Source organism: Liolophura sinensis, chromosome 6 (assembly GCF_032854445.1).
Source record: "Liolophura sinensis isolate JHLJ2023 chromosome 6, CUHK_Ljap_v2, whole genome shotgun sequence".
Lineage (NCBI taxonomy): Eukaryota > Metazoa > Mollusca > Polyplacophora > Chitonida > Chitonidae > Liolophura > Liolophura sinensis.
Window position 1 is genome coordinate 40,018,579 of NC_088300.1, and position 60,948 is coordinate 40,079,526.

At 38.6% G+C, this 60,948-nt stretch overlaps 4 protein-coding genes across 5 annotated transcripts; 2 read left to right on the forward strand and 2 right to left on the reverse strand.

The window, feature by feature from the left end:
- Positions 1–4,852: 4,852 nt before the first annotated feature.
- On the reverse strand, positions 4,853–21,409 carry LOC135468006 (forkhead box protein N4-like). Its single transcript, XM_064746001.1, has 6 exons — positions 20,230–21,409; positions 17,029–17,071; positions 15,570–15,759; positions 9,375–9,619; positions 9,074–9,188; positions 4,853–7,804 (listed from the first exon to the last, which is right to left on the reverse strand). Exons 1-6 carry the CDS (start codon positions 21,099–21,101, stop codon positions 7,662–7,664), a joined length of 1,608 nt encoding a protein of 535 aa, XP_064602071.1. The 5' UTR covers positions 21,102–21,409; the 3' UTR covers positions 4,853–7,661.
- Positions 21,410–25,823: 4,414 nt separating this feature from the next.
- On the forward strand, positions 25,824–32,260 carry LOC135468096 (mannosyl-oligosaccharide glucosidase-like). 2 transcript variants are annotated; one of them, XM_064746152.1, is made up of 3 exons: positions 25,824–25,942; positions 27,328–28,006; positions 29,969–32,260. In XM_064746152.1, the coding sequence occupies exons 2-3, from the start codon at positions 27,425–27,427 to the stop codon at positions 31,847–31,849; spliced, it is 2,463 nt and encodes an 820-aa protein (XP_064602222.1). In that variant the 5' UTR covers positions 25,824–25,942; positions 27,328–27,424; the 3' UTR covers positions 31,850–32,260. The 2 variants fall into 2 exon arrangements, with proteins under 2 accessions (XP_064602222.1, XP_064602223.1); XM_064746153.1 differs by having other exon boundaries at positions 29,972–32,260.
- A 2,834-nt stretch (positions 32,261–35,094) lies between these two features.
- On the reverse strand, positions 35,095–46,976 carry LOC135468578 (alpha-centractin). The gene is made up of 11 exons (XM_064746914.1): positions 46,877–46,976; positions 45,173–45,237; positions 44,782–44,857; positions 43,915–44,040; positions 43,217–43,341; positions 42,560–42,776; positions 42,210–42,302; positions 39,849–40,023; positions 39,421–39,482; positions 38,382–38,422; positions 35,095–36,700 (listed from the first exon to the last, which is right to left on the reverse strand). The coding sequence occupies exons 1-11, from the start codon at positions 46,922–46,924 to the stop codon at positions 36,598–36,600; spliced, it is 1,131 nt and encodes a 376-aa protein (XP_064602984.1). The 5' UTR covers positions 46,925–46,976; the 3' UTR covers positions 35,095–36,597.
- A 945-nt stretch (positions 46,977–47,921) lies between these two features.
- Positions 47,922–59,480, forward strand: LOC135466585 (suppressor of fused homolog). Its single transcript, XM_064744140.1, has 12 exons — positions 47,922–48,080; positions 49,896–50,030; positions 51,063–51,214; positions 51,674–51,816; positions 52,785–52,870; positions 53,138–53,210; positions 53,666–53,858; positions 54,798–54,906; positions 55,725–55,868; positions 56,606–56,744; positions 57,159–57,227; positions 58,323–59,480. The coding sequence occupies exons 1-12, from the start codon at positions 47,923–47,925 to the stop codon at positions 58,392–58,394; spliced, it is 1,473 nt and encodes a 490-aa protein (XP_064600210.1). The 5' UTR covers position 47,922; the 3' UTR covers positions 58,395–59,480.
- The last annotated feature ends 1,468 nt before the right edge of the window (positions 59,481–60,948 follow it).

A 60,948-nucleotide genomic window follows, 5' to 3' on the forward strand; every position in this document is an offset into this window, starting at 1 on the left:
GTTCCATATCGTGTTTGTGTGTCAATTATAGCTTATTGGTTCAGAGAAAGTGAACCTCTCTGTCTTAAATGGCCATGAAACACGATGTTCAGTAAGTACATACATATGTATATACATGTACGCATAGGCTTACATGGTGGTATTAAAATACCATTGTCGTATGTAGAAAGTTCTGCCAGCAACCTGCGGATGGGCCATTTCTTTCCCTCGGGCTCTGTCCGGTTTCCTCCCACCATAATCTTGGCAGCCGTTGTATAAGTGAAATATTCTTGAGTACGGTGTAAAACACCGATCAAATAAATAAATAAATAAAGACAATACCGTTGTATTTCATACTGATAGTGTAAGATGTTCTGTGCAGTTGTATGTGTTGTACACCTCTTCTACATGTGTGCATGTAGCATACAACAGGTGGGCTTCACATTGCACAGTTTGTATGTGTAGGCTTCACTCTGCACAGTGTGTATGTGTAGGCCTCACTCTGCACAGTGTGCATGTATGCGTAGGCCTCACTCTGCACAGTGTGCATGTGTGTGTAGGCATCACTCTGCACAGTGTGTATGTGTATGCCTCACTCTGCACAGTGTGTATGTGTAGGCATCACTTTGCACAGTATGCATATATGTGTAGGCCTCACTTTGCACAGTGTGCATGTATGTGTAGGCATCACTCTGCACAGTGTGTATGTGTATGCCTCACTCTGCACAGTGTGTATGTGTAGGCATCACTTTGCACAGTATGCATATATGTGTAGGCCTCACTTTGCACAGTGTGCATGTATGTGTAGGCCTCACTTTGCACAGTGTGTATGTGTAGGCCTTATTTGCACAGTGTGTATGTGTAGGCCTTATTTGCACAGTGTGTATGTGTAGTTGCATTGTTCATGTTATACTGTGTGTTATAAACCATGAAGATGACGTATAAAATGGCTTTTTGTTGGAACACACGTGTACATATGTAGATATAGCCTCAACGGATCAAGGGCCTCCTTAAACACTGTATCATTCAACAACCTTGAATATATCACAGCCTCCTTTGCACATTTCTTGATGTATTAGTGTGAATAGAATGTAAATTGATATGACTTGACATTGAGAGTTTAAGCCATGCTTTTAGTGTGTAATTGCTTTTCTAAGAAAGGTGCATGTTTTCATTGGTGAGTTACACGTAGCTGTTGACCCATATGGGATGTCTGTCAGTCATCATGTGCTTTGTCTGTCAATTAAATGTTTTTAAGTACACCTGCCTGTCTAGTCAAGTAATTAAAACTTTTGAGAACTTATATATGTTTAACATGATGTACATATATACTCACATGTATTCTTGCAAATGTACGTAGTGCCAAAATCTCAGATTTGTACCCGAAATGAAGTGTATAAATTGTTCAACACGTGTGTGTGTGGAGATGTAAAGAGAAAATTTTAGGATGAAAATAGCATACATATACATGGGTTGTTATAGACAGAAGAACTCCGCGACAATGCTTGTATTCTTAGATACCTTATCGTTCAAATATTATCCGAGTGTTTTTACAATGACAGATGTTTATTTTTGTGTAGAGCGAATAGAAAATATGTAATACCCCATTTGTGTTTTATTCGTACCAAAAATTTAAAGCTATTTTAGTCGCGAATACATTTTCACCCCAGGTGAAAATGATTTTGTCCCTTATGTTGAATTTGTTGGTACATTTGCCAAAACAAAGATGTATTCATGTGTACTGTTGTATGGAATATCCATACCTGTACATGTGAAGTAGTAACAGGAGTGCTGGAATATACATAGGTACTTATAGGCCCAGTGTAAGTATATATACATGTAATGATGTACAGTGTATTTCTAGACAACAGAATGTTTGTTTCAGGAGAATTCACACAAACATTTGGTGTACTGTACTTAACTGTTTTTATGTTACGGTATTTAATGATTCAATCACGTACTGGTGTTGTGATATATATCAGATATTTACATCTTTATATCCTGTACTTCACATTTCTCAACTGATTCTCTGTGATATCAATTGTCCTTTACTGAGTGCGTGAACTTTTAAGTGTCTTCGGAATAGTTTTTAAAAGTAGTTCTCTCTGTAAATGTGTAAATCAGAGTGTACTCCTATATATAAAAGAGTGATTGAATATTTTGTTGAACATGTTCAGTTAAATATTGTTCAGTACTTGTAAACTTGTGAAACACACAACACCCCTTGTATAAGCTAACTTAATTAGCGCATGCGCTATTTAGAACTCAGTTGTAATTTTTTTGTCGGACAATGACGTATATGTCATGTGCATTTGTGTTTATTTACAATTCCACAAGCTATAGTTTGCCGTGGGTTCCCACAGGATCTGCCCAATCTCCTCCCACCATACACCAAAATTTATAACTCTACCTTGATCCATTCGTAAGATTACCTGACTGATGGACACGCATAATTTGTGTCACAGTGTCAAACTGAAAAGTGAAAAAGTAGTCGATTAAGTTTTGTGCTTGTTTTAAAAAATACTCCAAATACATATACACATGTATTTATATTTTTGGCAAAATAAAAACAAATCAAACTGAGGCTCAAAGTCTTGGGGACAATATTAGCAATGGACAGCAGTTTAAGTTGTCTTCCTTTATGTTTGCTGGAGATACCTTTACCCCGTATAACACAGAGTTGGCTTGCTCTCTGGCTCAGCATACATTCACTGAACCTATCATATACTCTGTTGTTTATTAACAGGGATCTAAGTGTTGACCACTGCAGCAACTTTCAACCTGGAGGTAGTTTGATTGGCTACAGCTTCAAGGCAGGATCAAGATTTGTTCAGTACATATTGCGTACCCAGCATGGGTCTGTCGGTGGTTTACACTGGGTTCTTCCACCCAGTCTTGATTATCGCATCAAACATAGGTCAAATAAATAATTGCCTGGATTAAGGGATTAGTATTCTTTCAGCTGTAAACCTAGTAGAACATCAATACATGTTCTTGTTCAGCTTTACATTCAGGAGCTTTTTAATAATAGTAAACTATCTTCGGTCACCAACTTTCTCAACTGTGCAGTCGCTAATATTTCCAATAAATACGTGTACATGTATGCTCTACATCCTGTCTGTCTAAATTGCAGGAATAAATAATGTTGAAAAATCTCTGAGGATAAAATGTACTGTATGTATGTGGTACAGGACTCATGCACAGGTAGAATGCTTCTCCAGCCTGATTCGGCTGTCTGTGTGATATACCTGTTCAATCATCAGCTAGGAGGATAGATGCCAAGGTCACAGAACCTCTTGTTCTTGGGTGTTTTACATATCTGATAAAACGAACAGTGGTGATTTTCAGTTATAGACGAACAAAAGCCGCACTCAATGTCAGGTTGTCTTTTTTCACCATGATGTTAAAATTTGTTAAATAGTTGAGAAAACTGGTAAGATCATGCTTGTTGTTTTTTATGCTGGTTTTGTCAAAATAAAATGAATTGAAGTTTAATCATGAAAATGGTGTTTATTTACTTCTGTATTTGGCCATGATGTTTTATAACATCTGGACAGGTGTTGACTTTAAAAAATCCCACTTTCATGCTGTAACCTATCTGCACGCCAGATTCAGTCTACATGATTCACTCCTGCTGTTTATGCTTTGTAACTTGGCTAGCCCAATGTCATACTCCTTACAGCGCATGCGCTGTTCTTGCCCTACTACCACCACTAGCAAAATTTGAACAGAAATCTTGCACAAAGTCATTGAGGTCAGGGTGAAGAAGCTGGAGGTGTTATCAGAAAACACCAAAAACTTGGTCTAGGCCTTTGTTTCTACTATCACTTTACACTCCTGCAATCTCATTGTCTAAAGTATGCACAACATGACTCTAGTCAACATCACCTGATAATTTTATTGAGGTGACGATGATGTAAAGCGAATGTCGAGTGCTGTAAGGAGTATGTCCTAATGTCTGCCGACCCTCCCAGAGTTGGTAGATTTACAGGGTCACTGGGTGTATAGTTTTTAATGTTGTCAGCTCAGAGTAAAATTATTTATTTAGTGATATTTATTTATTGCTGACAGGCCATCCCATGTTAAACTGGAGAAGAAGCCAGCATGAGCAGGACTTGAACTTACAGCAGTCACATTGGTCAGAGGAAGAGACCTCAAGTCCTGCTCAGGCTGGCATCCTCTCCAGTGGTACTTGGGAAGGTCTGTCATGAGTTTCCTCGGATTGTAGCCATTTTCCTTGCACTCCACAAGATTTTCCAACAGATGATCATTCCCCAGGCATTCTAGTTCCCTGCACTATTGGTCACAACAGTGAAAAAAGTTTTCTTATGGCAATAAGCAACAATCAGGTGGTGTCTTATGTATGTGTGCATTTATTTCAACACACAACTCATGTACCTAACTGCATCTTAAGCTAATCTTTCTTGAATGTAGCTAGGAATTTTGTCAGTAAAAAGACATACATTATGTGTATTAAACCTCAATACTCGATTGCTTTCACAACAAGCCCACAACCAACAGCGTCTGCCTTGCCCTTCCAAGGGTTTTAATTGGATTTTTCTGAAACCTTGTAGACATGACAGAGTCAACGTGGGAATGTGCATGTGCTGTTTGGGTTGCGTCAAGTTTTTGTCCCAGGGGTATGCGTCATCTTTTGATGCTGCTGTCTGTCCCACTGCAATTAACGCAAATAACACCTTCATATGACGGGGAACCTGTCTCTGCACAACAGTAAGGGACACAACTCCGTCTGTCAGATAACACTGTATAGGACATGCTGTTTATACAGACTGGTACCTTCCGCTTGACACACAGACTGATGAAAAGGAATATTAAACACAATTAAAAAACGAGAGTTGGAAGTGATGTTTAAGGATTGGCAGTTTTACTAGCTTTCTATATACATCATAAATTGGTCATACCAACTTTTTCTTTCACACCAAGGTGAAACAAAACAGCAAAATTTACTTACATCAAAGAGGCACAAATAATCATTTTTTTTTTTTTTTCGTAAGGTGGGAATGGATGTCACAATTACCATTTTACATTTGGTAAATATAAATGATAATTTACATCACTGAGTGATGAAATGCACACGGATATTTCTGTGTTCATTGCTGCCCATCAAGTTGTCAATCATAATTACATACAGTTACAAACCTAGACAATGAACTTTATCTGAACATTCACTGTTAAAAAGTATGAATTCATTAACATTCAGAGTAAAAGACACACAATAAATTTTTATGTACAAACAAAGGAGGGAACAAACAAAAAACAAAGCACTTAAAATAGCCAACATTTACTACTTGACTTTCAAAGAAACAACTCTGGGGCCAATTCTACAAAGCTATTTCTGACCTGTGTCAAAACTTATTGAATAATAATATTTTAGAACTTATTTTTGGACACTAGACATTAAAGCTGTGACTACCTTTTAACTGTTATCAAAAAGACAAATGTGTCAAAATTTCATCTTTCAGCACGAAAACCTAAGGGTTGTGATGTGGTTTTAAATTTGACTCAAGTCAGAAATGGCGTTTTTGAATTCTGGCCCCTGCAGGCATTTATGAAATGTTTCACAAAGCACTGAGAGGTTAACAGCTCACACAAGTCTTATTGCTTACTATAAGTGGTTGTTCACCTACACTGTGAACATTTACAGTAAGCTATTACATGATCAGCTCTAACAAGACAGTTGACAGCATTTACGGCCATTAATGACAATGTATTTATGGCCATTAATGACACAGATACCGGACAATGGAAAAACACAACTCATCAGTAGAGATTTGGTGTTCTATGTTCCAAATGTATATGTACCAGCTTTACAGAAAAGCCTTTGCACCTGACTGACAGGTCAGAGGTCAGATAGAGACATTTCCAATGATGTGTACAATACCAGGAAATCTATATTTCCCAATGAAGAGATCAGTGTACAGCAAAAGTCATTAATAAAATGCACAAATAAATATATAGATGCACCAATAACGAACAATAATTTCTTCATCCTAAAAGGGATCCAAACACATCTGTTGCAACAGATTAACACAAAATTGCTGAATATTGCTGGGGTTTTTTTTCCATAAAATTCCAGTAAGCTTTCATATAAATTTCTCGTCTTATGCGATGTATGTCAATGTCATAGTGCCAGCGCTACATCGAATGCATAAAGAACATTTACTTCAAAACAAATTAAAGCAATTAAAAAGAGATTACAGAACAATTTTAAGACTATATGTAGCATTTGAAAATTACATTTTCAATGTTGCCTTTTACTTATTAACTTGAGCATAAAAAAGATAAATGCAAGAAAGGCAATGCGGCAAACAAAATGTTGGATCTGATCCACAATATGTAGAAATTTGGGTAGAAAAGTATACACAAGTTATGTGCCCTCACCCTTCACAACAATAGAAGTTCTCAGAAATCAATATTTGATAAAATATACAGGTCAACATAACACTTTGTGAACAGCACCAATGTCTTGTATTGCATAGGGTGAAGTTATGAGAAAGTTTCCAAACAAAAAATTTTATTTTATATTATTTGGTGATATTTAGTAATGGAATAATGTAAGTGTCAATATACAAAACAGTAATGAAAGTTAAAGTTCCATACATACATGTATATACCCACATGAAAATGCAAGCATGTTCATTAACATCATGCAAATGTGCATACACCAATCTCATCAAGTCATGCTAGCCAAAAATCAACACTCAAACTTCTCACTGCCAAGGAGTTGTCTCTCTTAATTGTTTTGGATTTAGTGCTGTTCTGTTATAAATGCACTGTTTCCGCAAGAGAATATCTGCAAAATTTGTTTTAGCTTTGGTAATTGGAATTGTTTTACATCAAGCAGTAGAGAGATATTTGCACTGATCAAAACTGTAATGAAGATGCCAAAACTTGCAAAATTTGGAAGTGATTTAGATGCATACATGTACCTAAAGACCAGATAAACAAACAGATAGCGGAGTGTGCAACATGTTGACTGGGGAGTGTGCAGCACACTGACAGGGGAGTGTACAGGACGCTGACAGGGGAGTGTGTGGCATGTTGGCAGGGGAGTGCGCGGAACATTGGCAGGGGAGTGTGCAGCAAGTTAACAGGGGGTGTGCGGCACGTTGGCAGGCGAGTGTGTGGCACGTTGACAGGGGAGTGTCCAGCGCGTTGACAGGGGAGTGTGCAGCATGTTGACGGGAGTGTGCAGCACGTTGACAGGGAAATGTGCAGCATGTTGACAGGGGAGTGCGCAGCATGTTGACAGGGGAGTGTCAAGCACTTGACAGGGAAGTGTGAACGCTGAGTAGAAAGACAAGTATGGACTGGCATACACACCATGAGGACAACCTTAGATGCTACATGTAAAATGAGCTTATGATAAAAAAACTCAAAAAAACTTTCTCAAAAACCTTGAAAAAAATTGTTGCACACCATATACACACACACACACACAATTAATGACAATATATTAAAAATCAGTGGAATTTTTCTCAGTTTTGTTTTCAATTAAAAAAGCACACTTTCAAATAGGCATTAAAACAGCTGTAAAAACAGTACCAATTTCCCTCTTAATGCTGCCTGAGCTTATACAGTGTGAAACATGAAAAACTTAAACAACAAAAACACATATTCTCCTAGAAAAGGAATACATCTGACTAGATGAAAACGAGTCATTATGTTTGAGCAGACAAAGTTCTGCTGGGCGTCTGGGTGTAGATGGTGATTTGCTTGGACACTGGGGACTGCTCTATGAGGTGGAATGGTGCGGTTGTGTACACATAGCTTCCCTGAATGGTACTGTCACAGCTGGTAAACCCTGTAAATTAGAAAACACACCATCTTCTTCATGTGTATGATAAGCAATAACTTCTAATAATCTAACAATAATATCATTATTTACTGAAGGTAGCTCAGTCAATTTACAATGAGGGAGCTGTTCTTCCCCCAAGGCCTTCACAGAGAAGCATATAGGAAGCATGTACTTCACAGTCCAATAAAAAAATACAACAAGGTAAAGCATTGAGTAGTTTGAAAAGGGAAGCTTTATACATGGATACATACAAAAAGCAACAACACAGCCAGTAGTGCTGTCCCCGCAACTGTCCCAGCCAGCAGGAGAAGTAGGGCTGTGGGAGACGGCCCATTACCCGCCCCTTCCTGCTCCCATTAGCTGGAACCCCCTATACACATGTACAGAGAACAAATCAAGCGAGTGGGAGATGGCCCCTTTTCCCATCCCTTGTCTGGCGTGAACAAAGCACATGTGTGGAACATACACTATAGTCTGTGTGTCCTGGATCAGACAACAGATGATAGTGCATGTAATCATACACCCATCTGACAGGCTTGTAAACATGCACTTATTGTCAAAATAGTAGAAGCAAAATTTCTAAGCTTCTGTTTTCTGTCTTGTACTTGTCAGTATCAAATGATCTGCTGTTAGAGTCAACATCTGATACAGTAATACAGACATCAAGCTGATGTCAACAAGTCAACAAGAAATTTCTGATGGTAGTCAATAGCTGATGAAACCGTCAACATCAAACTGTTTTATGATACAGTCAACATCAAACTATCTGATGGTACAATCAACATCAAACTGTCTGATACTACAGTCAACATTACATGATCTGATGATGGTCAACACCAAAATGATGATACAGTCAACATCAAACGATCTGATGATACCTGCAGTTATCATCAAATGATCTGTGATAAATTCAACATCAAACTGTCTGGTGATAGTTTACATCAGTTTACAACTATCTAATACAGTCACCATCCAACTGCCTGAAGATTAAGTCGAGTTCAAACTCTCTGAAAATAACCAACATCAAACTGTTTAATAAGACAGTCAATGTCAAATTGCCTGAAAACACAGTCCTTACCCAACTATAGGGAATGAGAACATGATTGCTTCACAGTGATAATGTACAAAACTTTCGGTCAGAGAGTGCTTAACCCCATGTGTTGCCACAACAACTGTAAAAAACTATAAAAAAAACAAACCTCAAAAAGTAGCATTTAAATTATTGTATAAAAAGCAATTCTGATACTGAAAATTCTGAAAGCACCAAAAACCTACCTGATAAAGGTGAGGGCTGTGTCAGTAGGGGTGAGTTACAGGTGGTCAGGGGAGAGGAGGAGAAAGGCACATCTAACTTGAGGTCACTGGTCAGGTCATCATCCCATAATCCACTCTGTCAACAAATTCACACAAACATGGTAAGAAAACCATTGTATAAATGATGTACATGCACATCCACAATATTTTCTAAATAATGCTTCATTTACTGATTTATTTATTTTTTCTTTTTTTGGCTCTTTTGCCCAAATAAGAGCATTCACTAACTTGACCCCAATGACAGCAATGATAAAGGCCTTACCTGAGAAGCAAGCTCGGAGAGTACTGGATCCAAAGCAAGGCTGGAGTCCAATCCTGTCATGTCCACACTCAACATCTCAGCAACACTTTTAGGTTTGGACGGATTGTCGTCAGATGTGAGTAGTAGCTGGGCACATTGATCGCTGTTGACATCTGTGATGTCATGCTCAGAGGTTTGGGAAGGACGGCGATGTGACTGGGATGGAGGAGACCCTGCACGTCCTGATTCTATCAGCTCTAACTTCTCTGCAACAATAAAAACACAATATATCATGTGGGTGGCTGAATGGGGTTTTTTTCTCTGGAGGTTGGGACGACATCCCCAATGATCTAACAACTCGTATCAAAGCAATAATTCAAATTTAATATCATAAAATATCAAACTTAAAATATCAAACTTAAAAGCTAGAGATTTCTGAGCTAGTGTAATTTGTCTGCCTCAATAGGAAACAACATTTTCCCCTTTACTTCATCCTACATGTGTTATAAAGTGTGTTGAAAATTTAAAACTTAAAACTGCAAATTTCCCCAATCACATATGATCGTCATTTCATCTGATCACAAGTGTTATTGTAAGGAAGTTTTGTGAAAGTTAAACAGCAACAGAATTCAACCTTATCTGTCAAATGCATTCTTTGGCACAATAGGTGCACTTTCCAAAGGCTTAATAAAAATAATTACTACATTTTCCCTTTTAACAGCTGGAATGTGGAAGTATATTCTAACTGTCAGAAAATAGTCAACATCAAACTGTTGAATAATACAGTCAACATCAAAAATACAGTCATTACTCAGCCAACTGTCAGAAAATAGTCAACATCAAACTGTCGAATAATACAGCCAATGTCAAAAATACAGTCATTACTCAGCCAACTGTCAGAAAATAGTCACCATCAAACTGTCGAAAAATAGTCAACGTCAAAAATACAGTCATTACTCAGCTAACTGTCAGAAAATAGTCACCATCAAACTGTCGAATAATACAGTCAACGTCAAAAATACAGTCATTACTCAGCCAACTGTCAGAAAATAGTCACCATCAAACTGTCGAATAATACAGTCAACGTCAAAAATACAGCCATTACTCAGCTAACTGTCAGAAAATGGTCAACATCAAAGGGTCAAATAATACAGTCAACGTCAAAAATACAGTCATTACTCAGCCAACTGTCAGAAAATGGTCAACATCAAAGGGTCAAATAATACAGTCAACGTCAAAAATACAGTCATCACTCAGCTAACTGTCAGAAAATGGTCAACATCAAAGGGTCAAATAATACAGTCAACGTCAAAAATACAGTCATCACTCAGCTAACTGTCAGAAAATGGTCAACATCAAAGGGTCAAATAATACAGTCAACGTCAAAAATACAGTCATTACTCAGCTAACTGTCAGAAAATGGTCAACATCAAAGGGTCAAATAATACAGAACATAATCACTTAAAATCCCTCAGTTATTCTCAAAGACGGTTGGAAGTTGGGGGTCACTGACCACCCTTTCATGTCAAAAACAAAAATGGGAAAAGGTCACTTTTTGCCACCTCACTAGAGACCAGTAAGGCTTAGTTGTACACAATAGCATCAAGAAAACTGCAAAACTACTCGGATTATCTGGAAATCTGAAAATTATACAAATACAATGCATATAAGATCACTGACAGCGATTCAAAAATAGGCATTTTCCTATGCAATAACCTTTTCCTTCACACATGCTGTTTGTTACTAAGGAGATCACATGCTCTCTAGCTTCCTATCTGTCTTAAAGAATGTGTTACCAAATTATTTAAAATTATTTAGGTCAAACCAGATACTTCAAGATCGCTGAGTATGACATGCTTGGAATAATAACTGCTCCCTACCTCTTACGCTCTTTGAACTCTAGATCAGATAAAGCACACTTGCCATGGCCAACCAACAGGCTATAGTGTGAAGCTCTGAGGGTCATGAGGGGTAGACTATACAAGTGCTACAGAAACTTTCAGTTTTCAGTATCCATTCAATCAAAATGAACTAACAACATTTAAATAATGGTTTAGAGGTATGTCAATAAAAAGCACACATTGAGTACATGAAGTTGAAATACACACAGGGCAGGCCAAATTACGTGATTTTGTGGAGTCACCCTCTTGACCCTCTCATTGACTGCCCTGTTTGTAACAAGTCATGCATGAAAGGTACATTGAGTAGATTTCACAGCTGTGTCTGTGGTAGGCTGGGAAAACCTGTTTTACAGTTGAATACTGCAAACAACCAGTTTGCTGCCGAAATAGCTAGCCCTTGTAAAGAATTCAGCTCTGACTGTTACACATATTTATGAAGAGTTTAGTGCAGAAGATTTTATCATGTCAACTGAAAACACTACCCTTTACAACACATGAGCGTATCAATTACAAATCTATTCAAATCATACATAAGTGAATATGCATGCACTCATGTGACTGTAACAGAATAATACCTCTGTGTACTTCACAGAGCTTAGTGTTCAGGCAACATGTGCATATGATGTATTTAGCATGAATGGGACTATTTACTTGTTAATGTCATGCTTTCTTGCATGAATAATCAGTTGTACACATAATATATGCAGACGCTTTTTAATCCACTGTATAAGGCAATAACAAGTAGCATTTTTAAAGGAGAAGAAAACTTAAAAACATGACACTATAGGCTGAAAAGAGCACATTTTTTTTCTATCTGGTGGTGCCTAATTTTGCGATTTTTCCTCGCCATACATGTAAAGCCTGAAAACAACAAAGCTGGCATAAATCGCTGAGTCCATCACGTCCTCCATATTTAACACTCTGTAATTTATGCTGGGGGTGTGTTACCTCTCGGCCAATGCAAGTTGTTAAAACTGCCGGCTAGTTCGTGTAAACTCGGAACCTACGTCCAACATTCCGGTTTCCCCATCGTCAAGCGGAAAACGAACTGTACTGTTCGCTACCTTCTGGGAAGAAGAGTTCCACTGGCAATATATGAACTGTACTTCGGCGGTTTCCGATAGCAATTCTCCTCTTAACACAGAAGACTTCAGGACTAGTTCTTAGACAAAATGGAGTCGCCCATGGCAGATTTTGTCGCTGACTTTATTTATAATTTATCAACTTGATGTACATATTAAAATGTTTTTTATTGCATGCACCTGCAAGGAAATGCATACTCTTTTCAATGTTATTCGATATTTAAATTTTCCTCACCTTTAATTGATTAATGTTTTATGTTTGCTCATAAAATATCACTTATACTAAGACACCTTAATAATGGTTAGATATACTAACAGCTACGTGTAAGTCACATATTCAACAGTACAGCCCTTTTTTGGAGTTTTTTAGAAAGCAAACTGGTTCTTTTTATCTATCATAACATGAACATAATTTGATCTATTCATTTGTACAAAATACTAAACATTAGTACAAAACATATCCTGAGTATATTAAACCACACGCCTTAACTTTTTGACTTAGAAACTAAATTTGCAGAGAAATTCCACATGTGTCACTGCACCTGAATCATCAATGGACTACATGTATACAGGGAAATGGTGGTGGAGGGGGGAATGGTGGTGGTGGAGGGGGAAATGGTGGTGGAGGGGGAAAGGTGGTGGAGGGGCAAAGGAGGTACACATGTGCTGTTTATATTTATGGCAGAACTGTCAGGTTCCCTTGTCAGACAATTAGAGAATACCCATAGAGAAGCTGCAGTTTAACTGTAACACATTTTCACCTGAACATAATTAACTGAAAACTGTCAGGTGTTGTTCCAGTTGTCACCTTGGTAACAGAAGTAACAAAGGACTATTCTCAGCAGACAGGTGGTAAGTGGTCAGTGGTCAGCAAACTGCAGGACTAATGGTGTTAGGAGACAGACACAAAATCAATAGCATAATTAAACCAGCATATGCATACAGAAGTCATCTGGCCTATATACAGGCCCTGGAGTATACACTGTTAACTAGATCTGCAGTATCATAGTATTGCTGACATTAACAGAACAGCAAAGCACTGTATAATAAACAAAATGCACAATCTCAGTTATGCAGTGGCCCTCAGATCAGCACTATATACATGTAAAACTTATACTGCAACACGCTATGAAATGTATAAAGTGGCAAATAGCAATTATGCCAAAATACAGTCACATACAAACCATCATGGTTAAAACTCAAGCCATTCAAATTTGGCTCAAAAAAAAGAAAAAAACGAAAAACAATTGACATTAACTCAAAGCAATTCAAATAATAAGTCATCCGCAGATATACTGTACATATACTGTTAGTGTCCTATTTAAACAGATCATGATTTAACGCCACATATGTACACGTTTGCGTGAGTCATCCCCAGTAATAGTTTTCACAGGTATGTAATACTGCACAGTTGTAACCACTGTACACCTGGCACCACCATCATAAATATGTCTTATGCTTGGGTAAGACTCAGTATGAATGTCTGGTGTTATTCTTGAAGTAAAATCTAAACTAATGGGCCTTACTGCTAATTTTCATATTTGTCATGAAGGTGTAAGAAAACTCTTAGTATTAAAATAAAAATCCTTGTGCAACTCACAATTTTAGAGTAATGAATTATTCTGAACAAATCTGACTTTAAAACAGCTTTTTGACCCTGATTCCAGTGTAACTTTCCATATCAGTGACATATAAAAAAATAATACCATACACACAACAAGATTTACAAGAGTATATATTATATTCCCCATGATTATTTATCCAAATATCATTGAGCATGCATTGACTTCACACTAGATATTGTTTTATGTACAGGAGTTTTGTGTAGTTCTGAGTCACTCATGACATAGCAAACGCTTAAAGGAGAAAAAAACTTAAAAACATGACACTATAGGCTGAAAAGAGCACATTTTTTTCTATCTGGTGCTGCCTGCTGCATAATTTTGCCATTTTTCCTGACCATACACGTACAGCCTGAAAACGGCAAAGCTGGCATAAATCGCTGAGTCCATCGCATCCTCCATCTTTAACACCCTGAACTTATGCTGGGGCTGTGTTGACTCTCAGCCAATGAGAGTCATTAAAACTGCTGGCTTGTTCGTGTAAACTTGGAACCTACGTCTAACATTCCGGTTTCCCCATCGTCAAGCGGAAAACGAACTGTACTGTTCGCTACCTTCTGGGAAGAAGAGTTTTACTGGAAATGTATGAACTGCACTTCGGCGGTTTCCGATGGCAATTCTCCTCCTAACACAGAAGACTTCAGGACTAGTTCTTAGGCAAAATGGAGTCGCCCACAGCGGATTTTGTCGCTGACTTTATTTATAATTTATCAACTCGAGGTACATATTAGAATGTTTTTTATGGCATGCACCTGCGAGGAAATGCATACTCTTTTCAATGGTATTTGATTGATATTTAAATTTTCTTCTCCTTTAATTTAAGGACTGAGGTATGCTCTAAACAGTGAAGTCATGTACATTACAGTTGTAACCTTGAGACTTATATATATATATAGGTATAAATCATATGGTGAATAACCTTGGCAGGATGATGGCTGGCCAGGGGGAGGATGCCCTTCATAGGCATTTGTCAATGGAAAGTAAATATAACCATAACATGGTAGGTTTGACCTACATAGATAACACAATGTTTTGAGGTCAGTGCACATATATGTACATATATAGGCCTGCATGTATATGCAGTCTGAAATAGCATCAAGCTGGGTGCATGGAAACGTGCATGTATACATGTACATGTAGCTAAATGAATGGTCTCACTAAACATCCATGTACAATAAAGATAATCAAAGACTACAAAGATAAAAATAACTGCTATCAGCTGTATCAATTGAAAACAAAATATGTAAAAGTTATAAATATACAACTATGGTATATATAAATCCATACAAATGCTTGCAGTGAATATAACATCCTTAAACAGTATCTGGTCAAACTGCTTATCTTTTTGATTCCATAGGATTCCAGCTGTACAGCGTATGGGTATAGGAGAGTGTGGGTATGGATGTGTGGGCGAGGATGAAGGGCAGAGGGGGTCTTTTTTGGTGGGGTGGGGAGTGTCTTGTACAGTGATTAAAGATTTCTTTACAAAAGGCCACAAGACATTTGTGATTTATGGTATGTGATACCTGAGGGCAGATTTGTACACAGTGTACTCCTGAGTCTTTGCATGTCCTTACATATATCTAATATTTAAAATCATATCAGCCTTACCTGGGTTAGCTAGGCTGTTTTTCACGGACTCTGGATCTTTTTTCCTCCACTTGACAATCTCCTCTTCCATTTTCTCCACCTTAGCAGGGTTCAGGCCCCAGAGACAGCCTTTGCGTGTGTTTCCTGTATTGTTTGGGTTCTCAACTTTTTCAAAACACTTGTTTAGTGACAGATTGTGTCTGACCGAGTTCTACAAGAAAACAATAGTCCATGTATCTTGTCCGTCAAACAACAACACGTGAATAAACTGCTCATTTATCTATGATCAGTCAAATGTCTACATACAGGTTATATCAGATCTCAGAACCTGCACCAAGCACCTGGACTTTAAAAATACTATGAGTAAAATGTGACCCAAAGGAGAAGAAAATGTTCGTTCAATGTAAATTTTATGACAGATAAATTGCAATTATTACCGAGTCCTTCATTAGAACTGCATGGTCACAGCACACAGGTGCATCTCCCACTGTGTGCTCCATCACCATAAATACTGTAACTATGTGTGACATATCTGCATATTAGACATTATACAAGTGGCTCCAGCTCACTGGATCATCTTCAAAACTACATCTGTGGAATAAACAATTCCACAGATAACATGCACTTCTAGTGGCACTGATTTACTTGGAAATCTCTACTCCTATTGCTTCAATGCTTCCTAAACCAGATTTTTTCATGTAATGTAATTTTTCATGTCATAAAATCAAATTAATTCTAAAATGGCTGAAACAGATCTGATGTTTTTATTTTAACCATAACACCATTTCAAAATGCTCATCTACACTGTTAAGACTATTTCTATTTCTTCAGAACTATGTATGTGGTTTGCTACTCATTATAAATTTAAACCTGTAATATTATTAAATATATCCACGGTTTACATGCCCCACAGCTTACACCATACATATTGATACTGTTGCACATCGCCTACATGAGAGGACAACGGCTGCCACACACACAAGATCATATGTTGACTAAAAATATCCATTTTATCCAATTTAATTAATCTAGCTTTCATAATTTGCACATGTGTTTGTGATGAAAGAGACCTGTTTGCAGAAAAATCGCAATAACGCCTGAATGTTGTGGGGATTTCCCAGCAATCTTCCAGAATCAAGTTAAGCTCTGCCGAGAGATAATTGGCCGAAGATACTGATCTTACAATACCTGGTACTAATATTACAGTATTATTTTACATTATAATATTAGTTCCAGACAATACACATCTGTTAAAGCTGCATAGGTCAAAGGGCATATGTATGTAGGTCAAGGCAGATACAAACAGTTTGTGGACCATCTGACTACAAATCTGTCTGAGAAGTTTTTCCTGTTTTAATTGTAACACTTTTGTTAAAGATAGGTCATCAGCCCCGAATACCTTAAGGTTCATTCACCTCTTCTGCACTGGGAGAAAAAAAAAAAGCCACTTTTCATTAATTAAGATTGTAATTAGGCATACCTTCCAGCCATCGGGTGCTGTCTTGAAGTAGGGAAAGTTAGACCTGCAAATAAATAAAGTAAGTCACATCATATACAATTTAAAAATCATATTTTAATGAGGCACCCAATATCAACTCTACTCATTTGTATACTTGCTACTACAGATATTTACAGTGAGAAGCATTTTTGTAACAACTTTACAACGATGAGAACATTGTTATACTACACTGCTTACATTGTATTTCTAACCACATCATGTGTGTGAATGTGTATTTTGTGACACACACTTTGTAACCTTTTATTTACTTACAATAATATAGTACAACTATTATAAGGCTCTATCCTCATGCTGGCCATAAGTGGGAAGGTCTGCCAGCAACCTGCGGATGGTCGTGGGTTTCCGCCGGGCCCTGTCCGGTTTCCTCCCACCATAATGCTGGCCGCCGTCGTATAAGTGAAATATTCTTGAGTACGGCATAAAACACCAATCAAATCAATAAATAAATAAATAAGGCAACATCTTTTTTAGCAAGGCAACATAAATTCAGAAAACCTAACTATATAATGATTGTAAATGTTCAGTGCATGACACAGTTATGTTTCATTTTTGCAGTATGTCTAAAATCATATTTATTGTCGGCACTCTGGATTTTCTAAAAATGATGGCAGCTAGAATCAAATCAGAGTTACTACAGTCAAGTGTAGGGCCTATTGATAGATTTAGTCAGTCACAATGTAAGTCAGAATATAAGTCACAATGTAAGTCACAAACTAAGCAGACTGAGAGCAGTAAAAATAATTACATTGTGCTAATAATTTAACATGGGTCTCAATGGCAAAAGTAAGTTTCTTAGAACATTCTCTATTGTGAGCATTTGTTCGGTTCTTCAGCCGATGTAAATACTCCTATATAGGTGGTCTACATTGTTTACATTTTGTTTTTATTTACAAATACACTGTATCATACTGTTTTTCCAATCTTGCATTATTTACACATCTTTTTTACAAGCAGGTGCAGTCAATGAAAATGCATGTACAGCCCAGGGCTGCAATCTGACTTGCATAAAATCAAAATCTTAATGGCGGAGTTCAAGTTTATATGTATTTAATTTAGTGGGTATAAAACGTACACTTGTAATCTTTGAAAAATATAACAAAGTGTACCACAGAAATTGGCCATGTTTCACCTTTAACATCGCATGCTTATTACTGGGTTACAAACACACCATTGTCAACTCAATAGTGAAGTGAGATTACTATAATATTTAAACACATGATAAATGAATTAATTAATCATTACCTTATCCAATTTATGATAGCACTGCATACTACTGTTTCATTCAAATTGTAAACTAAAAGAAAAAAAGAGTCGAACTCTCAGATCACATTTCCTCCATGTATTAACATGAATGTACATATTTCGATCAACTTATTTGCTATTTATTCGTTCAGGTAAATATTATTTATTTACATATTTGACTGATATTTTACTGCACAAGTATGAAGAGCTGTTCTCACAATACATTTGTGCACTGATAATGTGTGTTTATGACTCTTTTTTTTTTCATCGCATGGTATTTTCTCTTTTTAACTAGCCACTTGAGCTCCGTATGTTGGATATAGGTGAGTTATATACATGTACCCTTAACCTGTGGTGACAAGTTTCAGAGTGTCCCACATAAGGGATACAAAACATGACTCATGCATGATATTGACCGTATATGTAGGGGCCTGTACGGACACCCTGCCCGATCACGCAGATGTCTGCAGTTTACAGGTAGACACAAACACATTGCATTATATTGATCCAGCCAGTCAACTGATAGCACGTGCAAACATGATGTACTTGGTGCAAGCAAGAGGGTCAACAGAGGGGGGCATGTTACTTGCAAACCTGAATTCATTCTGCAGTAAGATCAAGTTCAGGATTCATAATGAAATTTATACTTTGTATGGTCCTGTTTTAAGAACTTACTCACATGAAGCTTGCAATCTCATATACATGTACAATATGAGGCAGTATTTCCTAATAACATGTACATGCATTTCAATTTCAATGCATGTCATTTACTTCACCACTTTAACATGAACAGAAATTTAATCAGTATCTCTTTCATTCACTTTCTCTCTACCTCCAAACATTTCCTTTAATAACTGCCTGTCACGGAAATATTTTGCTTAAATGCAAAAATGACCGTGGGAAACAGGTGACATTCTCTTGGTATTAGCAATTCTCCTTGCCCACATAAAAGCAGTCATTTTTTTTACCTCTATGTGAACCAGTAACTTTCAGTACCTTGGTATGTGCCTCAGGGGCAAAAGCAAATATTTTTCTCCTTCAACATAGCACATTCATGTGCATGTTGACAACTTTAATATTCGCAGGACAGGATATAATGAGACCATTCCCAAATTTTCGGCTTTCTTTCAACTAACAGCAATTTTAATGTGTTGGACCTTACATTCCTCATTTGACATTATTAGGCTTTCATATTCCTTTGATGATCATGTTTGATCCTAGAAATGCCCCTGTAGCTTAAATGCATGTGCTCAGTTAAATCTCTACTACCTTGGATGTACCAATTGTACTTCCACACAAAAGCACACGGGGGGTGGGTGTGGGGGTTGGGGGCGCATTATGTCATATTATTGAACTACAACAACACGTCGTTGACACCCAATAGTGAAGAACAGCCAAATATAACTAGAGGCGCAGAAAGGACAGGTGACATGGTTCACTGGAAATTTACATTTCATACTGTGAGCTTTTAATTAATTAACTGATGGAGAGTATATCTGAATGATAAACCAGAGCACTCACGAGACCAAGCCTTTTCCAAAGAAAAAAGAATAATTAATTGCATATAATGTTCACAAATGTTTCAAATAAAGGGGAAAAAAAAGGCGTGAAAAGAAAAAAAATTCCGCTACCTACGTAGTATTATTACATCGTGTAAACAAACTAGTTTTTCTGGCTATACATCTTTCTGACAAAAAATTATTCTTTTTTATATTATATCATCGAGTGGGAAGGTCAGACAGCAACCTGTGGATGGTCGAGGGTTTCACTTGTGCTCTGCCCGGTTTCCTCCCACCATAATGCTGACCGCCGTCGTATAAGTGAAACATTCTTGAGTACCGCGTAAAACACCAATCAAATAAATAAATAAATATATCAGCGACTTGCCAATTACTGAAGAAAAAACCCATAAATACTTACGTCATAAAATGGTAAATTTCACTAACAGGTAAACTGCCATTTTTGCTGTTTTTCAGGGCCATAGCAATCAAACAGCTGTAGGAATAAGCAGGTTTGGCGTATACGCGCTCAGCCTCTGTATCCACCGTCCGTTTTGCCGATAGGTTTCCGTTTGCTCTACAAAAACTGGTTAGATGTGTGTTGGTAACACACTGCAATTTCCTTGGCGAATGTAACCCGATGGGATTCTGCAACTGTTCAAGCAGGACAGGGTTAGTTTGTGAAGGCGATGCCATTCCGATTTCCACCTGAATATTACCGTTTTCTCTGACCTGTCCAGCCGGGCTGCTTTGAGAGAACGTTACGGCATGGCCGCTGGTAGCCGACGACAAACGTAAAGGCGAGTTGCTGCCTGTCGTTGTCATTGAATTAAGAGTAGTTTCTGTTATGAATTGAGGTGGTGTGGCAGAAATAAGTCCCACGACTGTCGGTGTCTGAATGTTCATGGACAAACGAGGTAATAAAGTTGCAGCTGATTCACTCTCCATCTGTTCATGGTGTATTGGCACTCCAGTCTGAGGGTTAACTAGCAAATTGGGGTCGGTATTTTCCACCTCCACTAGCTGATGAAGTCGCTCTGCTTCTGACGTGCCCCAAGAATTTTTGGTATCCATAGGAATATCCAGATTTAATGGAGTATATTCCAAGTTATTGTTGTTGTGGATGTTGCCGACATCGCAACTGTTTATCTGCTGTAAACAGTACTCCAGCGAACTCATCTTCTCCGAGTTTTGAATCTGCAACAAATTGTCGATGTCTGTTTTGATGTCACAATCAATCATATCTTGCAGTGAAAGTGCATCCACTTCCTCCGGATTGAAATACTCCATCATGATGACGAAATGGGAAAATGTTTCGTTGTCAGATAAAAATAGCACCGTGAAACGTTATGCTGCTGCCTCTTGTACACCAAGTTGGTGAATACGATGTCCCCCAATTGTAGTGTTTTGTCAATTCCGATACCGAATCTCGTCTCTTTGCCCATGTGCTTCAAATTCCGATAAACAAACCAGCTATAACTTCACAAAGATATCCAGCGATGAATAAGCAACGTCAGTGACATGTAAGCTTGTTTTGCATGTACTCAGGAAATGGTGTTTTTGCCAATTTAGCCGTTAGCTGTCAACTATTCTCACTCATCTCGTAGTAAAATTCGCCGTAACACCGACCTGTATAGTAAAATCGTTTACTAAGGCCCCTGAACAAAGAAATCTAATACGTTCAAAATTCGACCTTCTGATTGGCTCTTCAGCTGTTCGAGGAGATGCACATGTGATCTGATTGGCTGAGTCGTTGTGATGTTGTCATAGCAACTTCCATATAAGGCAGAATCAGTACAGGTGTAATGGCCAGGTGCCTAAACATGGCAGAAATCTACCTGCATTTCTGCACAGACGTGCAGGTAACGGTCTTTTGTTCGTCTTTTCGAATATGTACCCAATATTTCATGAATATCATTAAAATGGTGACCCGAGTTGCAGTGTTAGCTGTGCGACACTTAAACACTCGTTCCAATTTTTACAGGGAAATGGCGGATTGGTTTCAAAGTAAATCTGGGTCATGGCTATCTTTAGCCGATCCACCACCGCCGGTTGCGTTGTTCAACAAAGGGGTGCTTCCATTTTAAATCCACCAGATGGCACAAGGTTCGGGGAGAATTCATTATTTATCACTAGAAAATTAACCTCATTCACTTTTAGTCGAGATGTCGTCGAAACTGTGACATATTTCTGCTGTCATTTATAAGTATTTATGAGAAAAAAATAGTTATAAGGAAAAAAAAATAATCAGCTACACTAAAAAAAATTAATCTGTTAATTTTAACAGAAAGTCTGTTGCCTGAGTGATGCTAGAATGTATTCTGATATTGTAACAGATTATTATGTTAAATATATGAATAGAGCACATATATTCAATTAATAATTCAATTTATAGATTCTATTAAATGAATAGGATATTATGTTGAATATAACACAGTATTGTGTTATAATAGTAGAATACATTCTAGCATCACTCAGACAGGAGACTTTCTGTTAAAATTAACAGATTACTTTTTTGAGATTACAATTTGCATTGAACAAGTCAAGTCAATATACGCGGTTTACAATGGAGTGAAAACTGGTCGGGATGACTTAATTCATCAAGTTTCAATGGCATTTATAGAGGCTGGATTGGATAATATTGGATTATGTACAGATCACAACTTCCTATCCTATGGTAATGCCACGATTATATCGCAGACTAAAGAAGTAAATCACAGACATGTAGCCCTGATGTCAATAGATAGATTTTCTTGAAATTCTTTGGTTCAATATCTTATCAGTATATATCAGACATATGTTAAGTTGGGGGTCAGAGAAGTCATTATATTTGTTCATCACCATGCATACATTGTCAGCAAATTTATAATAACTGATTAGGATTGTGTGTGTGGTATTGCCTATTTAGGGTATAATCCTAACAGTGGTGCAAACCCATTTTTAGGCATTGCATGTAGTATATGGTCACTTGAGCAATTTCAAAACCAGTGAAGCTGTGGTATGATCAAAGTGACGCACTTGCAATCATTTTGTTTTTTCATCGCACCCGGCAATATCTAAAATCTGAATTGCTACCTTCTTCAGTTAATTTTTCAATTCAAAAAAAAAAAAAAAACCTAAAAAACAACAGCTTGCTCAGATCCATGTATCTTGATTTCAGGAACATTTTATATATGCTGTATAGGAGAGTGCTTTGGGTAACCCATACAGTCTTTACATCATTTCACAAATATACCTTATATGGTTTACAGTCAAAATATATAATCCTGTATGTCATGTAATAATAATCAAATTTTTCCCTACACATGTAGGTTATCTGGGTAGAGTGTCATGTTTGGTGTCTGGTCAGCCCTGTGTCATTATACTGTGACTGGGTGGTGTGTCATGTTTGGTGTCTGGCCAGCCCTTTGTCAGTGTATTGTGACTGGGTGGAATGTCATGTCAGGTGTCTGGTCAGCCCTATGTCAGAATGTAGAAACTGGATGGAGTGTTATGTCAGGTGTGTAGTCAACCCTAAGACAGTGTATTGTGACTGGGTGGAGTGTCATGTCAGGTATCTAGTCAACCCTGAGTCAGTATACTGTGACTGTTTGGAGTGTCATGTCAGGTGTCTGGTCAGCCCTATGTCAGAATGCTGTAACTGTGTAGTTTCATGTCTGGTCTGGTAAGATGACAATAATATTAATTAGCATTGCCAGCATTGTGCTAGGGAGCGCTGAGTAGTGCTAATATGTGAGCGTGCTAATATGCATAGCGATCATTGTGGTAATAAGAACTGAACAGTAGTGAATACCAAAGTGATAAAGCAAGTGTTATGGAAGCTGGTCTGGAAAGGAGAATTTCTGCACTAATTAGCACTGCTACAATAAAACTACATAAAAGCTATCAAAAAAACCACCTCTGCAAATTTTCTAAAATATGGAAATATCTGTGCTAATTAGCTTTGCTATCATTGTACTTATAAGAAATGAGTAGGAAATAAAAGTGGCCAGGGCACACCTGATAGTATCTTGCCTGGAAAGGACTGAGAATTTCTGCGTCAACTGGCACTGCTATAATAAAGCTATTCAGTTTAGATTTATTTATTTATTTGATTGGTGTTTTACGCTGTACTCAAGAATATTTCACTTATTCGACGCCGATCAGCATTATGGTGGGTGGAATCCGGGCACAGCCCGGTGGAAACCCACGACCATCTGCAGGTTGCTGAAAGACCTTCCCACGTACGGCCGGAGAGGAAGCCAGCATGAGCTGGACTTGAACTCACAGCGACCACATTGGTGAGAGACTCCTGGGACATTACGCTGCATTAGCGCACTAACCAACTGAGCCACGGAGGCCCCTATTCAGTTTAGAAGCTAACAGTCAAAGAGACCATCTCCTCAGACTTGTCTGAGATAAGATGGCAGTGCTATCATTGCCCTGTTTAGAGCTCAATATTGAATACCAAAGTGCAACGGGAAACCTGATGGTAGGTAGTCTGAAAGGAGAATGTCTGCGCTAATTAGAGCTGGTATAATAAAGCCTTTTAGAGGCTAACCTTCAAAGAGACCAACCTTCCAGCTTTTCTGAAAATGACAATATGTGTAATTAGTAGTGCTATAATAATGCTATTCAGAAGCTGTCAAAGAGCCCATCTCTGCAGATTTTCTGAAAATGACAATATGTGTGCTAATCAGCATTGCTATCATTTCGGTATTCATAACAGAGTCACAAATACCAGTGCTGGGGCAAACCTGATGGCAGGTTGTCTGCAAAGGAGAATATCTATGTTATTTGCTACAATAATGCTATTTAGAAGCTATGTATGGCTAACTATAAGAAACCATCTCTGCAGATTTTCTGAAAATGGCAATATCTGTGCTAATTAGCATAGCTATCATTGCTATCATAGGGCAAGTCTAATGGCAGGCTGGCTGGAAAACTAATAGTGGTAATTAGCATTGCTGTAATAACACTACCATGAAGGTAAGAATTAATTGTGCTAATTGTGTTGCTATCATTACACTATTTAGAACTGAGTTTCAAATATCAAAGTGCTAGGGCAAGCCTGATAGGTTGTCTTGAAAGGAGAATATTTGTGCTAATTGGCACTGGTATAATAATGGTGCTAGAAGCTGTCAAAGAGACCATCTCTGCAGATTTTCTTAAAAGGACAACTGCTGTGCCAGGTACATGTACATATACAGCTGTCTTCTCACGGTAGTTGTTTCTCAAGATTAGTGTAAGCTATGTTAAATAATTGTTGTTAATTACTTCTGTGTACACATTCACATTTTCAGGATGATAACAATGATGCATGGTGATGACAACATACAATATATGGTTTATGTTAGATGATTTTGGCAATAGGCTTGTTGTCATTGTTATGTAAAAGTGGACATTGAGTGGCCTTTACAAACACCCATGCAGCAGACCATGGGTCACCCTCCAGTCAGTGTGTGAAACCCTCCAGTACCCCCAATATGGACAAGACATTCCCAGTCTTGAATTTCTACCGCCACACAGGAAATAAGAAGTAACCCAAGTCACATACGGCTGTGTTCATATACGTGAACTTGCGGCTGAGAATAGTGGTTTTGCCGACGACGACACTTGTTGAGGGGTCCACACAGTGACAGGGACTTGTCACGCACCTGCCACTGATAGCCCGAGCAGGCCCGTTTTCGGTGTTCCGCTTATATTGGGTTTGTACTATTTTTTTTTTTTAGCAATGTTTTTGATAGTGTGTGCAAGCTACAACGAAGCATGCTACACTTGCCGCTTACACAATCGCTTCCGATGCTAAATGCTACTTAGTTCCTGGTGGACGACATCTGCAACACAACAGGTACACGTACACGCACGTGTGACACCTGCTTGTAAGCAGTCACAGCTTCGGGTTAATGCAAATAACGAACTTGACTTGTCTGTAAGCCTGTTTATGTCATTTTATAATATTAAAACAAGTGCCTTTCGGTTTTATTTAATACTCTTGGCTTCTCCGGTTTGGGTTATAGTTTTTAGATGGTTTCAGTTTTAAATTGACCAGAAAACTCTGGTCTTGACAGGCGATGATCAAAATATTTGGAATACCGTATGTTTCAAATTGAAACCAGGCATTGTTGTTTTAGCCACAGAGGCGGATACCAACAGTATGTTCATTTTATTCATGTTTTGAAACTGCCACGTGGTTCGTGTGGTGAAGTTGTCAAATGTTACACTGCCGGCCATTGACCAACGAATAATCACAGAAGCGTTAGATCATGAGTTGGTTCGCGAAGTATGCGTGGGGGTGAGGTGATGTGCGTGGGCGTGAGGGGTGTGCGAGGAATGAAGTGTATTACTAAAATTGCTCTCAAAATGTGAACTGTAGGCATTTTTCTGTAGTAAAATGGTTTTCTCTATATCAGTGAAAAATTTATTCAGTGGTTTTTATAGTAATTTTAAATAATGAATTTTTTAACTCCCGGTATTGTATGGGTATTGTTATGATGCTGATAGTCTTATATAGCTCCATGTACCGCTACACCTTTGCTATTAAACTACCCTGTAGTGTTAGAGAAGGTGTAGAGGTACCTGGAACTAAGTCTTTTGCAATCTCCCTCTGTGTTAATTATTTGATTCGTTTTCAACACATATACAACTTCACTAAAAATAACTGGTCAAACCCTATCTTACGTTTGGTATACACTGATTCCCTAAGTCAACTGAAATGTATAGTTTTGTCAAACCTAGTATTGGTAAGCCATCTTTTAAGAGTAATTTAAATGAACTAACCCCTACATGTATCTGGGTGTTTACAAGTACATGTCATGTATTAGTGAAGCCTGCACAGGCATACTGACTGAAAACTCTCTTTGTTCTTTGAAAATCTGTTTTAATGTGTATGTGACTGGGTGGGTGGGGTGGGGTGGGGTGGGTTGGGTGGGTGAGGTGGGGGTGGCAGGGTGTCATTTATCCTGTCCTTGGAATGGCAGTCCAGTGAGGCAGCATTGAAAATATGTTGTCCTTGAGAGTGGTCTGCTATCAAGAAAGGCTAAATAGAGTCACAAGTGAAAAACTTGCGCTTACACATCTCACACTCTACACACCAAGTCTAGGTCTCAGGTTGAAGTGGCTATTACATCAAGCTCTTCTTTTTACAACGGGTAATTAACACGGGCCAGATACGGAAAAAATAAGAACATTCAAAATAAAAATGTTCAAAATAAAAATGTTCAACTCATGTAAGTTAGTTAGAAAACCCAGTGAACACATGCTTTGCAATCAAAATTTCTTAGGTGATAAGAAAGAAAATTTAAGAAATATGATTATCTAGTCAGTTTTATCCTTCATGCAGATTTTCAGGGGGAAGAAAAATGGAAAACCTAGCCTTAATATTGCCTGGAACATAGATGTGTGAAATGCAAATCTGATTTGATCAGTCTTGGTTCTTTTCATTTCACTTGATGGAAACAGTTGACAACCCAGGACCTGATAATTATTCTGGGATATGATGACCTATTATTATTATTTGTTCTTTGTATTTTTCTTACAGATTGTGCACAGATGAGAGACTCAGAGGACAAACAGAAGATAACTTCAGTCCTTGATGATCTTACTAAATTTTTCTTAGCCTTAGATCTCGTTGATTTATGACAATGGGACGTAACCGTGCCGATATCCGTAAGAGGACTTCTAAACATTCCGATAATAACCTGAAGGCTAGCTTTCCCGTACACCGAGGCCATGGGGGTCATGCTAATGTAGGCAGTGGGTTATTAACCAAGCTAACAGTGGCAATTCTCTTCATCGCTGCTCTGGCTGTACCAGGGATTTACCTGTACCAACGCTACCTGGAAGACCGCGTGAAAACACCTCTTGACAGCCCCAAAATGCTGGCTCCAAACAGTAGTTCGGCAGTAATGTGTCCAGACAGGTACTGGGGTAGCTATAGACCACACATGTACTTTGGGATGAAGACCCGCACATCTCACTCTCCCGTTGTGGGTCTCATGTGGTTGACTCAGTTCACACGGGAAATGCCCGCCCCTGTGAGACACTGGTGTGATGAGGGAGACCATCTCACTAAGTATGGCTGGCTTAAACATGACGGTGCCAACTTTGGTGTTCAGAAAATAGAGGACCAGTACTTCACCATGATGACCGAGTTTGTGAAGAAACCAGGAGGGACGCATGGTGGAGACTGGTCAGCCAGAATCAGTGTCCAGTCCAAGGTGAGCAACTCAGTGATGTTGCAACATCAGAATGAGAAGTACTAGTGTTTAGCTCATGATATTATGGCAGAGTAGGGTCAGTCTGCAAGTGCTTAACTTGGTCTTGTGCTCAGAGATTGCAAAAGAATTGATATCCTGCTGGTAGTTTTATCCAAGTGTGACCAATTCCAGACAAGCAAGTAGACGGAAAGCAGTTATGTCATTTTGCACTGGGGATGTCATTCTGTTGTTGTAGTGAGATCTCATGAGAGGAATGTACTGGTAAATAAAAGTTGAAATAAATAATAATGTATTAAAGGTCCATGCAAATCCACTGTAAAATGATAGGTCTTCCGCAATCTGTTACCCCTACCCTCAAAATCTGGTAGGGGCCTCCGTGGCTCAGTCGGTTAAAGCGCTAGCGCAGCGTAATGACCCAGGAGTCTCTCACCAGTGCGGTCGCTGTGAGTTCAAGTCCAGCTCATGCTGGCGGCCGTACGTGAGAAGGTCTGCCAGCAACCTGCGGATGGTCGTGGGTTTCCACCGGGCTCTGCCCGGTTTCCACCCACCATAATGCTGGCCGCCGTCGTATAAGTGAAATATTCTTGAGTGCGGCGTAAAACACCAATCAAAAAAAAAAAAAAAAAAAAATCAAAATCTGGTGGTTGACCCAAGGCTTCATTGGAAACTTAATACCGCTACTGAATGACACGTGTATGTTAGCTGTGAAAAATTTAGAATCATTGCAAAAATATTACATATGTTGCTGTCTGGCTTGGCGCTGAACACTGAGGGGTTAGAGCAAGGAAACAGGACTGGTTGGCCCAGTGTGACTGGGTGGGTTGTTACATCTGGTGTCTGGGTGCGTCCGTCCTCTATACTGACTGCCGTCATGTAAAGTGAAATGTTCTTGAGTACGGCATAAAACATCCGAATAAATAAATAAAATGAATAATCCCAGCTGAGCTTTACCCATCAACCTGACTGCTGGCATGTACCGGTATGTGAAATAGGAATAGGCTTACATGTAGGACTTCAAACATTAAATAAATAATCTTATGCTCTGTGACCTATACTGATACGTCGTGCTGTATTTCCATTGTGAGCAGTCCTTACTCGTGTGTGCAACATGGTGCATCCGCTGTCATACACGTCAGTACAGATACGAATGTCTGTAGTTACATGTTGATGTTGTTTATTCTGCACTGCATTGTAAAAAAACTTTTCACACCATTACTGCTGTTTTGGTTAGTAATAAATTGACTTGAATTTCTCATTGAGATAGTGTAATTCTTCTAATTTGTGGGACACTTGGTGTCCTCTTTGTAGCCAGTATACTTGTAAATATAGCATGAATATTTAGTTTAGACTTTGCTTGTCACATGTTTAATCTGTCTAATGAACAACATATTAATTAATATCTTTACCTTTTCAAGAAATTTAGGAGAGAAATGTAATTTTTTGCTTTCAGAACTGCTAATATTGTATCTGTCTGACGAGTTAGATGAATTACTGAGCAGACAGCAGAATTTAGATAGAAGATAGAAAGTGGCACCTGCAGCCTAAACGTCTGTGATATTCGAAGGAAACATCGAAAATGAAGTTTCTTTGTGGTTGAGCGTTACGTTTATCATATTTATATTTTGTACGTGTATTTATGGCATCGCAAAATCTCTGTAATGAAAAAAAAAAAATAAGGGTGTGAGTAGAGCTTAAACTTAAACTTAAAATTTAAAATTGCTTTCAAACCTGGCACCATATTAAGACTCATATTGTCACTATGTTGTAATACTGAAACAAGGTTTATTACTTGCTTTGAAAATTGTAACTTTTGACCAGTCTTGTATGACATGGACAATATGGGTCTTACCACTTACTCAACAGAGGTGTTTCTAAAATTTCCAGGCACTTATATTCAGGCATATTCATTTAATTAATATGTTGCAAATGTAAAAATTTGTACCTTGCGTTTGTTTTTCACAGCAGGACAGGCCTGTCGTCATGTCATTGATGTTTTACATTGCTCTGGATGGGCCCGGTGAACTGGAGCCAACCATTAAAAAGGGACGATTAGATCATATCCGTGGAGAAACCGATGAGCTGGGTCAGTTCATGTTACAGTTCTCAAGATCGGATGCAGCCACGGTAAAGTATGACTATCTGGTTACCTATGCAAAACAACTGGACAAACTCAAGGACTATGTGCTGAACGGTTTTAAAATTGAAGCCTGGGACAAAGCCAGGACAATGCCTTATTTCTCTCTGGATGGAAGAAAGATGCCCAAAGATGCCCCTGGTGGTGCCAACTTCATGGTACATCAGGTAACAGGCACTGTTCCGTTCAGCCTGGAGGTGGTGTTTGAATCTGGGAGTGTTCCTCACAGAATCCAGTCCCTGGCAGGGCCAGTGTTCATTGAAGAACTGTCCAAACAAGTGACTGCTTTCAACCATAGGTTTGAGGAAACATTCAAGCTGCGTGAAAAAGGTTTCCACGAGAATGAAATACAATTTGCTCAAGCTGCACTCAGCAATATGCTGGGCTCAGTTGGTTATTTTTATGGTTCTTCGTTGGTTCAGTCAAAATATAACAAGGAGCCAGTAGCTTACTGGGAAGCTCCCCTTTACTCTGGGGTTCCATCCAGGCCGTTCTTCCCACGGGGTTTTCTCTGGGATGAGGGATTCCACAATCTGCTGATTAGCCAATGGGATTTGGATATCAGTAAGGACATCATTTCTCATTGGCTGGATTTACTGAATGTGGAAGGTTGGATTCCGAGAGAGCAGATCCTTGGTGATGAGGCCAGGGCGAAGGTGCCAGCTGAGTTTGTTGTCCAGCGTAACGAAAATGCAAACCCGCCCACACTTTTCCTGCCTCTGCAGAAGATTGTTAACATGCTCATTAGGAGCAATCAGCTTGGCCGTTACAATTCCTTCCTGGAGCCTCTGTTCCCACGCCTGAAGGCTTGGTACAACTGGTACAACACAACGCAGCTTGGAGAGAAGGCAGGAACGTATCGCTGGAGAGGTCGAGACAGAACAGTCCTCACCCAACTCAACCCAATGACCTTGACCTCTGGCCTCGATGATTACCCACGAGCCTCTCACCCCACAGATCAGGAGTTTCACGTGGACCTGCGCTCCTGGATGACGTTGGCATCTGAAGTAATGGCCGACCTGGCAAAAGCTCTCAACCAAAATAGTGGGGATTACCAGACCACATACGACTACCTGCGTGATAACCAGCGGCTGGACACGCTTCATTGGTCTGAGACTCAGGGAATGTATGCAGATTTTGGCCTGCACACTGACGGGGTGAAATTCCACAAACCCAAACCTGGAGAAAGACCAGCACCTCAGGGCTTCACCAAGATCAGAGTAGAGACGAAGAAACCTACATACCAGTTTGTCAATTCCTTTGGTTATGTTAGTTTGTTCCCATTCTTGTTGAAAATAATTGACCCTTCATCTCCCAAATTGTTTAAAATATTAACAGACTTGAAGAACCCTGGTCTACTATGGACAGATTATGGACTGCGATCTTTAGCTAAAAATGCCCATTTGTACAATCGGCGTAACACGGAGCACGACCCACCATATTGGCGTGGTGCCATCTGGATCAATATGAACTATCTCAGTCTGGCAGCTCTGCATCATTACTCCAGTACTGAAGGGCCATATCAACGGACAGCCAAAGACGTATACACAGATTTGAGGACCAATTTAATAAGTAATGTGATAAGGCAGTATGAGAAGACGGGGTATATATGGGAGCAGTACAATGACAAAACTGGGGAGGGCATGAGGAGCCATCCATTCACCGGCTGGTCAGCTCTAATGGTTTTAATCATGTCAGAAAAATATTGATTCATTTAATAGGAGTTTTGAGATAGTACACTTTTGTCACTAAAGATAAAAAAAAGTCCTACGTGTATCATGACTCTACAAGAATGTTAGAGAAGTTCTGTTAAATTTCGTGTCTCTCTATGTTCAGGATGTACAACAGGCACCCGTCCCTTCAGGAATGTCTTACATTTGGCAGCTGCTCATGTTTTTCACTAGTCTACCTTTAGACAATTACCTGTACTTGTGAACCTTTTATTCAGGTGCTTACGTTATTGTAAATGTAATCAAAAATAGTTGCCTAACATTCCTGACAGGTCACATGGTACAGTAATACTTCTTTCACCTTTAGCAATAAAAGAGTTCGAACTCAAAACTCCTCTATTGGTTTAGAGGAATAAAAGTACTAGAGAATAAATTTTACGTTTTATAAAACCAGCCTTGAGGGTTTTATTTTCTGTAAGGTAGCTATTTTTGTTGACGTGTAGGATTACAGATAAACGCCAGCTGCTTGGTGGTTACTAATGTCACTGTTTGCAAAGTCCTTGTAGAGAGACCATGCCACCAGCTGCACATACAATGATGAATCGGGATAAGTTGATTTGCATATGTCTCAAGCACAGATTACAGTGTACTTTTGGCTTAAAATCCTTGTATCGAAGGCGAAATCACGCTTTAGAGTAAGATTTACAAATATGATTTGTTCATTTTGAAGAAACTTTAGGTAGAGAAGTGCTATTTGGTATTATAGGAACAGAATCCACTGATTATGCATGGAACAAAAAATGTCTGTCTTAATGGCAAACAAGGTGTTTCACAGTAACTGTTGTTACAGGGATGTAGTGAGCTGCAGTGCTAGCTTGTTTCATAGTAACTGTTGTTACTGGGATGTAGTGAGCTGGCTTCCTCTCCGGCCTTGCGTGGAAAGGTCTCTCAGCAACCTGCAGATGTTCGTGGGTTTCCCCCGAGCTCTGCCCAGTTTCCACCCACCATAATGCTGGCCTCCGTTGTATAAGTGAAATATTTTTGAGCACGGTATAAAACACCAATCAAATAAATAAATAAATAAATAAATACAGCAGCATGTACATGTATTAGTCAAATTGAGCTATTAAAAAAAAAACAAAAAACAAAAAAAAAAACGCATATAAATCAGATCAATAGGACACTCAATCACTCATCATTTGTCATGCAGAAACGTTCACCACAAATGACTTAAAACTGATACAAAAGGATATTTGCTTCTGTATAGCTGATTTATTTGATCGATGTTTTACGCGGTTCTCTAGAAAATTTCACAATGACAATCACAGCCAGCATTATGGTGGAAGGAAACCGTTGGAGCCCGGGGGAAACCCATGAAGGCAAACCTACCCAAGCACGGCTGGATGTGTGTAAAGTGAAGCCATGATACTGACATTGTTTTGATACATATTCCAGGTTAGAAGCCCAGTCAGACCTGTGGGATGACAGCTGTAATGTCACATGTCACAGCTGTTACCTGCATTATACATCAACCCATTCTGGTTTTACTGCCTTTAATTCATATTACAGTTGTATTGCATTGCCCATGAGCAGCGTGTCCAGTAATCTCATGTTTTAACAGGTTGCAATCATGTTTACTTTGCTAAGTACTTAACTCTGGATAGCTCAGTTGGTTAGCGTGCTAGTGCAGCGTAATGAACCAGGAGCCTCTCACCAATGTGGTGGCCATGAGTTCAATTCCAGCTCATGCTGGCATCCCCTCCGGCTGTATGTGGGAAGGTCTGTCAACAACTTGTGAATGGTTGTGGGTTTCTTCCGGGCTCTGCCCGATTTCCTCACACCATAATGCTGGCCGCCGTCATATAAGTGAAATATTCTTGAGTACAGCGTAAAACACCAAGCAAATAAATAAACAAATAAATAAATCTGGACACTAATCCTTTAAGGGTAACACTTGTAGTTGCCTTGCTTGACATTCAGTACCAAAGAGGCTACAGCACAGAAACAGGACAGGTTGACACGGTGTCCGTATAATGAGACTGGGCAGGGTGTCATGTTGGGTGTCTTCAGCATGGTACTTCAGTGAAGGCAGAACTTTGTCGGCATAGACTCACCCTGTCACAAGACACAGTGTATGTACACACAAACACACCTAATGACTTGTAGTCACTTTATGACTGAAAAATTGTTTGGCACGACGAAAAAACTCAACCATGAATACATACATGTACATAATATCCCAAAATGAAACTACAAAACAAAGTACACATATATGTTTGCCAACTGCAGGAGTTTATTGACACGTTCACAGAGTGATACATCTGGCACAACATAGAATCCTGCTTACCAGATCGTGTAGACAGAGCTTACACTGGCTGAGGCAATACAGCTGAATGTCAACATAGAGAAGATTGAATTTCACCTACACTAGTTCAACCTTGGGTTATATAGTGTGTATTTAAGCATAATCTTGAAGCACTACTCTGTCAGACTGATGACAGTACACTTGTAAGAGATCCACCCACACCCAATGCAAATTTACCTTCATAATCAAATTATTCAGCTGAATGAATTGTGTTCAAACAGCTTATTTCAAAAGCAAAATGATGGAGGAATGAATGAGTGTATATCCAATCACCTGACAACTTGTTACCCAACCATAATGCTAAGTACATGTAATGACCACTGATAACTTTGGGGCACAAAACATGGAGATTCTATTATGGCCTTAACAATTTACTAAAATCCCAACATTTTAGACCACATCTCGACAACAACCAGTTCCAGCATTGAACAGAATGCACCATAACTTTACACTGTACCAAAGGAAATTCTTAATTTTGTTACATTTATATACAAGTTTCTTAAAAGAATTGAAATCAACTGTACATGGCAATTTATGGTAGATTTGAAACTGCCCTCGCCTACAAGTTGCTTAAAGCCCAAGACCTGATTGTTAAAAACTGTTTTAAGACAATATCAGATTTAACTGTTGGCCCGCATCCTCAATTTTGTATTCGGCCCAAAAATAACTGCATAGCAGTATATTAAAATATGAACTAAATCTACTGCATTGAATTCGGCTAAAATTTTAAGTATATAATATGACTTACTGCCAGTATTAGCTAATACGCTTTTGATCAACAGCGCCCTGCTCACAAACTGTGAACATGTTACATGTATTACGTCCCCTGCTTGTTTATCTTCATGTTTGTGTAACAGGTTATTCAGCACACATCTCAGTATTTTCATATTTTGGAAGTTCTTGTCAACACCCTCCCCCACCAAAGGTGCTGTTCCATTCACAAGGCTATGAACAATTCTTGAGGTTGCCATTAGGCAGTAGGTAACACAGAGAAAAATATCAGCCATTAGTATGTTCAGTAACTCTCACCTGGAATTTTGTTGTTGGATTCCCGTTTGCTTAGTCTGGTAGCTATCTTGACACCAGTTTTAAAAATCAATCTTATCTAGCAGATGTACATTGTATGTACACATCATGTGCAGTACATCGATCTTTGACACTGTAATTATCTTCAGCTCCATTCTTAATGTTAAAGAAATCAACAATCCTATTTGAACAAAGTTTCTGCTAACCCCTTGACTTTCTCTACAAAATAGCCTGCTTGCTTACATAAACAAGATTGAGGTAATCCCACAGATCTTGGGTAATTAGCCAAATTTATCATCATCAATATGCTCCTCGCGCTGCGGTTATTACTTATATCATTCTTATTTTATATAAGCCTGGAAGACTTATATAGGTAATAGCCGCTGCCAGAGGAGCTTGCATGGTAAACAACTTTTAAATACTGTTTTTCACCTGAAGTTTAGCATTTTTAAAGCAACACATTTTCCATGACTTTGACATATTCATCTACCTTAGAGGGCCACGTAGGAGTTTTTGTCTGAAGTTTGATGAATTCCTTATAAGAAAAAATTAAGTTCTGTCATCAAAAGTATCATTTTAAGGTCTTCATATGCTTCTGAAAGAGCATTTTTATACACCAAATTTTAGGTGAAATACAGGACTGGTTATGTGTCATATACTGCCAAACAAAGCCTCAATTGCACAGTGGTGTATAAAATGGCAGATCCTACAAACATGTCCTACCAAAGAGTTGACTAGCAGGCAAAATCCAGCAAAACAAGGAAATTTGTTTACCACTTCATTACTAAATATAATAAGTAACAATTGTGGTGTAATTATATCTAAGTACAAGCTACAATAATTTAAAGATTTCTGAATCCTTGTACCCAAAAATATGCTTAAAGTGAAATGCTACAAGGCATAATATATAATGCATGAAACAGAGAAACAGCACAAGTATCAACACTAATAAAAACATGTGAGTGCTCTCTGGGGAAGAACGACCTAGAAGAGGGAAATGAGATGGAATCGAATGACATGAGTTCTGACTGGAATTCAACGTAAGTGTAGGCAAGGTGCAAGTCACTGATGGAATATCGAGGAAATGACAAACATGATAATGTATGCTTCTCAATTTCTGCTGACCACATGGATATAAAAACTCAACAATAAATAAGCTATACAAGATTTACAAGAGAAATCTGTCCCCTGTTGATTTCAGGGACAACCCCAGCACTCAAGAAATTCAATAAAGAAAACGCTTTTCCATTGTCCAAACAATGTTCTTTGTTCTGCTTCTATTAAGTCCAGTACAGCCCAGCCTGCTGATTCGACCCATCTTCACTGCGGCCCAACAGCCATAGATGTCAGGGGAGAGTTACAGCCAAATTATATAATAATACCAGTAAGCAATGCGCTAAAATGTCTTCCTATGTACTGCCTTCACCCCATCTTCATCATACTCTCGCTTGGAGACCCACATCTTCTTAAACGTGTCAAGTGATGCCAAAATTGAACCACTGGAAATAAAGATAGAGTAGATTTGAAAGAACTTTATTTTATGAAATGAATGATTAAAGTTGAGGACCTTATTTATTTATTTATTTATTTGATTGTTGAATTACGCCGTACTCAAGAATACATGTATTTCACTTATACGACGGCGGCCAGCATTATGGTGGGGGAAACCCATGACCATCTGTTGCTGACAGACCTTATGACTGGAGAGGAAGCCAGCATGAGGTGGACTTGAACTCACAGCGACAGCATCGATGAGAGTTTAAGAACACATATGCAATATTTCAACCATACTGTAGCAAGTTATAGTGGAAGTTATGGCATTGTCCACATGGCACGTGGCCATGGCTGGAAATCCACATGTATTTGTATGTTTTAGGTTTGTATGCCACATGAATACACCTCAAGAATATTTCACTTATACTATGATGGTCCCTTTTATTGGTTGGGGAAACCAAAATGCACCAAGTAAACTGCCCACCTTTGCCAAGTTTACTATGTGACAAACTGTCACATCCCACATGTGCGAGTTTACTATGTGACAAACTGTCACATCCCACATGTGAGAGTTTACTACGTGACAAACTGTCACATCCCTCATGTGATATGCACATTTTCACCTTGTTGTGTGATATCAAAATTTACACACTGGCGCCAATGTTTGCAGCAGGTCTTTCATCCTCGTACCTACCGGTTTGCCAGCAGATCACAGGTGTTCAAGTGATGTGTACTGGGTGTTCAAATGACATATTCAGGTGAAATACTGATACTTGTCTCATTCATTCAACAGCATTTGAAATTGGATCTCTAAGTCTGTAATCTAGCTCTCTACCATCTGAGCTATTGGTACCTCATCTGGTACCTCATCTGGTACTGCTAGTATGAGCACTAGAAAACTGGTCCCGTTAAATCTTTCTATGGAAGCCAGGTCAGGCCATCATCATACCATCGTACTATCTTTTCTCAGTACACTTTTCAACAATAGCATCAAAGATAAAGATGTTTCCATTTTCCGTATAGCGGATTAAATTTTACAAGCTACTGGATTTATTTTCTCAAACAAATTTGTTATTTGCAATAATCAGAAAAAATCCATTAAAGTTTCTAAATGAGTTGTTTCATGTATCTGCTAAAAATTATTTATTTAAAGCAGTACATAATACATTGCTGGGATTTTTTTGGGCCTGTGGCATTTGTTCAGAGAAACTGCAGTGTTGAGAAATATCATTTTCCTTGAGTCCCTCAATAGAGATGAAGTTCTGCTGTTAAAAAGTGTTGAAGGCTATATAAACAGAGAAATTTGCTGCATTCTTAACACCTTTAGACCAACACCAATATCCCTAAAACATTACTGAAACACAGTTTTACAAGCCTATACAAGTCACATATGAATTAATTAAGGTGAATTTTAATATTCAGAAAAATTTGTCTGACTTTAGTTGCTATAACGGCAATTTGATGAAACAAATGACTCTTGCCAAATAATGAAACCACTCTATAAGTTAGTTACCGCCTTTGGTTTCACTGTCCAAGCTATAATATCACCCAGTCTTAGTCGTCTTTAGTCAGGGGTCATCTGAGTGATCTTGAGCACCTCAACCTCAGGCAGTAACTGTAAAGCATGCTATATTTAGTGGAAGGCACGCGATTACCAACCATTTCCAAAAATAAAAAGAACCTTACCCAATCCATGTTGAGTACAATCTTTCTTGAGGTGCAGATATCTGTCAAATGGAAATTTATAATAAAGATTCATAAAAAAAGGACCCTATGGTTCTTCAGTTTTTATACACATGTAAAAGGAAGAAAAATCAACTATTTCAGAAGCTTTCAGAAGTCTCCACAAGATTATATCCATACAGGGAAAGACAAATGACACCAGCATCATTATTGTAAAGTAATTGCGAACAAATGCCATTTCACAATGGCTGAGACCTCTCAGACAGATGAATAATTGTGACATCACCAGAGCCAACCACATCCTGGTCTCAAAAACAAACTTATATGCATTACGAATTAGAAAAAGTATTGACGCTACAATTTCTGCGACAAGATGGGCATCTGACCATATGGTGCGCATAGCTTGCACTAGTGAGTGCAAGTTAGTTTACAGAAAGCTGAATATAGGTGATGTGTTTAAAAATAGTAACAGCTGTAACCTAGGACAAACATTCACGGTTTGTATTGTTATGTCTACTGGACAACACATGCCAAAGGTCAATTCCGTATTTTCGTAATGCCTAGGTTACTTCCCTTGATGCAAGGTATCAGGGGAACTGTTCATTTGGAAGTACCACTGTGATGGAATTTGATCAACCACGGAATTCCGTCTTTTCGTAATACATAGGTTACTTCCCTTTGCAAGGATTTCACTCATAGTGGAAGCTATGAAACTTTAGCACTACAGCATATGTGGAGTTCACTTTGTAAGCTTCTCAAAGCACAGAAGCAAATTGCAATGATTCACAATTAGTTAACCTGAAAGAAATTATACAGGTGGATTAGTCACAGTTAACTTTTGTGGTTGATTCAATTCCACCACACCAGTACTTCCACATGCTAACAGCTTATTTTGCTACATGTACTGGGAGTCGTACCAATGAGAGTACAACATATAAAGTGGTGGTTGCTTGGAGAAGGCGGTGATGGATCAGAAGATGGATAACATCAAAGAATAAAGAATAACTGGCTGGAGTAAGATGAAGATGCCAAAACTACTTACCCTGATTTTTATGTCCTTAGGAGCTAATTTCCTCATTTCACTTATCAATCTATCTCCAAAACCTGCAACACAGAAACAATTTATTAGGTAAAGTGAAAATGTTAACAACTTTGGATGGGATCTAGCTTTATGATTCTCTCTTGGCATAACTAAGAGAGACGTTTCCGATGAGTTTACTTGTTTGATTGGTGTTTTATTGCCTTACTCTAGAATTTTTCAGCTACATGCTGTTAAATTCTAAATTCCGTGCTGTTACCAATTCATAACATTCTACTCTCAATTTATTTGGGTTTAATTTATTTAATTTACATTTCGCATATACTGAAGACATATACATGTAACTGTATCTATAGTCCACTGTTCAAAGCCTGTACAGTAGCTCTCAAACAATTTAGTAAAAACGAGTGTATTAACAAACAAAACCTTACCTTTAAATAACGTGGACCCTCCTGAGAGAACTACATTGTTAAACAGAGTACGCCGCAGGTCAACATCTGACTTCTGGATAGAGTAGCCTAAAACTTCATGGATGCCTTCACTTTCCTCTCCAATGAGGTCAGGTCTAAACAACAGCTCTGGGGCTCGATATTTTGCTGGTCCAAGCTGTAACATCCCAGAACAGAGTTGAGCAGACTAGACAGTAAGATGTGGTCAGCCTTTCCTGCTACACACCCATTATTTGCATACATGTACATAGTATGTGTGGCAGAATGGTATAATCTACAATGTAGTACGTGTGAACATGGCTTTATAAACACTGCTTGACAGTGTTCCATCCTGCCTTTACTGAGTAGAACTAGCCTGTGTAAAACAAAATACAATGGCCTACTTGGAATAAATTTGAAACTCTCTTGCTGTGTGCAAACCCAACTCTAATCTACATTCCCAATTCAAAAGTACAAACCCAACACACAAGCGCAACTGCCAAGTATACTGACTATGGGGTTGAGAAATATTTTGATATGCCATAATCAAGCTTACTTCGTCAGTTTCCAAATACACAAAGACCATTCGTAATGATCAAACAGCAGCTAACCTTGCAAAAAATTTCACAGGTGATTTTTTCACAGTTAATCAGTGTGATTACTGAAATTCAATCGCTTTGGTACTTCCAAATGCTGACAACACTGGATACATGTAGCTGCTACTTACTGCCAAGCTCCTGGACTTTGTTTCAAATAGTACATAACTATGATGTAACAAAAACCCCAATTCCGAAAAATTCAATGAGACTTACGAAAAAATAATGTCTACGATCCGCTTATAGGCATATTGCCAAAATTGTATTTACTTGCTCAATTACATGCCCAGTCATGAAAATGACATGTGTCATATACATGTTACCTGGATGTTTTCCTTACAAATGATACTTGATAGGATTACTGTCACAAAACTGTGTGGGAAGAGGAGACATTATGATGTCCATTTGACAAGCCAGAGGTAAGTGGAGTGAGTGAGTGCTTGAGGTTTAAAGTCATACCTGACAATTTCTTAGTCCTATGACGACAAAGGAATCCTTAGAGTGCATGCAATGTGCCTCCTTGTTGCGAGATGGATTTCCATTGCTCTTTTATTTAGCGCTGCTTCACTGAGACGACTTACCGAAGGCAAGTAAGGCGCCCCACCTGAGCTATTATACTGACACGGGTCAACCAGTTGTTGAACTATCCCCTTCATGGGCAGAAAACATGCATAGCGAAGCAGATGCACACACGATAGCCGCAAGCCTTGATTATAGCCTATAGAATTAATTTTTCTCCCTCGACTAAGAGGGCAAATTTGTCTTTCCATTTCCCATCCATGACGACTGATGAAATCATTTGGTAAAACTGTCACTTAAGACTAGTTGCCTGGTCTTGTCTTGTTAGGTTAATTTCCGTATCTTTTGGCTCACAGTTCCGAGATTTAAGTACACTGCACTCGCCATGACAGCACAAAGTTATTTTGAGCAGTGAGAAGGAAATACTTCTGCTGTGAATTTCAACAACGTTTCGACTTGGGAATAGATTTACGCTTGCAGACGTGGTGATAAAGGTTCTTTTCTCTTTAATGCCCTCCAGAAATCGGCAAGTGCTGCAGTTTGGTAGTGGATTTAATGGTCCTCTTCTCTCCGCAAAGCGCCTTGCAGAATGGGCCAACCATGTTTTTAATTCAACGATTAAACACTGAGGCAGGTAAATATCAGAAATCGTTGAAAAAGACCTCAACGTTTAATTCAACTGAACTAGCCCAAACCCTCCTGTTATGTAAAGCCCACCTACAGTGTACCAGCCCACCTCTTACGTACCACCCCACCTGTGGCGTACAAACCCACCTCTGGCGTATAAACCCACCTCAAGTGTACAAACCCACCTCTAGCGTACAACCCCACCTCTAGCGTACAAACCCACCTCTTGCGTACAAACCCACCTCCAGGGTACAAACCCACCTCCAGGGTACAAACCCACCTCTGGCATACAAACCCACCTCCTACGTACAAACCCACACCTGCCGTACAAACCCACCTCTAGCGTTCTAACCCACCTCTAGGGTACAAACCCACCTCTGGCGTACCAACCCACCTCTAGCGTACAAACCCACCTCTTACGTACAAACCCACCCCTGACGTACAAACCCACCTCTGCCGTACAAACCCACCCCTAGCGTACAAACCCACTTCTGGTTTATAAACCCACCTCTGGCTTACAAACGAACCTCTAGTGTACAAACCCACCTCTAGTGTACAAACCCACCTCAAGCGTACAAACCCACCTCTACCATACAAACCCACCTCTACAGTACAAACCCACCTCTAGTGTACTACCGTCAGGGAGGGAATACTGTGCCTTTTCCGTTTCCATACTTTCCTCCTTCAATGGGTTTTGTGACAAGTAGCAGGCTCTCTGAAAAGAGACATAATGTGAATAAAGAAGTTTACAAAGGGCCACACTGACATGGCATGCAAACTCCTATGTTCCTATACCGATGCTGATATATGGTTATCAGATTTAGATACAAAATGAAATGTATGAAAACCATTCAACTCACACAAAGCTTCATCACCTATCCACTACATTTATAATCCTGTTCTAAATATTTTAAAATGAAAAACATTCATTCAAAGACATGACATGAGTGTAGTCGGATGACATCATTTTACCTCCTTGATCATTCTGACAATCTCAAACTCTGCAGAGGTGTGGAAGCTGTGTCCCTCCTTCCTCAGAAGTAATCGGAGGTAGCGCGACACATCCCGGCCAGCTATGTCTGTCCTCATGATGCTGTGTGGCATGGCAAAGCCCTCATAAATGGGTACGGCATGGGTCACCCCGTCGCCAGAATCTAACACTACTCCTGTTGTGCGACCTGTTGCATACCTACACACAGAACAGTCACCATGATCACTGCATGATCAAGCTCAAAGTAAAACTTACTTCAAACATTAATTTTACCTATTTTGACATCAAAATTTTGGTGAGAAAAAAAAAACACGATAGTCACCAATGTTTATGGTTATACTGTGTTGTTCTTTGGCAACAATGTTCAACTCAAACTAAGGCCTTCTGTTGATGACCATGAAGTCACAAGTTATGAATTATTCTATATTAATATTCTACATATAATAACAGAAAACAAAACCATGGCTTGCTAGTAGAACTCTAATATCTGTATATTTAACTTGAATTGAAGATTCAATTTCAAGTTCATAAATTATCGAGGGAATAAAGAAGTGGAAGAGAGATTGATCTTTATGGACCTTTTTCATATCAGACTAAGCTTTATATACTAATGGCCACAGGTATAATAAAATACTCACAAACTCAATACCGCCTGCATGGATATAAATAAAGCTGGAACATTGAAGGTCTCAAAAAATATTTCTGCAGCTTTTTCTCTGTTTCTTCTGGGATTAAGTGGAGCCTCTGTCAACAACACTGGATGCTGAAACATACGTATACACTTTTAACAGAAGACATGATACCTTTGAGCATAGCAATACTAAAACAAACTTACACATTTCAAGAATATTACAACTGGTGCAATTTTACCAGTTTTAACCTTATTCAATATTACTTCCGAAATGTCCTCTTTTATCAAAAAACGAAATAAAACTTCCAAATTCAAGGGAGACTAGCACAAGGATTCTCAAAAAAGGTGTATTCTGGGATCACCATCTCATAATGATGGAAGACAGAGCATGGAAATTTACCACCAGTGTTAATGTTTGGTGTGTCTCCACATGGCCAGGGCTGTAGAGATGGGACAAGTTTCCATATTTGTCTTTGGAATTTGTTACCATTTGAAGCAGGACGAGTTTACTATGCACTTGAGAATTTACGAGTATGTTGGATGGATCTGAATTACGAAGCTTCTGCGGCTAATAATAAAGGTCGAGAAAAAAAGGCACAGATAAACACAGGGTTTAGTCTGCAGTGACATGAACCAATCCTAGATGGATGGACACGTGGTTCGCCTCATCATATAAGTATTATACATACAAGTACGTGTACAAACCTCTTCAGCAAATGTGTGCAGCTGATCTTTGGAGTAGATATATTGCCATATCCTCTCCATGTCGTTCCAGTCCCTCACTATGCCATGCTCCATGGGGTAACGGATGGTCAGCAGTCCTCTGTGTTCCTAACAATCACATGTTAAACACATTCTACACTTTATTTTTCATTAAGAAAAAACAAAACAAAACAAAAAAAAAGTCAAAATAACAAGACAATACGTATTGTAATGTTCTAGACTCTTAGTCGTCTGTGAATTCAATTATAACACTGAAGAAGTAAAGGCATGTCCAAATTTCAAATGCTTACTGGAATTTCCGATCCCCACGCTGGGATCTTTATCCAGTGAGCCACAACTTTTACTTCAAATAAAAAATATTTTAGTCTTATTTCATTTTATCTGAAATAAAAACTATTTATTTGACTGGTGTTTTACGCCGTACTAAGGAATCACTTATACGACAACGGCCAGCAATATGGCAAGAGGAATCTAGGCACAGCCTGGGAGAAACCAGTAACCATCCGCAGGTTGCTGCAGGCCTTCCCACGTCAAATAAAAAAATTAATTAACAGCATAAACTAGAATGTACAAATACAAGCTACCATTCAGATGTGGTGTACCTTGGTTAACATTACACCAGACTGGTTGCGTGTATTCACACGTTCCAGTTTACGCTATTTTTTATCTGAAATAAAAATAATCGAAATAGGACAGGATACAGCAAATTTCACTTAAATCCTTCAGTTTTAAGAAATCTCTTACTTCACAGCTTGGTTCTCTTCAGGGTGTTTTATTGTAAGCTCTGACATACATGTGTAAATGTACAAGTTACTCTTTCAAGTAACAAATGATTCAATTTCTACTTACCTCAGCTTTTGGTCCAAGAAAAATATCTCCTTCCAAAGCTCCAGCCATAACACGCACATGTTTGGGTCGCCCAATACTGACGGGGGAAAAAGCACAAAAAAAGCATATTCTCTTTCACTTGCTCAAGCATTCAGAGATATATAAAAAGGTTCAACATACATATTACAGTCTCAAGTACATGAAAAAGTTTTATTAGCGTCAGGACAAATCTTTAGCAAATAACATATTTCTACAAACACTGAATCTGTTACCGGTACAAGTATTGCATTTAAAAAGACAAAAAGATAAAATAAAATAAAATCAATAATAATAATAAAAAATAAATAAGTAATAACATATAACATACTATTAAAATATACTATAAAACAAAACAACTGACTCATAGTCTTACAAGTTTGGAAAGTGATGCTTTGGAACCTGGTCCCCAGCAAAGCCAGCTTTTATCACACCAGACCCCTGAAAGTTAAAAATAAATAAAGTGATATAAAGGGCAAGACAGCACCTGGCTAAAACATATTTCAGTCAAAAGCAGGATAGTCAAGCTTTCTAGAAAGTATCATACTTTATTATTTTAATGAGATTTCACTGAATAACACGTAGATCAAAATGACAACACTCCACAAATGGCTGGTGTGAATCGAGGCAGCCCTCTTGAGAATTTTATCCAATCCAACATTTTGCTGTCAGACTGCGTGGCCAAAGTTGTGACATAGCCTTTACCCAATCACTCCATGAAGTGACATATGATGACAGAGAATTACTGTAGAAGACATCATTTTGAGATTGTTCACCGTTCATTCATGTATGGCCGAAGGACCATTTCACAAAATGTTGTGGGACAGGTATGTATCATTTACGAACCACCACAGATGTAAAATCAGTTGATTTACAAGCCGTGTAATATTCAGTGACAGTATCACAATTTATGTCAGACAACAACATACAGCCCCAGCCCAAACCACATTCGTCTCCCCAGCAGACCTTTGGCCAACTTAGACACGCTGTTCAAATTATACAACTACACTTTTGTCATTCATGTTAACGTTTAGTCAGCATGCTGTTGCTAAATTACAAATATCAGAGTCAGTGGAAAATTCATTAGGGATGCCGAAGGTTAATGGGAGCACGGCATCTCATCAGGCAATGTTTAAAATTCTTATGACATAGTTTTTTTTTCTCTCTGAATTTATTAGAACTGAAGAATTTTTACATCCACGCTAACTGCTCTCATCTCAGAAGCCACCACTTCAAAACTGAAGCATTAAATTTAGCTACACCCAAATGCCTAGATCAGCCTCAGTGGTGGTTAGATTTATTTCTATTTTTGACAGAACTAAGCTTGAATCCAGTTGTACAACAATCCTATTGTAATTTTGTAAACATTTAACAGGGGTCAGAATTACCAGTATCAGTAAAACCGCTCTGGAGACTACGACCTGAACCAGGATTGGAATACCCCAGCCATGCATCTGAAGAGCTGAATAACTTATATGGTAAATTCCCATAGATTGACTATTAGTCTAGGTACATTATGTTCCCAAAAACACACATTTTGGGGTCTATTAGGTCTCAGTAAGAGACATAATAACCGCAAAAAATCTCGAACCATGATTTCTTTGAAAATAAATTCGCCCCTTGCCTGCTGCAGAATCTGCATAGGATGGGTCTTCTACTGGATGATTAAAGAGGACGCTTGCGTCCTGCACCACTTGCAAAAGAGTAAGGGAATTTTAAAACTGAGGTTGCTGTCGCATGGTAGACTGATGTTAATTCATTGAAGAACCTGCTTTTCACAATGAACATCTGAGAAGGGGCTCTGACTAACACAATGCTCATGCTAGTCTTTGTAAATGACTAGAGGAAGAGACACATCAGTAGACAGAGCTAAATTAGATCAAAAACAAAGACTGGACAATGACATGAAACTGAAAGCAGGATTCTGATGTAGGATAGCTTCGTTGTTGTTGTTACACAGCAGCAACAGGATGAGTCAGAACCGAAGATGATCAGCAGCTTCTGCAGCTGGGGTGCAGCTAGGTGCAATTTGACTCTATATGCCTTGCAACATACAACAGCTGACAGTAGAATCACTTACATTGTCTATGACAACGGGCTGGTTGGCGATAACATCATAGGACTCCATTTCTTTTACACTCTGGCAGACGTTTCATTTACCTTTACAAAGTGATTTTCTTAACCGGAAGCGCTAATGACAGAGCCTCCCGGGTGAACTGCCTTATGGGTATTTGCTGAAAGGGTACGCGCAACTGACAACAGCCGTCTCTCGCAGCCCGCTAATCTATCTCCGTAAACAAACAGAAATGCTCCTTGTTATTTTTTTTTTTTTTTACTACATTACCAAGTTTAAATAAGACTAATAAGACTAAGTTTAGTTAGGGCTGTGAGCTCTATACTAACTATATACCCCTAAAGTGGTATAGTCCAGCACCTAGCTCCTCGTTATCTCCCTTGTTCTACATGTCAGTTGGGTCAAGGGTCTGGACTATTTGTTTATTTGATTGGTGTTTTACGCCGTACCCAGGAATATTTCACTTATACGGCGGCTGCCATCATTGTCTCTGGACTGAATTGGACAAATAAAGAAAAAATATAGAAACTGAAAAAAGAAATGTAATCAAACAAACGAAACATGAAAAACTGGATAAAACATAGCAAATATCTTATTCAGCATATGGGTCGTCCCGATCTAGGCCCGGGACGTTAGTTTGTGCATTGAGAAACCCAGAGTTGGCAGACACTTGACCCTGATTAACATGTAGGTTGTTAAAGCAAGGGAGGTAATAAGAGCCTATGCTGCCCGAGTGCCGTTTGGGTCTACTACCGACGGCCTTGTGTGAAATAGCAGGCTGTTAACCTTTATTTACTGGGTGGTCTACTGGATGCTATTACTTTTGGTGCGCGCGTCTACAACATTTCATGAATGCTTTAATCGTGGCTTTAATAAATCACCACAAAGACTAAAGTGGCTGTCTCTTTTATTATGTATAAACATTTTGTTGGAGGCAGAGTGATTTTTTAGGGGCACAAATTCTTTGTTAACCAATGTTACAGTTCAAGTAAATCAAATACCAAGGGGGGAGCTAGTCTGGCCACTTGTTTCAACAGCCTTCTAGGACAGAAATGGAGGAACGAGAGAACGTCTTTTCTCAGTGTTTTTCCCAGTCACAGATGACCTTACCCATTACGCCACCAGGTCTCGAGTCGATTTATTCAGCATGCCGTCGTCTTTACCCAGACCAACCAAATCCTCTTCAAGTGACAGCTTTAGTTAAATACTGGTAAGGAAAAACAGGGGCCCTTTACACCTGATGGGCATTGTTTTGGTTATGTCTGACCGCTTGGCAGACTCTTAGTCTAGGGGTAGCTGGCACCCATTTCTCTCTGTGTGGTGTGCTCAGAGCAGAAGACCACACATAGAGTCTAGTGGCTTAGTTTTCAAGCTTTTCTTTCAATGTCTTTCTCTCTTTAAGCTTTTTCTTCAGCAAAATTATTACGACAACGGTTGCCCATAAATTAATGACTGTTGTCTTCCCCATACTCTGTTTCTTACACTAGGGGTATAGACAGTGTTGGTACAGGCAGTGAGACATTATCAGTGGACATACCCCCCCCCCCTGCCTCTGCCCACCCTCCCTCCTCAGATAATTTCCCGTATAGGCCATTTTCATAACTCTATGACTTTGTTCTTTATCAGAAAACCAATGAAGATTGTGGCTTACAGACTAAAACTACTTTACAAAGTCATATGCTCCACTGGTATTCGTCAGCCATAGACCGACAACATGACAACATAGGTGGCATAATCGTCTGAATGCTATTTATGCAATACATTTAACAAGGTACATTACTTCAATGCCTTGGACAAAAGACCCAACTGTGCATAACGGCATAAAACACGGAAAAAGATTCCAATCTCAACCAAATGACATTTGTTTGAAAGCTGACACATTAGGCTTTACATTGGTGTATGGTAGGCAAACAAACATCAGTGAGCTTTTGAATGAATGTCGTTTGGTTGATTTTGGACTATTTTCCCGTGTTTTAGTTTGGTCTTCTGTGCGAGACATTGAAGCTGTATACCTTGTAATATATATTAGGTATAAATAGCATTTGGACTATTCTACCACCTATGGCTGACAGTTGCATTTGACGACTTACCCCCTATTAACATCTGATAATTTCAAACCAGAATACAATGAGCATACCAAAGTTGGTGTAAACCTCTTCGGCTAAAAGATCATTGCCTGGCTTTAATGTGGAATATATTGTGTTTATTTACATGATGAATGAAATAGTCTCATCATCAGCTGTCAAGACTCGAGTTTTCTGGTCAGTTTAAAACTGAGACCATCTTAAAACCATAACCCAAACCGGACGACCCTGCACATTAAAAAACCGAAAGGAACTTGAACTGTAACATGTGTTTTATTCCAATAGAGTGACCCAAACAGTCACTCAGAGGGATTCTAGTAGCATAACTTCTTAATATGAACCTCATTTTACAGCATCAGCTGAATTTGAAATTATAGTTACTCTGAATCATTTTTAATAATTTTGCAGTCAAATGTATTTACTGGAAGTGCCACAGTGAATGGCAACCCTGAAGTTGTAACTACCCATACACCAGGTTTTCTCAGAATTGTTTCTCCTGCCTTCCCTCTTTTATACTGAATTGGAATATGACTTTCACAGACTAATTAGAATAAAAATACTACAAAATGAATTTATAAACATTGCTAAGGATACTAGATCACCTTAGGTTTGAAATTGTTTGCCATTTTTTTGTTTCCTAAATTTCCTCTTACTTAATGATGAAAAGCACATTGAAATTGTAAATACCTTAACTTTGACAGAGCATATACATGTACCTTGTTGTGATCCAAGATGTTGTGTTACTGTTTTGCACTGATGAGTAATGTGACTTGAGTTGAAGTTGTGTGAAAGTGTTCTCAGTACTGTTATCATGTTGACATTACGACTCTAAAATGTGAACTAACTGAAATAATGTTGAATGTTGTGATGCGATATCTCAACCATACCAACAGGAAGCACAGAGGTGACTGATGTTTTCTTTGTATTACATGTACATGCAGGCTTGGAGGGCCAGACCCCCTGGATTACATCAGCATGTATGCTAACCCTGGGGATACTGACAGGGGCATTCCTCCACACTGGCATTACATCAGCTTTGGTCTATCAGATCTTCATGGAGATGGACGAGTGCATGAGTAAGTTCAACATCTGATTTCCATGACATAATAAATTTTACCACTTCTTCAATCATTACACCATGTCTGTTCATTATAATTCAATTCTTCAACCTGTTTTCGCCACAGTATGGCTGAAATATTGCTGATGTGTTGATAAGACATAATCATTCATCGATTCTTCAACCTTTTCAAAAGTTAGCAAGGTGTTCATTTAAGCATATTCTGAATGCATTTTTGTAGAGACTGATAAAATTGTACTTTTTGTCCTGAACTCGGCCAACCCAACCAGTGGAGTTTTTTATCTTCAAAATCATATGGAAGAAGTGCATAAATTGCACTGAAAGTTGCTCTTTCTTATGCAAAAAGGTTGAGGAATTAGAGTAAACTTTTACTTGTGAAATTCTTTTTTCAATCAGCCTTTGTTTCTTTGAGCTTGTTTTCTCCTATTAGTTATTTTGTGCGTTACTGCTTTCATGGTATCATCATGTCATTACACACACATACTGTAATACATACCATGGTGATGCACATCAGTAGTGTATAATGCATGAAGATGTACTTGTTACTTTATCCGCTTCGGGAGCGGTAGATCCAGGATCAAACTTTGGTCGAGTCAAACCTAAGATTTTAAAAGATGAAGTTGTAACTCCCTCGCTTGGCGTTCAGCATGAAGGGGATAGTGCAACGACTGGTTGACCTGTATCAGTATAATGGCTCGGGCGGGGCGGCTTACTTGCCTTCGGTAAGTCGTCTCAGTGAAGCAGCACTAGATAAAAGAGCGGTGGAAATCCGTCCTGCAACAAGGAGGTACATTACATACACCCTAATGATTCCTTCGTCGTCATATGACTGAAAAATTGTTGAGCACGACATTAAACCCCAAGCACTCACTCACCCACTTGTTACTTTAGTAGCCACATGCTACCATTTCCTCCACTGGCTTTGTGAAATGGGTACCATGTATGTTTCATCATTTGTTCACCTGTTTTAAATTTATCTACAAGTTTATATGCCAACATTTTATTCCCATGTAACTGTTTCATTCTCTAGCCCCCACTACAGAGGCTCGTCCGGTAACGAAGGACCAAGTGGGTTTGGGTTTGAGCTAACCTTCCGGCTCCGACGAGAACCCAATGAGTCCAACCCTCCCACCTGGCCTGCAGCTCTGATGCAAGCTCTTTCACGCTATGTTTTTCAGTCTGGTGAGACAAATATAATGTTATGCCATATGACAGTGAATGACTTTAAACTTAGCTTAAATTCTCAACAATTTTGACTACAGAATGGTGCCTGATCTGAACAGTGTTCTGTTATAATTTGTCAATTTTGTATGTCCCATACCTGAAAAATAGATTTTAGTCTTTTAAATCTTGTAAATAAATCATGTATCTAAAGATAAGCTTTATATCTCAACTTTATTGCACTTAGTGAACTTAGTGAATGAGCAGTTTGTGTGGCAGTTTTTTAGCCATAACATATCATGATCATGTGTAGTGGTTCACCCTCCCTGGATGTCAGTGAGTACTGTGTACAACACATGGTTGTGTAAGATCATGTCATGTTGTGTTGGCAGATAACACCTTATGTAGTGGTGACCATGTGGGAGGGAGGGTGAGCCATGACACAGGCTTGTGTATGATCATGTCATGTTGTGTTGGCAGATAACACCTTATGTAGTGGTGACCATGTGTCGTGGCACGCCCCTTTGGATGGCAGTGAGTCTCGTGTACAGCACATGCTTATGACAGAGGATGCTCAGCTACAACCAGTCCTCTCTCCATTTGGAACTGTCACTTTTGTACAGGTAATATTTTAAAATCCCAAGCATACTATTAATACATTTTTAACTGTACTTTATTAAGTTAGCTCGAATTTTGTATCAAATAAAATTCTTCCAAAGCAGTGATATGCATTAGGGGCGTACAGGCTTAAGTATACTTAAAAAATTAGATCATACGCTTCTAAAATTAAAACAGGGTGTACATGTGAGATTCCAAAGACACAGTCCTGTCAAATTCAGAAGTAAATCTGCACAGTGGAGCATGTGTTCTGCACCATGTGTTTTCAGACACATGGATAATGCCTACAGTGATATTTGTCTTTGCAACATTGTCTACTGTTTGCCTAGAAGAAGATGATGATTTGGGTTACTATACTGCCAGTTTTTGCTACTGTATTTCACAAAATTATCTAATATCCATCTAATTACCTAATATCACTACCAGATTTCTGGTTTCTGTCATACATGAATCGTAGGGAGCCTCTGTGGCTCATTTGGTTAGCGCGCTAGCGCAACATAATGACCCAGAAGCCTCCCACCAATGTTGTCGCTGTGAGTTCAAGTCCAGTTCATTCTGGCTTCCTCTCCGGCCGTACGTGGGAAGGTCTGCCAGCAGCCTGCGGATGTTCATGGGTTTCCCCCGGGCTCTCACCGGTTTCCTCCCACCATAATGCTGGCCGCTGTCATATGAGTGAAATATTCTTGAGTACGGCGTAAACGCCAATCAAATTAATAAATAAATAGACAAATCGTGTACAGTGTAATATGTGAAAGTATTATCCAGGGTTCAGCTTGTGAGGTATACGTATACCTGTGATTTCCCATAATGGGAAGTGCTGGCTGGTGTAGTGGCTGTGTTATCAGGTATTGGGAGATACCCTGTGGAGTATAGTAGCCAGTGTAGTGACTGTGTTATCAGATATGGGGAAATACTGGTTGGTGTAATGACTGATGCAATAGCTATATTGTATGTGTGTTTTCTGTGTTATCAGATAGTAGGGGTGTGTGAGGAAGAACTGAAGGCAGCACAGCACTGGAATGGACCCGGGGTCATAGAGTTACTGCGCTCCACACCTGTGTAAGATACTTTCTATCCATGTACTGGATGTTTGATTCTTGTACAGTTAATCTCACGTTGCTGCTAAGAACACTCCCATTGTTATCTGGCCCTCTCAATAAGCAAGGAAGGATGGCTACTATGATGAAAAGTATTTTTTGAACTCAATGTAATGATGGAATTTGTCTCAACAATCAGTCAATCAGTCAATAAATAGTGTGGTTTCTGCTGATTCATCACAAACATTCACCTTTGTCAGTCTGTATTTGTTCATGTTTTATGGTGCAGTGCTGGTGGGCCCTGGTTGATAACAGACATGAGACGAGGCGAGACAATATTTGAGACAGATCCATCATTACAGGTAAGACATTCTCAAGAATAATCAATAAGATTCATGCTGCAGTTCAACTGTGGGAGACTTGTCGTTTTATAACAGGGCTAAATATTACCATGGTGTGAGACGATAGAGCTAGAGCTGCGTGCTTTTCGACAGACATTCATTCTCCATTGGCACAAAATGTGCATATTTATTTATTTACTATGACTGGTGTTTTAGCCCGTAATTAAGACTATTTCACTTATATTATGGCAGCCAGCATTATGGTGGGAGGAAATTGGGCAAAGCTCAGGGGAAGCCCATGACCATTCGTAGGTTGCTGGAAGACCGTCCCACTTACGACCAGAGAGGTGCTAGCTCACTTGCCACCTGGCCATTGAGGCCACCCTGTCTACTCTATTTAGTTTGAGCTGGTGTAACTACTGACTTTTAACCTATTTTTCTAGAGATGAGAGTTTGGCTGTGTGGACTAATTACAGGAACGTGTAGACAGTGGAATCGAGCAGGAAGGTTCTAACCTGAGCGGAGTGAGCAGTAGATGTTCCTGGGAAGAGACTGGAGACTCTGACAATCTGCACCCAGGCCTCCACGAGGAGGACAAGGAAAACAAGTTCATTGACGGAGATCGCAGAGGCAGCAATGAAGTGGAAAGACCACTGATATCAGAATACGGTAGGCTGTGTGACAGGCTGAAATACCATGATACTCATGAACAAGGGTGGGTTTAAATAAATGAACTAATATTTGGTCCAAAAAATAGAGCATTTTTAGAGACAAGTAGATGTAATACAATATTACGTTTGGTGCTGAAACTTTTCCGGCATAGCTTATGTCCTATCTACAGTGCCGGTGGCGTCCAATAACAGGGTAGCAGTGTTGAACAAAATGTTAGGGGTGGTGGTGTTTTGAAAAGTACTGCATGTATTCAGTTCAGATTTTCCACACATGTAGAGCACAATAATCTGAGAGGGATGTTCCATCATTGATTGGCCATGGGAATATTACATACTGAAAATTACAAACTTCAAGACACGGTATTGTGTATTGGTCAAGGTTGAGGTAAATGTTAGAGGTGGTATCTCAAAAAATGCTGCATGTATTGACCAGAAGTTTTACAGACCTAGAATGCAAAATAACATGTTGGGAATGTTCGATCATCAATGCTATGTATACATATTACTGTAATTACTGTATATTATCAGATTCACAACTTTAGCGGGTATGTGATGTTTACAAACCCATAGTTCTGTTTGAAACAGACAAAACAATTTATTTTGAAAGAACATATTTTATGTGTATTATTAGCTAGAATAATCGATTCAGAGACGTTTACAACTTCACTAGTGTTCTTCACCATCTCTTATTTGTAGTAATACTTGTTTTTAGCAATGATATATCCAGTAATTACATGTAAGTTTTGTATTAGGTGATTTGGTAGCTTAAAACAACTTTTTTTTTAACTCTAATTTTTTTTTCTTTACCATAATCACATCCCTGATTCAGTATTTTATGCTTTGAGCTTATGTATTGCTACCAAATTTATCTGTTTTTTCTGCAAGCTTTTGGTACACTGTACTAAATGGATGACTTTTGCTTTTGATTTTTCTTCAGAGTCTGAACAGATTAAAGCTGCTCTTAAGAAAGGATTAAAAAGTACAAAACCTCTCCCCCCTGTCAAGTCTGAAAGGAAAGACAGCTCTGACTCCTGTACCATAGACCAGTATGTCCATACCTGTATATACATGTAGTAATATGTACTAAATCGGTAAAATTAATCATTCCAAGGGAAGTAATTCTGCTACGTGGTTTGTTAATTACACTTCAATATTTTCATAATTCATACAATTATCTCTATTTATTTGATTGGTGTTTTACACCGTACTCAAGAATATTTCACTTATATGACGGCAGCCAGCATTAGGGTGGGAGGAAACTGGGCAAGACCCGGGGGAAATCCACGACCATCCGCAGGTTCCTGGCAGACCTTTCCACTTACAGCCAGTATTGACTTTAATTAAGTACTAAAGCAAAATGGGACTATGTGAAATGTTGCTATTTAAATTTCCCAATGCTCAGAAGCAAATTCAAATGATTCAAATTTACAAGAAACTTTACAGATGAATTATTCACAGTTAATATCTTGCCTCTACCAGTTATTTGATAAATCCCCTAACAAAGCATTACCTACATTGATGTATTACCTTAATTTCCGTAGGCTTAGGCCAATATCGAGGCAGGACAAAGAAACCTGAGTAAACTTCCAGCTTCAGTACATACAAGTACATCATCATGTACATGTACATAGACTGGCTGATAAAACAGTTCCATGTAAACCTGTACACTGTTGTTGAGATACACTGTTGTTGAGATACATTGTTGGTGAGATACATTATTGTTGAGATACACTGTTGTTGAGATACACTGTTGTTGAGTTTAGTTGAATCAGATTGCAGTTCCACATCCTGGGAGGATTTGTGAAATATTCACAATATTGAAACATCTTTTGAACTTCTCTCAAAAATTCCTGTGTGATTTCAGCAATCAGAACACATCAAGGAAAGAGTCATTTGACAGTACAATATCTTCTGAGGGCCCATCTGAGCTGATGAGAACTCGCACATTGGACACAGTTCATTTGAAATTCAACCTGGAGGCAGCCTCACTTCTTCCTTTAGCTCTCAAGTGAGTATCTTTTGAGCTTCCAAGTAAGTTAATCTTCTTGAGCTCTCAAGTAAGTTTAAGTTGAGGTCTCAAATAAGTTTTTCTGGCTCTCAAATAGGATTGTCTTCGCAAGCTCTGAAATCCATTTATTTTGTTGAACCCTCAAGTGTATCTTCTGGAGTTCTCAGGTAAACATGTCTTTTTTTATACACTCACATAAGTTTATCTTGTTGAGGGTTTACCCTGCTAGTACTGTTATGAGAGAGATTCTGTTGTGGTTCTTATGTCTGCAAATAGGATTTTAACTTGTTTGCTGGTTAGATTTGCTTTTATGATTTTTTTCAAGGTGAAATGTTGGGATTTCGTTCAGCGATAAGAGTGCTATTTCACATAGTTCATAGATATCAGTTTTTTTTATTAAGTTTTTGTTATTTTACACAGGACATGTATAGTAAACTTACAGTATACATTTCTATATTTGGTAACAATAAGGAAGAATTCAAAAAAGAATTCATCATCACTATAAACATGAATATCACTGTCATCCAGAACATCATGATTATTGCTACCGTAAACAGAAGGAAATAACATAAGACAGCATATAATACATGTATGTCTTAAGCATAGTGCAAACGTTTGTTAGTCTTTTGTCAGATATGAATGGACGTACTGTACAAGTTGAATATCAGTTTTAATTTATGGCTCTATGTTCTGCGAGTCATGGTGGTTGACCACTGTTTGTTTGCTCGTGTTTACAGAGGCAGATTGAAACATGGCCGACACTTTACATTTAAGAGTGTGTTGAATGATGTAGCAATAACTCTGGTGTCCACTAGTGTGGTAGGCTCCATAGCTGATGAACACCACCCCTATGCAGCACATGGACCTTGGCTACAGGTAACTAATGGTCTGGTTTACAGGTGACAGTTCGTGTTGTGAGTTGGACAGGGTTAGTGAGTTAGTTAGTTAGTGAAAGTATTGAGACACACAACCTGCAGATGGCCGTGGGTTTCTCCCAGGCTCTGCCCGGTTTTCCTTCTAACGAAAAAAGGTATTTTCAGATAATAGCTTCATTGGTCTCTGTCGAATGATGCCTACTTTATTTTTACAGTTTTTTTCCCTTCAACAGTGATATAGATTCCATACATTTCTGATAAATGTTTACCATCTTACTGTCTTTTTTGAAAGTATAAATTGGTCTTGCGGAAGTCTTATATGTGTCTGTCATGAGAGACTAGACATGTCAGAAAAGTTTGAATGAAATGTCTCTTAGTGACCTGGTGAATAAGTTTAAGTTATTGTGTGTGTCAGGTGCTGCTGACGGATGATTTCCTGGAGGAGATGATGATGGAGTTAGATGAGCTGGCCAGTGTGGATGAGGTCAGTACCACACAACGTCAGCCCAGAGGGCAACATTTGTCCTCATTTCAACACTCCGTAATGGGCAACCTTCCCCACCTGAAGTAATTCTGGTCCAAGTTGTGTAGTCTGTTGCTCATTGTGGACTTAGCAACAAGGATTTGTAGACAAACTGGTAACGCAGTACACCTGGAGCCCGATTCAGCTTTGCACGCGCCCATTTAGAAAAGAAAGGAAATAATATTTCAGTAATGTAAATGAAACAAAAAAACCTTATTCAGTGAACTTCAGATGTCTAGTTTAAGAAGATTTGTCACAAATGATGTTGTTGCTGAGGATGCTTTCACTCACAGTGAAATGCACATTTTGATGATAACAACATTAGGTTGTACAAATATCTAACCATCATTAATAGTTAAATCTAGTTGTTTTCAAGAAACATATCTTGTTTTCATATCAAATGATATGCCCCAGGTAGTAGAAAAAAAGATACACAGAGATAACCTTCCTTGTTGAATAGGCCAGTAAGAGGCAATCAGAATGGTTCAGATAGAAAGGCTGACTGCTGATTTGGGAAGTACTAAACACCGACACATACAGCTATTTTGTGTCCAAGTGGTTTACAGAAGATGTGGTGAAAATTATATGGATATGAATAAAGAATGGATTATGATCTTGAGAACTAGGCATGATTAAGGCCCCAGGATCACGGTGCTGTTTTAGACTTCTCAGCCTAATTTTTAACTTTGAAACAGTTAACTGCGTTCAAAATGATGACTTCGTTTACAAAGGATTTTTATTTTAATATGGAGAGTTGTGTTAGAAACTGTTGACTGAAATGAAAATTAGTGTTCGACCTCAGATTAAGAGTTAAGGGTGACTTAAGTCTATTAAGGAAGGCTTCATGAGCCTGAACTTATTCTATATTGTACAGTAGACAAGAGAACAATTTCTATAGCAGGTGCAAATTGTGTACTTCAGCAAAGTGTAGTTCTTGTGTTACCTTGAAGGAGAGTTTGTATGAACTATTCTATGAACAGTGTCTCATTGTGGTAAAAACAGTGGTACCTTGGATATTGACGGTCTCATGTTTATATCATTTGGCCTATGTTTCAGATAACCAGCCCCAAGATGTACAGTTGGCCATCCAAAAAACTTACAATAACTGTCCTTCCTGATGAGTTGTAACATTGAGGGATTATCTAATGTGAGGACCTCATCTTCCACTGACCGTCCTGCTGTGGCCTGGCTCACCACTCTCATCAGTCTCCAGGCGCTATTAAAGTGTTATAACATGTATCAGGTATTGCAAAAACCAGACAATGTACGACACACAGAGTTTGTGTCAACATTTACTTGTGTCTTACCCATAGCTTTATCATTGCACAGTTTTAGACTTGTTGCTTCCAGAGGAGGGTTTTTTTTTTTTTTGACATTTGGTGTTGAATCTATCCGTGAAAAAGAATTACAGTTGTAGTTTATCTGTTATTGTGTCTGTACCTTGAGCGTTTCAGATGATGTGATTTGAAGTCTGATGGAAGCAATGAAGGAACATAGCTTTAAACGTGGCAGTGACATTAACATGTGTTAGTTGTACAAGGTACATTCTCATTCCAGACGGGCTAGTGAGATTGCACTAGATTATGCGCCACAAAATTTTCCTACTTCCAATTTCATCTGCCAACTCTCTTATCTGACCTGATATGACACACACCACACCAAACATAAGCCAAGGGCTAAATCACTGTTTACTTTGGAAAAAAAAAAATTGGCTGATGGCTTTTGTTAACATTTCATTTTAAGTGCAAACGGGCCTGGAAGTAGATGGGTAGCATGAGAACAAAATTGCTCAATCTTTGAATGGTGAATAATATTGTGTAATTTCTGGAGTACTGATCTGATTCATTAAAAAGGCTATACCACAGACTTTTTTTGCCCCCCAAAAAATCAATCAGCACCAATGAAGCTTTTCATATTATTTTAGAATAGCCCAAATAATTACCTTTCACAAAAGATCAGCGTCGTTTGTGCTCGTGTTACTGTTTAAAATTGGTGATAAAATTCCCAAAAGCCAGTCACATTATAACTTTTCAAACTTAAGAATCATACAGAAAATTTGATTTATTTAGTGAATATTAAGGATTTTTTCGCCAAACATCTCCAGTTCAGCCTCTGTAAGTGGTCAGCAAAATTCAGTACAGCATTAAGGAAACAAGGCTGAAAGGACTTTTACATGCTATTAGAATGCACTGTTTCATGCTATTAGAATGCACTGTTTCATGCTATTAGAATGCACTGTTTCAACCGAATGTTTCACATTGGGTATTTTATTACACAGATGACTTGTTTAATTATGACTTCATAGCCTAAATTTACTTCTTAGGAGTTATTTTCTGATATTTTAATTTGATGACCTCTATAATATTTCTGCGAATTAGCAGCTCTTATGTGTGAGGGAATGGTGGGAAAAAACGCACTTTTTGTTGTGTTACAAATATAGAAAATTGTAAATTTTGTCGTAGACTTCATAAAGTTATGAAGTACATATATTGCATTATTAAGTCATCATTTATACGCAAACCTAAATGTACTTAAAGATTTAACATTGGCCCTTTTGTTATTGTATGATTTGTAAAGGTAATTTTGATTATCTGTGAGATTTCATATGAATTGTATCCTGCACAGATAATGTAGGAATTGACATTGGTGCTTGTAATATGAAGTCTTGTCTGTGAGATGTTCAGTCTGTATAAATGACTTGATACAAGGTTTACTTTCTAAGTGAGAAGAATACAGTGTCTATTTTTTTTTTTTTTATAAACCATATGTTAACTATTTATGATTAATTCATTCAAAGAATAGTGTTAGTAAATGATAATTTTGTGAAGTACTCTTACGCTAAACTTATAGATGTACGTGAACATTGCTTTGAAATTAGGTTAAGCTCTTCTTTAAACCCTCAAGAAAGTGTGCAGAGCTTAAGCACAAAGTTCTTGTGGAATGTATATCCCTAATTCCTCAGTATTTTCGCATATGAAAGAGCAACTTCCAGTGTGATTTATGTACCTTTTCACTTAGATTTTCGAGATAAATCTGCATTGGCTGTGTTGCCCAATTTCAGGGCCTCCAAGAAAGTATAGTTTTATCAGTCTACTCAGAATAATGCCCTCGGAATATTCTTGAATAAATATCTTGCAAACATGCGAAATGGTTGAAGAATTACAGTAACACTGGCTCCATGTTTTTCATGGAATATCTTCACTACGTTAGTAATTTTTGCAGCAATTAGTTTAATATTAAAGGTTCATTTCCACTTGAAATATGGAAACAGTTACAAGTGAATGTTACACTTGTCATGAAGACTATATCTGAAGGTTTGCTCGCAGGTCAGGGGGTGTTAAATGTATTTATTTATTTGATTGGTGTTTTACGCGGTACTCAAGAATATTTTACTTATACGACGGCGGCCAGCATTATAGTGGGAGGACCATCAACAGGTTGCACGCAGACCTTCCCACGTAGGGCCGGAGGGGTGTTATAACCACATCTCATGCTTCTGATTAGTCAAATGAAAGTTTTGCCCTAAAATTGCCCCTTTTTTGGACAATTACATGTATAATATCGTATAATATTACTGTTGGGGCTGTTACTTTCTCTTTCCCTTCCAAACTATCCCCAAAACACTTTCCTATTAAAGATCATTAGAACTCTGAGAGTTAGGGAAAACGAGCTAGTTGGTCGT

Bases quoted from the DNA above. Each gene is read 5' to 3' on its own strand.
- LOC135468578 (XM_064746914.1), bottom strand. From the start codon at position 46,924: ATGGAGTCCTATGATGTTATCGCCAACCAGCCCGTTGTCATAGACAAT. The intron at 44,041-44,781 runs GTAAGTAGAAAT...TGTGATTGTTAG, and splicing joins TTCTTGGACCAAAAGCTGAG to GAACACAGAGGACTGCTGAC. The intron at 42,303-42,559 runs GTAAAATGATGT...GTCTCTTTTCAG, and splicing joins TTGTCAGAATGATCAAGGAG to AGAGCCTGCTACTTGTCACA.
- LOC135468006 (XM_064746001.1), bottom strand. From the start codon at position 21,101: ATGATGGAGTATTTCAATCCGGAGGAAGTGGATGCACTTTCACTGCAA. The intron at 15,760-17,028 runs GTATGCCTAATT...GTTTTCTTGTAG, and splicing joins CAGCACCCGATGGCTGGAAG to AACTCGGTCAGACACAATCT. The intron at 9,189-9,374 runs GTAAGGCCTTTA...ATTTGTTGACAG, and splicing joins TCTCCGAGCTTGCTTCTCAG to AGTGGATTATGGGATGATGA.
- LOC135466585 (XM_064744140.1), top strand. From the start codon at position 47,923: ATGGAGGAACGAGAGAACGTCTTTTCTCAGTGTTTTTCCCAGTCACAG. The intron at 54,907-55,724 runs GTATGTCCATAC...GTGTGATTTCAG, and splicing joins GACTCCTGTACCATAGACCA to CAATCAGAACACATCAAGGA. The intron at 55,869-56,605 runs GTGAGTATCTTT...TCGTGTTTACAG, and splicing joins CTTCTTCCTTTAGCTCTCAA to AGGCAGATTGAAACATGGCC.
- LOC135468096 (XM_064746152.1), top strand. From the start codon at position 27,425: ATGACAATGGGACGTAACCGTGCCGATATCCGTAAGAGGACTTCTAAA. The intron at 28,007-29,968 runs GTGAGCAACTCA...TGTTTTTCACAG, and splicing joins GAATCAGTGTCCAGTCCAAG to CAGGACAGGCCTGTCGTCAT.